At 45.9% G+C, this 72,089-nt stretch overlaps 1 protein-coding gene across 1 annotated transcript; it reads left to right on the forward strand.

The window, feature by feature from the left end:
* Positions 1–20,923: 20,923 nt before the first annotated feature.
* nrsn2 (neurensin 2) lies at positions 20,924–45,011 on the forward strand. The gene is made up of 3 exons (XM_033041776.1): positions 20,924–21,314; positions 30,139–30,335; positions 43,370–45,011. The coding sequence occupies exons 2-3, from the start codon at positions 30,147–30,149 to the stop codon at positions 43,754–43,756; spliced, it is 576 nt and encodes a 191-aa protein (XP_032897667.1). The 5' UTR covers positions 20,924–21,314; positions 30,139–30,146; the 3' UTR covers positions 43,757–45,011.
* The last annotated feature ends 27,078 nt before the right edge of the window (positions 45,012–72,089 follow it).

Below are 72,089 nucleotides of genomic sequence, written 5' to 3' on the forward strand. Positions count from 1 at the left end.
CCTTTCTCTCTTTCCCTAGCTCCCGCCCCTCTCTCTCTCCTCACATTCTCCTCTCTCTCTCTCTGTCTCTCTCTATCTCTGTCTCTGTCTCCGTCTGTCTCTCTCTCTGTCTCTCTCTCTGTCTCTCTCTCTGTCTCTTTCTCTGTCTGTCTCTCTCTCTCTCTCTCTTACACTCTCCCCCTCTCCTCTCCCCTCCTGCCCCCTCCCCCTCTCTCCCTGTCAGCCCCTTGAGAAAGCTAACGTTTCTGCTGTTGATTTATACTGTTTCCTTTCAAAGCATTATCCTGTCTGACATACGTACAGGAACTCTTTCCTAAATATAACCTGTACCATTCTGAAATATCTCCTGCTCCAATCAGTGTGGACAGCCCTGCTGTCAAACGCTTCCGCTATAGCTCAGGCCTGTCCGCACATGATCACAGCCTTGAAATCCCCATTTAAAAGGAAAATCAAAATCGTGGCACGAACAGTGGGAACTTCTATGGTGTTTATGCAAAATTGGATAATGTGCAGACAGAGGAGGCAGATGAGGCAAAGATAGACACAAAGTGCTGGAGTAATTCAGCGGGTCAGGCAGCATCTCTGGAGAAAAAGCATAGGTGACGTTTCAGGTTGGGATCCTTCTTCAGACTTTTGTCCAGTATTAAGAAGAATCCCAACCTGAAACGCCCTGTCTGTGAAAGGGTCCCGATCTGAAACATCACCCATCCTTTTTCTCCAGAGATGCTGCCTGAACCACTGAGTTACTCCTGCATTTTGTCTCTATCGTCGGTATAAACCAACCTCTGCAGTTCCCTCGCACACATGCTGCCTGACCCACCGAGTTACTCCCTGTCTTTTACTTTGTGCCTTTTTTTGGAAACTGTCTGAAGAAGGATCCTGACCTGAAATGCCACCTATTAATATCCTCCAGAAATACTGCCTGACCCGCTGAGTTAATCCAGCACTTTGAGTGTTTTTGTTGTTGTTGTAAACCAGCATCTGCAGTTCCTTGTACCTATGATCAAGAGCGTGGTCGTCAGGTACGTTTGTAACACCAGACCACTAGGTTCAAACTTCCTCTGTGTCATTGGCACCAAAGGCTCACAGTGTATTTCAACTGATCTGGTCAATAAATGCCAATTAAGTGACGTTAATTAAAGCGGCTCCAACAGTGTGTGTTTGAAGAGTTCACTGAGTGAGTTCAAAGTCCATGAAAAATGTCCTTTAATGATAGTGTGCGCGGCAATCTCAGTGTGCGCGGCAATTTTCAACAATGATTTCACAGGCTAAAACTGAGATTACCGCAGTTAATTAGGTAGTGAACTGATCTGACCTTTGAGCACCATCAGATGGGTTAACCCTTCCTGATGTGGACTCCTCTACATCGGCAAGACCAAGTGTAGACTCGGCGATCGTTTTGCCAACACTTGCGCTCGGTCCAACAAGGCCTACGGGATCCCCAGGTTGCCAGCCATATTAAGTCCCCCTCCCACTCCCATACTGATCCTTCTTGTCCTGGGCCTCCCCCATTGTCAGAGCAAGGCCACACGCACATTGGAGGATCAGCGCCTCATATTCCGCTTGGGAAGCTTACACCCCAACATTGAATTCTCTAATTTTAGGTAACTTATACAAACATTCCCCTCTCCCCTCCATCCATTAGAAGCAGATTCACCAGTTCCACAGTTCACAATGATGTATCACTCCTAAGATCAAACCGACCCCAGCCAACAATTGGCCTAACTTCCACCCCTTGACTCTCTTGAATTTCAGGCACGTTGCTGGCGTCTTCCGCTGTGAAGACTGATGCAAAAATGTTATTCACCTCTCTGCCATTTCTTTATTCCCATTATCATTTTTCCTGCATCATTCTCCTGTGGTCCAACTTCCACTCCTGCCTCTTTCTTACTCTTTATATAACTGAAGAAACTCTTGCTATCCTCTTTTATATTATTGGCGACGTATTTCATCTTTTCTCCCCGTATTGCCTTTTTAGTTACCTTCTGTTGTTCTTTAAAAGCTTCCCAATCCTCTGGCTTCCCACTAATCTTTGCTGTGTTATACAGCTTCTCTTTTAGCTTCATACTGTCCTTGACTTCCTTTGTCAGCCACGGTCGCCTGTTTCTCCCCCTAGAATATTTCTTCCTCTTTGGAATGAAAATATCCTGCATTTTGCAGATTATTCCCTGCCATTGATGTTCCACTGTCACCCCTGCTAGGGGTCCCTTTCCAGTCAACTTTGGTCTGCTCCTCCCTCATGCCTCCAAAGTCCTCTTTGCTCAGCTGCGATACCGACACATCCAATTTCTCCCTCTCAAATTGCAGATTAAAACTTATGATATTGTGGTCACTGCCGACTAATGGTTCTTTCATCATGAGTTCCCTTATCAAATCTGGTTCATTACATAACACTAAATCCAGAATTGTCTTTTCCCTGATACGCTCCACTACAAGTTGCTCTAAGAATCCATCTCAGGGACACTCTACAAATTCCCTTTCTTGGGGTCAGGTACCAACCTGATTTTCCAAGTCTACCTGCATATTCAAATCTCCCATGACCACCGTTTATATGCCTTTTTTACATGCCAATTTTATCTGCTGATGTAACTTGTACCCTATATCCTGGCTACTGTTTGGGGGCCTGTAGATAACTCCCATTAGAGTCTTTTTATCCTTATAATTTCTCAGCTCCATACACAATGTCTCTGCATTTTATGATCCTATGACACCCCTTGCTAAGAACTGTATTTCATTCCTAACAAACAGAGCTACCCCACCCCCTCTGCCCACCTTTCTGCCTTTCTGATAGGGCGTATGACCCTGAATATTCAGCTCTTAGCTCCGATCCTCTTGCAGCCACGTCTCCGTAATGCCTACAACATCATACCTGCCAATTTCCAAATGGGCACAGGGAGAACGTACAAAGTCCGTACAGACAGCACCCATGGTCAGGTTCAATGCCGGGTCTCTGGCACTGTAAGGCAGCAACTCTACCCCTGTGCCACCGTGCCGCTCCTGGTAACCCTACATCATTGGCAATCTGATTTGGAACCAATCACACAGCCATAATATTTCCTGCAGAGTGTCCACAGAGTGATCAAAAAGGAAGAAAGGAACAATTAATTTAATCGGGGGCAAAGAGAACAGCCTGCTGCATACTTTAACACATGGAGTACTGATGTTTGGAGACTCCATCATGAAACTCTTCCATGTGTTATTGTACAAGGCTTCTTTATGTCTGATAACTCAATAGTTCAAAGGAACTATATAGGAAGGAACTGCAGATGCTGGTTTATACAAAAGGATGACACTAAGTGTTGGAGTAACTCAGCTGATCAGGCAGCATCTCTGGGGAAAAAGGATGGGTGATGTTTCGGGTCGGGACCCTTCTTCAGATTGAAAGTAGAGAGGGGGTGAACTGGGTTTTCCAGATCCACCCCCTTCCCTCTGCTTTCAGTCTGAAGGGTCTTGACCCGAAATATAACCCATCCTTTTTCCCCAGAGATGCTGCCTGACCTACCGAGTTACTCCAGCACTTTGTGTCTATTTACAGTTCAAAGCAAGCCGTTCCCCTGAACACAGTGCAGTGTTAGTGTTTGGTGTACTGTGAAGGCATGCTTACAGTGACCTCTACTGTTTTGTTGGTGATACTGTTGCTGCACTGCTGGGGAGGAAGGGAATTCAAAGAGTTCTGATTTAAAGGTTCAATGATAATTTATTGGCATTTGTGCAAACGCAGAGTCAGATTCTTTCCTGACGTGCCGTTACATGCCGAGAATGAAGACCCGGTTTGCTGCTGTGAAGAAGGGCCCAGCGGGCCGCTGCCTCCGGGGGGGAAGCTCAGAAGCTCCGAATCGAGGAGGGAGCCGCTGGTGACGATGGGCATGAGGAATGGGCTGGTAGGAGAGAGACCAGAGAATTGCCTACAGTGCCTGCAAGGTCAGCTGCCCGGACACGGAGGCGGTCGAGTAGGCGAGGAGGGGGACGTTGGATCGTGGGCCGAGCCGGTCAAGAGCAACAGAGGAGACCCTGCAGCAGCCTGAGGCTTACCTGGATCGGGAGCGCTCCAGTACTTCCAGCATATGGACCCGACTTTGGCATTTGGACTTTGGCCTTTTCCTCTGTGCATATGTGACAATAAAGAACCATTCAACTGCAGTACTCTAAAACAAAATTAAATAGAATTTTTCCCACATATCTCTCCTATCTGTGATAAATGTAAATACTCAGAGGCTAATTTAACTCATACTTTTGTAAATTGTATAAAAATCGAACATTTCTGGACGGATATTTTTAGAATAATTTCTGAAGTTGTTAACACCCAATTGGATCCCGACTCAAAACTAATAATATTAGGAATATCAGAACAAAGCCTAAAACTTACAACAAACGAAAGAAACGGCCTTGATTATAGTATAATAACTGGGAAAAAATTAATATTAAATATTAATATTTATTAAAAAAGGTACAAAGTGCTGGAGTAACTCAGCTGGTCAGGCAGCATCTCTGGCGAACATGGTTTTGATTGGGAGTTGGTTGGACAAAGACCGGTGATGAAAAGACAAGAATGCCCCACATTTCAAAGTCGTGCAGGTTTGTAGGTTATTTGGCTTCTGTAAATTGTCCCTAGTGTGTAGGATATAGCTAGCCTACGGGTGATCACTGATCGGCGCAGACTTGGTGGGTTCCTTGGTGTACATATTTCTCCGTATACTTACCTACTTGAATATTCAGGCCATCAGAATCCCAGAGGTTTCAACAGGATATAACAATGGATTTCAGAACTGTGCAAGGGGAGAATTGGGTGTGTGCAGTAACTAGCAGCAAATGTAAGGAATTTGAAAAATGATATAAAGTTTTAGTCATTTGCTTTAAGATGCATCCTGCGATACATCTCTGGGACCCCCACACAGACTATGCCGCTGTGTGGCTGTTGAGGTTTCTCTTTCCTTCATGTCACAGTGAAAGGCTTTCCAGATGGGCCGTATTATCCAAGGTATTAATAACGGGTCACACAGCGGATGTTTAGACGGTAGTCATTTGCAATTTTACTTCGGAGTCACGTGAGTGACTACGTGAAGAAGCCCGCCACGACGCATGCGTGTCATATCGCTTTCACGCTTGCGAAACGACAGGCGGGGTGGAGCGTTCCCCCGCAGCGGTAAGTTTGAAACCACGACCTGCAGGTAAGTGATTTACTCTGCGGTAGTTTTTGTCCCCGCGCTGTTTTTACACGGGGGGGGGGGAGCTGGACAAAATAGTGTCCACAACTGCTGCGAGTGAAGCTGGCTGGGGAGGACCGCGAAGTTGCGGGAGCCAGTAGCAGCTGAAGGCACAAGCCCCGTAAGGGATCAGCTGTGCCGACTTTTGGTCCCGCGCCGGCCAGAACACCACGGCCGGGCGGGAGACTATTCAAATGGGGCCGTCGACTTTTTGACAAGTCGAAAACGGCAGGAGACGGGGTGGAACGACGTTCCCCCATAGCGACAATTTAAACCTGGACCTGCAGGTAAGAGCTGCGTTTTTTTTTGTGTTTTCCCGTGATGATTACAGGTGGAGAAACCAACGGGCTGCGACAAAGCTGGTGGGCTAGCAGCGGCCAGTGGCACTTGAATCACCTATAATGGGATCAGCTGTGCCCGATGTCGCCTCCGCACCGGCCAGATCCACTCCGCGGCAGGGCAGTAAGGACAAAGCTGGTGAGGGAGGACCGCGGAGCAGCGGGCAGCCAGCAGCAGCCAGCGGCACTCGGATCACCGATAGTGGGATCAGCTGTGCCCGATGTCGCCTCCGCACCGGCCAGATCCACGCGGCCGGGCGGAAAGGCTAGACACAAAATCAAACAAGGTCATGGACTCAGAGGAGTCCGACTTTGAACAACCGCGGGCGGCCAGCGACCGAGAGCGCTGGAGCCGGATGGAGCGGTGTGTGGAGCATTTGCTCCAACGTGACAGACTCCGGGAGATGGAGTCGGGTCACTGTGGGCCCTATGATAAACCCACAGCAGTACCTCTTGAAGGGCTGCACAGTGCTTCTACCTCATCAGAGGGGAGCACTGCGGGTCAGTTCTGGGCTGACCTGGAAGAGGGGTCCGCAGAAGGAAAGACAAGTGTGCAAGCGGTGCAGGAACGAGAGAACCTACTGGACTAATAAAAGGGACTCCAACAAAAACCCACTACAGCCAAAGACAGCACCCCTACGCACCCACCAGCAGAACTGGTGAAAGCTCGAAGGCCCGGTACTCAAAACATGAGTCTTTTTTAGGCCATGGCCCAGGCCGGCCTTCTTGGAAGATGCGGGGACCTCCAACGCCAACCAAACCGAAAATCCAGACACCAGCGCAACAACAGCAGCGAAGAACCTACAAAAAGAAGTAAACCTGCCACTGGTAACTATGGAGGTAGGTGGGTCTGGTTCCCTACAAAATACAGGGAGCATGGAGGTTGGGGGGAGATTACACTCTTTTCTGAATGCATGGAGTATGTTAACAATCGATACTTACATCTTAAGCAGTATCCAGGGATATACAATAGAGTTTATACACAAGTACAGCCCTCCAGTTCAACATATACCGAACCAAATTTTCGTGCTTTCTGATAAAGAAAAATCAAAAGCGCAAGCTGAACTGGAGCGGCTTTACGTAAAAGGTGTAATTGAGAAAACTCAACACGAACCATTAGAATTCGTGTCCAATATATTTACCAAAAACAAAAAAGATGGTGGTTGTCGCATCATCATAGATCTGACAAAATGGAAACCTTTGTTACTGCTAAACAATTAATTTCCAAAGGTTACTTCATGGCCAGCATCGATTTAAAAGATGCTTACTATTCAGTGCCTATACGCGGTGACCACAGATGTTACTTAAAATTCAACTGGATGGGACAACTCTGGCAGTATAAAGCACTGCCAAATGAGTTATCATCAGCCCCAGGCTGTTCACAAAATTTTGAAACCAGCCCTAGCGTTTCTACGGAAATGTAAACACATGGTCATGGCATATTTAGATGACATACTCATTGTGGGCAAAACTTTGGAATTGGCCAAACAAACTGTAACAGCCACAAAACAGTTATTTGAAAAACTGGGATTTATTATCCATCCAGTTAAATCTAAACTAACGCCTTCCACTGCTATGGACTATTTGGGGTTCACCATTGACTCAGTTCACATGTCGGTGACTCTGCCTAAGGGAAAGGCTAGAGATTTAATAGAGGCTTGCAATAACCTCATTGACATCAGCAAACCATCCATCAGATTGGTAGCAAAAGTAATTGGCAAAATGGTGGCTGCCTTTCCAGCCACACAATTTGGACCTCTACATTACCAAAACTTACAGAGAGCAAAAATACAAGCACTCTAAATTAATGCAGGTCACTTTGACAGACCTATGAAACTACCAATCAAGCTAAAATGGAACTAAAATGGTGGATAGATAACATCTGGCTTTGTTCCAATCCAATCATTGTCAGTAATCCTTCCATGGTACTACAAACTGATGCCAGTGCACTTGGGTGGCGAGCCACCATACCATCATCAGCTGTGGAGGTAGATGGACTGCTCAGGAGGCATCATTATTACTCACACTGGGCATAAACTACCTGGAAATGTTGGGTGCATTCCATGGCCTAAAGTCATATTGTACTGGGTCATATCACCAGCAAGTTAGACTACAGATAGACAATACCACCGTGGTAGCATACATTAACCACATGGGTGGAAACAAATCGACATCATGTGACAATCTGGCTAATACAATTTGGCAATGGTGTATCCAGAGAGATATTTGGATATCAGCCACTTACCTACCAGGAAGACTAAATTTAGTGGCAGACACCAGGTCACGCAAATTTAATGAAAACACCGAATGGATGTTGAATAAAAAAGTATTTGCTGATATTACAGCAAAATATGGAACACCAGATATCGATCTATTCGCATCCAGACTTAACCACCAGTTATCAAATTATGTTTCATGGGAACCAGACCCTGGGGCAGCGGCGACAGATGCATTTTCGCTGCATTGGGGGGAAATTGTTTATTTACGCATTCCCTCCTTTCTGCCTCATCAGTCGGGTATTAAGGAAAATACAACAAGACTCTGGGGTCAAGGAAAGAGCGTTCACGTCGTGGCCCTGTTTCAACCAATCTTTCCACCACCACGCACAAGACGCACAAGAAGTGCAAGACAGACACCATTGTGCAGATGCCGAGAAGTGTGTTCAGCTCTGGCTGAACAACTTCTAATCTTGTGTGTGGACTCGATAAGAAGAAGAAGAACAAGACTCTGCGTCTGGTATTTTGGTAGTACCCGATTGGCCTACTCAACCATGGTTCCCAGTGGTATTAAACATAGTATTAGAACCATGTATCACCATCCCACATAGACCAGATTTATTGCTACATCCCGTAACAAGGGATAGTCACCCATGCCATAAACATTTGAACTTATTAATTTGTAGAGTTTTAAAAACACCTCTACTACAACTGGGACTGACGGACCGAACAGTGAACATGATCTCAGCGGCCCAAAGACAGTCAACCAAAAAACAGTATCTGGTCTATATCAGGAAGTGGGCGATGCACTGCCATAAAAACAACATCACCTACAGAGACATGAACATCCCGTCTGTTCTGGAATATCTGGCAGGCCTCCACTATGATGAGGGGCTCAGTTACAGTGCCATCAACTGCGCCAGAAGTGCCCTATCGACTTACCTATGGCAGGGGACAGAGCGTTACTCTGTTGGGACACCCACTGGTAACAAAACTTATGAGGGGAATTTTTAATACTAATCCCCCAAGAACCAGGTACTCCCAAATATGGGATGTAAGTATTGTCCTGAAGATGCTCAGGAATTGGTCTCCAGCAACAGCTCTGTCCCTACACAGACTGACATTCTTCCAGCTTTCTCCACAACAACCCACCCCCCCACCACACCACAATCAGCTTGAAGAAGAGTCCCAACCTGAAATCTGTTCTCCAGTGATGCTGCCTGACCTGCTGAGTTACTCCAGCACTTTGCATCTTTAGCTACCTCATTAGCCACTTCATTTAAGACTTGGGTTGAAGTCCATCAGGAACCTGAGCCTTAGCTCAGGGAATGTGCTCAGACACATAGTGTAGGAGAAAATGGAAAGACCACTTGGAGCTAGTGTTCAAAGTAATGGGCGATTTATTAACGCTGGTGGGCACCAGGAGACCAGTCAAAGCTGATTAGGTCTTGATTACAGAATGGAGGATACAGGAAGACTTAATTAGGTACCAAACTAGGTCTTAATTACAGAATAAAATGATTATCCACAAGTCTAACATAGTTTGTTGGATGGAAATGCAGATGCTGGTTAATACCAAGTGCTGGAGTAGCTCAGCGGGCCAGGCAGCATCTCTGGAGAAAAAGGATGGGTGATGTTTTGGGTCGGAACCCTTCTTCGGAAACCGGAGCAAGGTCAGCAAGGAGCAAACCCAACCTATCTGTTGCCTCTTGCTGTGCACTCCCTGGCTGCTATCCATGTTGCTACAGTGGGCAGAATATCCTCCTTTATCAGCATAGCCATGGCAGTGACCCAGCACACAATAAAACCGCCTCAGAAATGGTTCTGAGTCCTTGATCTCTTCTACCCACAGCTCATCGATTTACCATGTCTGAGTCACCGTACCACAAAGCTTATTTATCGTTCTGAATGGACGGGGAACTGTCATGAAAATAAATGATGTTCCTATTTGTGTTTATTCAGTTTAGGGAAAGCTACTCTATTCGCTGTCACTCTATTTTAAAACTTTTAAATTGCTTTTCTTAAAATTAACATTTAAATTAATGGATGAGTGTTGTGCTAAAATAGCTCACATACTTTCGGCGAATGTTTTGATGGCAGCTAAAAATAGCCGCGTGGGAGTTAAGCACATTGTTGATCTGAGATGTTATAGCACGCTGTATCACACAAGGGTTATTTCTCATTCATAGAAAATAAAACGCAGAACAGTACAACACAGGAACAGACCCTTCAACCTGTGATGTCTGTGCCGAATATGATACCAAGTTAAACTAATCTCCCGATCCATAATAATAATAATAATGGATGGGATTTATATAGCGCCTTTCTAATACTCAAGGCGCTTTACATCGCATTATTCATTCACTCCTCAGTCACACTCGGTGGTGGTAAGCTACTTCTGTAGCCACAGCTGCCCTGGGGCAGACTGACGGAAGCGTGGCTGCCAATCTGCGCCTACGGCCCCTCCGACCACCACCAATCACTCACACACATTCACACACATTCACACACAGGCAAAGGTGGGTGAAGTGTCTTGCCCAAGGACACAACGACAGTATGCACTCCAAGCGGGATTCGAACCGGCTACCTTCCGGTTGCCAGCCGAACACTTAGCCCATTGTGCCATCTGTCATCCATATCCCTCCATTCCCCTCAACATTCACGTGCCTATCTAAAAGCCTCCTGAAAGCCACTGAGGTATTTAGTAATTTCTTTAATTTTCCAAAAACAGCAAAATTCTAATCATACAGTGGAAGACAGAACAGAATAGCACAGGAACAGGCCCTTCGGCCCACAATGTCTGTGCTGAGCATGATGCCAAGACCAACTCTTACCTGCCTGCACATAATCCATATCCCTTCATTCCCTATACATCCATGTGCCTTTCTAATAGTCTCTTAAATGCCGTGCTCGTATCTGCCTCCACCACCCCTTGCCGGCAGGGCGTTCCAGGCACCCACCACCCTCTGTGTAAAAAAACTTGCCCTGCACATCGCCTTTAAACTTCGTCCCACTTACAGCTATGCCCGCTAGTATTTGATTAATTTAATCTCACAAAAAAAGGGTTCCGACAGTCTACCCTATCTATGCCTCTCATAACTTTATATACTTCCATCACGGCTACCCACAACGTCTGGCGTTCCAGGTTACAGGTCCAACCTGTAAAGTGTCTTCAGTCTGTAGAAGGGTCGTGACGCAAAATGTCTCCCATCCTTTTTCTCCAGAGATGTTGCCTGACCCGCTTAGTTACTCCAGAACTTGGTGTCTTTCTTAGGTCTGACAGCATCTCTAGAGGATATGGATAGGTGGTGTTTTAAGTCGGGACACTTCTTCGAATGTTTCGAGTTCAGATCCATCTTCAAACTGAAAACCCAACTTGAAGCATCACCTATCCATGATCTCCAGAGATGTTGCCTGACCCACTGAGTTACTCCAGCACTCTGTGCCTATCTTTGGTATAAACCAGCACCTGTAGTTCTTTGTTTCTTTATCATTCTGGTAGATCTCCTCTGTACCCTTTCCAATGCCTCCACATCCTTCCTTCAAATGCAGCCTAACTAAAGTCCTATAAAGTAGTAAAAATGACTTTTGGAAATCCCGGAGGGAGTTACCAGAAAGACACAGCACTATACTGGGTTAGGACTGATGGGACCCGCACTTATTTCTCTTCCCCCCTGCCCTTCTACCTACATTCCTTCCTCTGACTTCACAATCCGCATTTCGGCAATCCTTATCTTTACATCTTTGGCCTTTGTCCAACTATCTGCCCATCAAATTCCTCCCCCTCACCTGTATCCACCTATCACTTACAAGGCTTTGTCCTGCCCCACCTTTTAGTTTAGTGTAATTTAGAGATACAGCGCGGAAACAGGTCCATCGGTTCACCGAACCCGTGCCGATCAACACTATCCGACACGCTAGGGACAATTTTATCTACTTAACCTACAAACCTGCACGTCTTCAGAGTGTGGGAAGAACCCTGAGCTCCTGGAGAAAACCCACGCAGGTCACTAGGAGAATGTACAAACAACACCCATAGTCAGGATCGAACCCAGGTCTCTGGTGCTGTAAAAGGCAGCAACTCTACCACTGCGCCACCATGCCGCCACCTCTCTTCCAGCTTTCTCCTCCCCTACCACAAACAGTCCAAAGAAGGATCCCGACCCGAATTGTTGCCTGGATTTGTCAGAGATGCTGCCTGACCTGCTGAGTTGTTGCAACACTTTGTTTCTTTTTAAGCATTCTAGTTTCTTGGTTTCACTTCCTTAATAATGGTGAGTCAATGCTGATCACACATGGTTTTGCATTATCTGTTGATCCTGACTCAGGCAGAGCTTACAGTCAGCTTGCATCCCTCCGACATCAGTGACACGGTCGGATGCAATCGTTCTTCTGATCCAAAACATTGGCATTTCAACCATTGATTATACCTTACTCCTGGTAGCTGTCCATTAAGGGCCTGTCCCACTTACACGATTTTTTCGGCGACTGCCAGCACCCGTCATAGTCGCAGCAGGTCGCCGAAAATGTTCAACACGTTGAAAATCCAGCGGCGACCAGAAAAAGGTACGACTACTCACGGCCATACAGGCAACATGTCGCGGGGTGACGCCTGTATGGTCGTGAGTAGTCGCCCAAAGAGTCATACCTTTTTCTGACGGCAGTCGCCGAAAAAACCCACCATAAAGGTGTAAGTAAGTACATTCATTTCTGACTGCATTCACACAGAATCTTAAGTGGATTGAGTCACAATGACATTTTTCTAATGACGCTAAGAATTAAACTGGGGCTAATTAATTCCACTGCATATTACCACACACTCATGAAGGGATGATTTTTTTCCCAGGGTGGAAATGTCTAACACTAGAGGGCATAGCTATAAGGTGAGAGGGGGAAGGTTTAATGGCGATCACAGAGTCTTACAGCATGGAAACAGGTCAACTTGCCTACGGTGACCAACATGTCCCATCTACACTGATCCCACTTGCCTACGCTTGGCCCATATCCTTCTAAACCTGTCCCATCCATGTACCTGTCCAAATGTCTTTTAACCGTTGTGGTAGTACCTGCTTCAACTACCTCCTCTGGCTGCTTGTTCTATATGCCTACACCCTCTGAGAGAAAATGTTGTCCCTTGAGTTCCTGTTAAAGTTCTCCCCCTCTCACCTAAAACGCAAGTCCTCTGGTTCTTGATTCCCCTACTCTGGGTAAAAGACTCTGTGTATTTTTCCCGATCTATTCCTCTCATGAGCTTATACACATGATCTTTACATTCCACTTCCCGATAAACCATTCCTGGCTCATCTTAAACCTATGTGCTCCGGTTGTATTCCGGATAAAAGTTCCGGCTCTGTTGCATTTACCCGACCTATTCCTCACAAGGCTAACCAACTTTGAAAAACTTTTTTAAAAACCTCTTGAGTCAACCGAGAATATTTTCTGTGCCTGCCCTCCATATATCAACATCCTGGAATAATTAAGGGTTATGGCAGCTTCTTATTTCTAAAAGGTTGGCAAATGATATTTAGCTGTAATCATTCTCTCAAAAGATTCCTGAAGACACAGAGTGCAGAATATATTTCTCAGTGGCAGATGAGGTCAATATACAAGTTTAGTTTAGTTTAGTTTAGTTTAATTTAGTTTAGTTTAGTTTAGTTTAGAGATACAGCTTGGTAACAGGCCCTTCAGCCTGCCGAATCCACGCCGACCAACGATCACCCTATACACTAGTTCTATGTCCTACACACCAGGGGCAATTGACCTACAAACCTGAACGTCTTTGGGGTCTGGGAGGAAACCGGAGCAGCCAGAAGAAACCCACACGGTCACAGGGAGAACATGCAATCTCCACACGGACCAAAGTCAAGATCGAACCCGGGTCTAACGCTGTGAGGAAGCAGCTCTACCAGCTGCGCCACTGATCATCCAACTCAGTATCCCGTACCTGCCTTCTCTCCATACCCTCTGATCCCCTTAGCCACAAGGGCCACATCTAACTCCCTCTTAAATATAGCCAATGAACTGGCCTCGACTACCCTCTGTGGCAGGGAGTTCCAGAGATTCACCACTCTCTGTGTGAAAAAAGTTCTTCTCATCTCGGTTTTAAAGGATTTCCCCCTTATCCTTAAGCTGTGACCCCTTGTCCTGGACTTCCCCAACATCGGGAGCAATCTTCCTGCATCTAGCCTGTCCAACCCCTTAAGAATTTTGTAAGTTTCTATAAGATCCCCTCTCAATCTCCTAAATTCTAGAGAGTATAAACCAAGTCTATCCAGTCTTTCTTCATAAGACAGTCCTGACATCCCAGGAATCAGTCTGGTGAACCTTCTCTGCACTCCCTCTATGGCAATAATGTCCTTCCTCAGATTTGGAGACCAAAACTGTACGCAATACTCCAGGTGTGGTCTCACCAAGACCCTGTACAACTGCAGTAGAACCTCCCTGCTCCTATACTCAAATCCTTTTGCTATGAAAGCTAACATACCATTCGCTTTCTTCACTGCCTGCTGCACCTGCATGCCCACTTTCAATGACTGGTGTACCATGACACCCAGGTCTCGCTGCATCTCCCCTTTTCCTAGTCGGCCACCATTTAGATAATAGTCTGCTTTCATGTTTTTGCCACCAAAATGGATAACCTCACATTTATCCACATTATACTGCATCTGCCAAACATTTGCCCACTCACCCAGCCTATCCAAGTCACCTTGCAGTCTCCTAGCATCCTCCTCACAGCTAACACTGCCCCCCAGCTTAGTGTCATCCGCAAACTTGGAGATATTGCCTTCAATTCCCTCATCCAGATCATTAATATATATTGTAAATAGCTGGGGTCCCAGCACTGAGCCTTGCGGTACCCCACTAGTCACTGCCTGCCATTGTGAAAAGGACCCGTTTACTCCTACTCTTTGCTTCCTGTTTGCCAGCCAGTTCTCTATCCACATCAATACTGAACCCCCAATGCCGTGTGCTTTAAGTTTGTAAACTAATCTCTTATGTGGGACCTTGTCGAAAGCCTTCTGGAAGTCCAGATACACCACATCCACTGGTTCTCCCCTATCCACGCTACTAGTTACATCCTCGAAAAATTCTATAAGATTCGTCAGACATGATTTACCTTTTGTAAATCCATGCTGACTTTGTCCAATGATTTCACCACTTTCCAAATGTGCTGCTATCCCATCTTTAATAACTGACTCTAGCAGTTTCCCCACTACCGATGTTAGACTAACTGGTCTGTAATTCCCCGTTTTCTCTCTCCCTCCCTTCTTAAAAAGTGGGGTTACGTTTGCTACCCGCCAATCCTCAGGAACTACTCCAGAATCTAAAGAGTTTTGAAAGATTATTACTAATGCATCCACTATTTCTGGAGCTACTTCCTTAAGTACTCTGGGATGCAGCCTATCTGGCCCTGGGGATTTATCGGCCTTTAATCCATTTAATTTACCCAACACCACTTCCCGGCTAACCTGGATTTCACTCAATTCCTCCAACTCCTTTGACCCGCGGTCCCCTGCTATTTCCGGCAGATTATTTATGTCTTCCTTAGTGAAGACGGAACCAAAATAGTTATTCAATTGGTCCGCCATATCCTTGTTCCCCATGATCAACTCACCCGTTTCTGACTGCAAGGGACCTACATTTGTTTTAACTAATCTCTTTCTTTTCACATATCTATAAAAACTTTTGCAGTCAGTTTTTATGTTCCCTGCCAGTTTTCTTTCATAATCTATTTTTCCTTTCCTAATTAAGCCCTTTGTCCTCCTCTGCTGGTCTCTGAATTTCTCCCAGTCCTCCGGTATGCTGCTTTTTCTGGCTAATTTGTACGCATCATCCTTCGCTTTGATACTATCCCTGATTTCCCTTGTTATCCACGGATGCACTACCTTCCCTGATTTATTCTTTTGCCAAACTGGGATGAACAATTTTTGTAGTTCATCCATGCAGTCTTTAAATGTCTTCCATTGCATATCCACCGTCAACCCTTTTAGAATTAATTGCCAGTCAATCTTGGCCAATTCACGTCTCATACCCTCAAAGTTACCTTTCTTTAAGTTCAGAACCATTGTTTCTGAATTAACAATGTCACTCTCCATCCTAATGAAGAACTCAACCATATTATGGTCACTCTTGCCCAAGGGGGCACGTACAACAAGACTGCTAACTAACCCTTCCTCATTACTCAATACCCAGTCTAAAATAGCCTGCTCTCTCGTTGGTTCCTCTACATGTTGATTTAGATAACTATCCCGCATACATTCCAAGAAATCCTCTTCCTCAGCACCCCTGCCAATTTGATTCACCCAATCTATATGTAGATTGAAGTCACCCATTATAACTGTTTTGCCTTTGTCGCACGCATTTCTAATTTCCTGTTTGATACCATCTCCCACTTCACTACTACTGTTAGGTGGCCTGTACACAACACCTCATAGCACCAGAGCATAGCATAGCACCTCATAGCACCAGAGACCCAGATTCAATCCTTACGACGGGTGCTGTGGGTATACGGAGGTTATACGTTCTCCCAGTGACAGTGTGGGTTTTCTCTGGATGCCGGTTTTCCTGCACACTCCAAAGACTAACAGATTAACAGGTTCATTTGAAATAGAAACAAAATGCTGGACTAACTCAGCTGGACGGGCAGCATTTCTGAAGAGAAGGAATGGGTGATGTTTCGGGTCGAGACCCTTCGCCAGTCTGAAGAAGGGTCTCGACCCGAAACGTCACCCATTTCTTCTCTCCAGAGATGCTGCCTGTCCCGCTGAGTTACTCCAGCATTTTGTGTCTATCTTCGATTTAAACCAGCATCTACAGTTCTTTCCTACACAACAGGTTAATTGGCTTTGGTAAGTTGTAAAGTTGTCCCTAGGGTGTAGAATAGTTTTAGCGTATGGGGTGATAACTGGTTGACATGGACTCAGAGGGTCAAAGGGCCCGTTTTTGTGCTGCATGTCTAAAGTCCAATGACTGGACTGCTGGATTAACAACGCATTCAACACTGATGTTTGAGAATGTGGATCAGTGTGACTCACCCCTGAATCAGTCCCCATCACCACATCACCTAGCAACGTTTCTGTTCTAAGCTAAAAATAGCTCTGGCATGCAAGCTTCACCCTTTCTCTTTTATTCCCCAACTCATTTTGACTACTGTGGGGCTACTCCTTTAACCCAAAAAATAAACGAAGAACGAGACGGTGGCGTTGCTGCCTTACAGCGCGAAAGACCCGGGTTTGATCCTGACTACAGGTGCTGTCTGTATGGAGTTTGTACGTTCTCCCCGTGACCTGCAAGGGTTTTCTCCAGGTGATCCGGTTTTCCCCCACATCACAAAGACGTACAGGTTTGCAGGTCAATTGGCTTTAATAAAATTGTAAATTGTCCCTAGTGTGTAGGATAGTGCTAGTGTACGGGCATCGCTGGTCGGCACAAACTGTTTCCTGTTTCCATGCTGTATCTCTAAACTAAACTAAACTAAACTAAATGCAAAATGAACAGATGATAGGATCAGAGATTAAGTGCTTAATCAAGTACTTTGATTAGTAAGGGTGCAAAGGTTACGGAGAGAAGGCAGGAGAATGGGGTTGAGAGGGAAAGATAGATCAGCCATGATTGAATGGCGGAGTAGACTTAATGGGCCGAATGGGCTAATTCTTTTCCTATAACTTATGAACATGAATTTATGAAGTAAGAGCAACCAATACTCTAAAATCCAATGAACAATTATGTTTACATTGGACTTCAGAGATACAGCATGGAAACAGGCCCTTCAGTCCACCGAGTCTGCGCTGACCAGCGAACACCCCCTACACTGGCACTATCCTGCACACTAGGGACAGTTTTTACAATTTACTGAACCAATTAACCTACAAATCTGCATTTCGTTGGAGTGTGGGAGGAAACCGGAGCATGCAGAGAAAACCCACGCAGTTACAGGGAGAGCATACAAACTCCGCACAGACAGCACCCGTAGTCAGGTTCGAACTCGGTTCTCTGGCGCTGTAAGGCAGCGGCTTTACCACTGCGCAAATGTGCTGCCCTGTTATAGACCCATAGAGTTAAACAGCGTGTAAACAGGTCCTGCGGCCCAACTTAACCAAGCTGCCTACATGAGCTAGTCCCATTACTAAATCTTTCCACATAGCTGTCCAAATGTTTTATCACATTATAATTGTACCCATCTCTATGGATTCCTCCGTCAGCTCATACAACATACTGTATCTACCATCCTCTGTTACAAAGCAGCCCCTCAGGTCTCCTTTAAATCCTTCCACTCTCAACTTAAACCTATTAGAGACTCCCCAAACCTGGTGACCATTCTTGACAGGCTTGTCAGATCATAGTCATACAGCACTGAAAAAGGCCTTTCAGCCCAACGTCCATGCTAACCAAGATACCCCAACTAAGATAGTCCCATTTGCCTGCATATCCCTCTAAACCCTTCCCATCCATGTAGCCATCCAAGTGTCTTTTATGTTTAAGAAGGAACTGCAGATGCTGGAAAATCGAAGGTACACAAAAATGCTGGAGAAACTCAGCGGGTGCAGCAGCATCTATGGAGCGAAGGAAATAGGCAACGTTTCGGGCCGAAACCTGTCTGAAGAAGGGTTTCAGTCTGAAGAAGGGGTTCGGCCCAAAACGTTGCCTATTTCCTTCGCTCCATAGATGTTGCTGCACCCGCTGAGTTTCTCCAGCATTTTTGTGTACCTTCAAGTGTCTTTTATATTGTGTTAAAGTACCTGCCTCAACTACCTCCTCTGGTAGCTTGTTCCATATACACACCACCTCTGTGTGAAACATTTTCCCCTCAGGTCCCTATTAAATCTTTCCCCTTTCACCAACTCATGTCCTCTAGTACTTGATTCCCCTACTCTGAGTGCAGCAGTAGAGTTGCTGCCTCACAGCGCCAGAGACCCAGGTTTGGTCCTGACTACGGGTGCTGTCTGTACAGAGTTTGTACATTCTCCCTGTGACCGCGTGGATTTTCTCCGGTTTCCTCCTACATTCTAAAGACGTGCAGGTTTGTAGGTTAATTGGCTTTCGGTAAAATTGTAAATTGTCTGTGGTGTGTAGGATAGTGCTAGTGTACAGGGTGATCGCCGGGTGGAACAGACTCGGTGGGCTGAAGAACCTGTTTCCACGCTATATCTCTAATATCTTAAGTAAATTGCTGTTAATTCATTTATATTCACTTCTTTAAACCACCTGATGCTCTGAAAGTGATGCTGTCAGGTGGTTGTGGGTTTTGAATGACAGTGCGAAGGACACCGACTGAGTGAAATGTATTTTATTAATAAATGAATATCTCAGAATATCAAACTGCAGAATCAGAATTTATATGCCTGTATAATCTCTTAAGCACCATGTTGATTAGGTACAGACTGTAAGTGTGATCTTGTAGCCTTTATATAGTGCAAGAGTGTCAAGTTCAAATGCATAAACATGTATGCTGGAAACTAACAGAAAGAATTAGTGCTTTTATTTAAACCAAGCTGGTTTTAGACTTTAGACATACAGCATGGAAATAGGCCCTTCGGTCTACCGAGTCTGCGCAGACCACTGATCACCCCGTACACTAGCTCTATACTATAGCCGAGGGACAATTTACAATTTTTGCAGAAGCCAAACCTTTGGAGTGTGGGAGAAAAATGGAGCACCCCTGGAGAAAACCCACATGGTCTCAGGGAGAACGAACAAACTCCGTAAAGGCAGCACCCGCAGTCAGGATCGAATCCGGGTCTCTGGCGCTGTAAGGCAGCAACTCTACCGCTGCGCCTGAAGCAGGTATACACACACGAACAGCTGGAAATATGAAATAAAACCCGAAAATATTGGAAATATACGCGGCAGATCAAGCAGCATCTGTAGAGAGAGAAACAGAGTTAAAGGTTCAGGGTGAAGATTCTTTCTGAAGGCTGGTTACAGTCCAGCAACTGGAATAAGACCTTGGGTTGGAATACTGGATCAGGCACAAGAACGGTTTCACTGGAACGATTGCAGAAATCCAAGGTCATACCGAATGGGAAAGAATGAACAGGCAAAGTCTTTTTTCCATAGAAAGAAGAAGGCTAATATTTAGTTTGGAGATGCAACATGGAAACAGGCCCTTCGGCCCACTGAGTCCATATCAGCCATTGATCACCTGTACACACTAGTTCTATGTCATGCCAGTTTTGCATACACTCCCTACACACAATTTACAGAGAGCAAACTAACCTACAAACCCACATAATTTTGGAATGTGGGAAGAAACCGGAGCACCCGTAGGAAACCCACATGGTCACAAGGAAAACATGCAAGCTCCACACAGACAGCACTCGAGGTCAGGATCGAACCTGGGTCTCCGGTGCTGTGAAGCAGCGGCTCTACCCGCTGCGCCAACGTGCCACTCTGTGATGCCAGGATCTTCATAATTACAAACGTGGATTTGCCACTTAAGGCCACTCCAAAACTTAATCTGTTTAAAGTTAGATTTTTAATAATGTACTAAGAACAAATTGATAAGCAACAACTCTTCCCCAGAACAAAGCCTGGTACAACTCACACAGAGGGCGGTGGGTATCAAGGGTAACAAGCTGCCAGAATATGTAGTTGAGATAGGTACTGTAGCAGCATTTAAAAGACAAGTACCTGGATAGGAAAGGTTCAGGGGTATATGGGCTAAGTGGGACTAGCTTAGATGGGTCACCTTGGTCAAGAGTGTCGTATGTACTGAAATGGAACAATGAAATTCTAACTTGCTACAACATTACAGTTCTGTAAACACAGTATCCCACAGATAACATAATAAAACAACAAAAATGAGAAGCTCAATACATTTTTAAAAACTGTTGGCATGGATGAGTTGGGCCGAAGGGCCTGTTCCTGTGCTCTATGGCTCCTTGACTACTCCACACTAACTAAATTAAGAATTATGCACTGTTTTTGTTTGCACTAAGGACTTTAGAGATGTTCCCACTTGTATTGGGATGATTAGTGCGTATTTTCGATAACTATATGTTATTGTGCATATTGTGTTCACAGACATGCTATGCTGCTGTTAGTAAGAATTTCATTCTTAGAAGGGTTTGAAGAAGTCTGAAGAAGGGCCTCGACCCAAATCTTCACCTATTCCTTTTCTCCGGAGATGCTGCCTCACCCGCTGAGTTTCTCCAGCATTTTTGTCCACCTTTTAATAAAAACGTGCTCAGCACTGAGTGTCAGGGAAAGCAGCTGAGGGAAGATCAACGCACAGGAACTGCATAATCTAATTATTTCTGGTGCTTCCTGTTCCCAAGGTTGAAGCGGAGCTGAGCTGAGTTTCTCACTGTGTGTGTGTGTGTGTGTGCGTGTGCGTGTGCGTGTGTGTGTGTGTGTGTGTATATACGATAGGGAGAATGGATAGATCGATGTGGATGTGGATGTGAGCTGTCAGAGTGAAGCTGTCTGACTGCAAGAGGCACACGGACCCGGCACAATTCAGCGGCATCCAGACCTGAAGCCAGGGAATAACAATCTCGTCTGACACAGACAGCTGGTGAATGGAATTACTGCCTTAGACGTCGGTGTTGCAACAGGTAAGACAAACGTTCATGAGAGTGGTCCTTTCCCCTCCCGCGGATTTGCTCTTTGTTGGACTATCATCCTCTCTGTCTTGATAGTTAACCCCTCCATAGAATCATAGAATCATAGAAAGTAGGTGCGAGAGTAGACCATCAGGTCCGTCGAGCCCGCACCGCCATTCACTCATGGCTGAACACTAAACAGACACACTTACCCACAAACAGTAGACACAAGACACAGAACACAAGACACTACCCTCCCCTCTATACCGCTATCACCCCTCTCCACCCCAAGAACCGCGTGATCTCCTGGGGGAGGCAAAAAACCGGATAAAAACCCAGGTCCAATTCGGGAAAAAAATCCGGGAAATTCCTCTCCGACCCCAATCCAGGCGATCGACACTTGTCCAGGAGATCACTCAGGTCTACTATACTAACCATACCTAGGTCCATATCCCTGCCCTCTCCCCGTAGCCCCTTATCCCCTTGGCAGCTAAAAAAACATCTATTTTTTACTTAAATAAATTTAACGTTTCTGCTTCCACTGCTCCCTGGGGCAGTGAATTCCACAAACTAACCACCCTCTGGGTGAAGAAGTTCTTCCTCATCTCAGTTTTAAAAGAGCCCCCCCTCACTCTGTAACTATGACCCCTAGTTCTAGCCTCCCCGATCATTGGGAACATCCTCGGTGCATCCACCCGATCAAGGCCCCCACGATCTTATACGTTTCAATGAGATCGCCTCTCATTCTTCTAAACTCCAAAGAGTAGTCTGTCACCTCGCCCCACAGAAACGTGGCGGATTAGTGGAGTATGTTTCTATGTTATGTGATCATGCAACAGTGCATTTCAGGCCATGTCTCGCTCAACCAAAGTCTGTATTTTGTGGCAGTCATTCTGCTTTCCAAAGAGTTTAAAAATATATCCTTTATTATCAAAGTCAGAGATTGCTCATTTAACTCCTGCAGTTCTCTCATTCCCTTCCTCTATTTTATCACACAAGCTCTTTCTGATGAAATCCATTGAATTCTGTCCGTCCACTTAAATATAGGGAGCAATATTCTTCAGTGGTTTCTCCTTCTTTATCTTTGAGTGATTTTTGTTCATATTTTCTTTTAGAGGCAACTGCTCTTTCTCGCTTTGTGATGTTTCATTCTTCTCACTTTCATTCCTCTTTCTCCCTCTCTCCCTTTCTCTCCCTCCCACTCTCTTTCTCTCTTCTTCTCTTTCTCCCCCTTCCCCCTCTCTCTCTTTCTCTTTCACTCTCTCTGTCTCACCCTCGCTCGTTTCCCTCTCCCTTTATCTCCATCACTCTCCCCTCTCTCTCTTTCTCGCTCTCTCTCTCTTTCACTCACTCTCTCCACCTCTTTCTCTCCCTCATTCCCTCTCCTTTTCACCCTCTCCCCTTCTCTCTCTCTTGCTTTCTTTATCTCTCTCTCCCTCTCTCCCCATCTCCACCTCGTTCTCTCCCTCTCTCTTCTCTCCCCCTCTCTCTTTCTCACTCTTTCTTTCTCTCACTTTCTCTCGCTCCCTCTACCTCTCTCTCATTCTCTCTCTCTTTCTCACTCGCTCTCCACCCTCTTTCTTTCTTACTCTCTTTCTCTCTTTTTATTGCTCCCTCTATCTCTCAGTCTCTCTTCCTTTCTCATATCCTCTCCTCTTCCAACATTCTTTGACACCCTGTTTATACCAGATACAAACCCATCTGACCCCCTCATTCCCCACCTCTCCCCCTTCACTCCCCGTCTCTCCCCATGACCCCCACCACCCCCTTCACTCATCATCTCGCTCGTTCACTCTCTCTCTTCCCACCTCTGTTTTTCATGGGTGCAGTTGTCGGAGTTGTTGACTTTGAGCTTCGGAGACCCGGGTTCGATCCTGACTTTAGGTGCTGTCTATGAGGAGTTTGCATGTTCTGTCTGTGACCGCGTGGGTTTCTCCTGTCTCCTTCCATATCCCAAAGACGTGCGAGTTGTTCCCTGTGATATACAGCATTGGGTGAATGGTAGAATCTGGGTGGGGGGAGTTAATATGAATGTGAAGCGGCTATAATGGGATTAGTGTAAAATAGGTGTTGAAGGTCAGTGCAGACCTGATGGGCTGAAGAACCCTGTTTCTCAACAGTACGACTCTATGATCGTCCCCAACTCGTCCTCTCCTTCAAAAACTCTTCACATGAATAGACTCTGAAGAAGGGTCCCGATGCGAAACGTCACCTGTCCAATTTTTCCAGAGGTGCTACCTGACCCATTGAGTTACCCCAGCACTTTGTGTCTATCTTCTCCAAGCTCATGTTTAGTTTAAAGAGATACAGCATGGAAACAGTCCCTTTGGCCCATCGAGTCCTTGCCAACCAATGATCACCCATTCATACACTAGTTCTACGTTATCCCACTTTCTCATCCACTCCTTACACACGAGGAGCAATCTACAGATGGCCAATTGACTTACGAATCCGCACGTCTTTGGGGATGCGGGAGGGAACCGGAGCACCCAGAGGAAACCCACACAGTCGCAGGGAGAACGTGCAAACTCCACACAGGCAGCACCCGAGGTCAGGATCGCCACTGTGCTGTCCATGGAATCACTTTTCCATGCAGAGTCGGGACATGGAGTAGGATTTAATGGAAAATGCCAAAGTTAAGTTAAATGGACTGTTGGACAAAGGTATCAATGGATTTTGGAGCAGGGCAGGTGGAATGGAAGTTAACATGGAGAATACTAATGGAGACACAAGAATCTACAGGGACTGGAATCTTAAACCAAACACAAAGTGCTGGAGGAACTCAGCGGGTCAGGAAGAGGGAATGAACAGACGATGTTTCAAGTCGGGACACTTCTTCAGAACTGTCTTCATTGGAGGTGGCATAGTGGTAGAGTTGCTGCCTTGCAATGCCAGAGACCCCAGTTCAGTCCTGACTATGGGTGTTGTCTTTACCTAGTTTGTATGTTCTCTCTGTGACCATGTGGGTTTTCTCTGGGTGCTCCGGTTTCCTCCCACACTCCAAAGACATACAGGTTTGTAGATTCATTTGCTTCAGTAAAAATTGTAAATTGTCCCTACTGTGTAGATTAGTCTACAGGGTGATCACGGATTGGCACGAACTCAGTGGGCCGAAGGGCCTGTTTGTCTAAACTAAAAAAATAAACTAAAAAAAGAGGATGTTTCTCATTCATTTCCTTTCGTCTTGGTGTATCTTGCACCTCATTTCTGTTCCACCCATTCATGGGAGGTTTAATGGCTGAATGATTTAGATAGGGTTAATTAACAAATGCTGCTTTGCCAGTCAGTGTATCCTGGCAGCATGTTAATTCCTCCTTTAGCATATCAACTCTAATTCAGTTCTTGTCCTCCGCTCTCTCCAGATTATCCTTCTTTCCTTTTATTCTCTTCTTCATATTTTCTCTAAGATTCCTTTCCTTCTTCTGTAGCCACTCCGTTAAAATCACTGATCATATTTAATCAATCCCATTCCTTCTTTATTCAAGGCAATTGACCCGAACAATTGTTATTTTCCTGTCGCGCCTCCTCTTTCTTCATTCTCCTCCAGCTCTTTCTAATTTTAAATAGTCTAAAATAGTGGAGCATTGCGTAACTCTACAACAGATCGCTGTGCGGTTGATATGATAGATACTGAACGCTCCTGTGATAGTTAAAATGAATCAGATTCCTTCAACTCATTTTTCAGAATTTATTTAAATGGAGTCCCATATGCACATGGAGACGTGAGTGGTTTGTATAAGGAATATATAGCGGCACAGTGGCTCAACGGGTAGAGCTGCTGCCTCACAGCGACTGAGACCCAGGTTTGATCCTGATCTTGGGTGCAGTCTGTGTAGAATTTTCACGTTCTCCCTGTGACTGCGTGGGTTTTCTCTGGGTGCTCCGGTTTCCTCCCACACTCCAAGGACATGTGGGTTTATAAGTTAATTGGCCCTTTCTGGATTGTAGGGAGTGGGTGCGAAAGTGGGATAACAGAGAACTAATGTGATTGGGTGATCAATGGTCAGTGTGGACTCATTGGGCCGAAGGGTCTGTTCAATCAACCAATCTGTGTGTGTGTGTGTGTGTGTGTGTGTGTGTGTGTGTGTGTGTGTGTGTGTGTGTGTGTGTGTGTGTGTGTGTGTGTGTGTGTGTGTTTGTGTGATTGTGCGTGTATGTTTGTTTGTGTGTGTGTGTGTGTGTGTGTGTTTGTGTGTGTGTGTTTGTGTTTGTGTGTTTGTGTGTTTGTGTCTGTGTGTGTGTGTGTGATTGTGCGTGTATGTTTGTTTGTGTGTGTGTGTTTGTGTGATTGAGCGTGTATCTGTGTGTGTGTGTGTGTATATATATGTGTGTGTTTGTGTGTGTGTGTGTGTGTGTTTGTGTTTGTGTGTTTGTGCGTGTATCTGTGTGTATGTGTGTGTATGTGTTTGTGTGTGCACGCCGATGTGTTTAGGAAAGAACTGCAGATGCTGGTTTAAATCAAAGGTAGAAACAAAATGCTGGAGAAACTCAGCGGGACAGGCAGCATCTATGGAGAGAAGGAATGGGTGACTTTTCGGGTCGAGACCCTTTTTCAGACGATGTCAGGAGAGTGGGCGGGGACAGATAGAATGTAGTCGGAGACAGTGAGACTGGTGGGAGAACTGGGAAGGGAGAGGGGATGGAGAGAGAGGGAATGCAAGGGCTATTTGAAGATAGAGAAGTCAACGTTCATACCGCTGGGGTGTAAGCAAAATATGAGGCGCTGTTCCTCCAATTTGCTCTGGGCAATGGAGGAGGCCCAGGACAGAAAGGTCAGATTGGGAATGGGAGGGAGAGTTAAAGTGCTGAACAACGGGGAGATCAGGTAGGTTAAGGTGGACTGAGCCGAGGTGTTCAGCAAAACGATCGCTGAGCCTGTGCTTAGTCTCGCCGATATACAGTTGAGACCTGGGACAGCTGATACAGTAGATGAGGTTGGATGAGGTGCAAATGAACCTCTGCCTCACCTGAAAAGACTGTTGGGGTCTTTGGATGGAGTCGAGGCGGGAGGTAAAGGGACAGGTGTCATATCTCCTGCAGGGGAAAGCACCTGGGGAGGGGATGGTTTGGGTGGGAAGGGTTGAGTTGACCAGGGAGTTACAGAGGGAACAGTCTCTGCGGAAAGCAGAAAGGGGTGGAGATGGGAAGATGTGGCCAGTAGTGGGATCCCATTGGCGAAAGGATTATATGCTACATACGACGGCTGATGGGGTGGAGGGGGAGCAAGGGGGAGGGGGAGCAAGAGCAGAGCTGCGGGATATTGAGGAGACCCTAGTGAGAGCCTCATCTATAATGGAAGAGGGAAACCCCTGTTTCCTAAAGAATGAGAGCATCTCCGATGCCCTGGTATGGAAAACCTCATCCTGGGCGCAGATGTGGCGTAGACGGAGGAATTGGCAGTAGGGGATAGAGTCTTTTCAGGAAGCAGGGTGGAAAAAAGTGTAGTCTAGATAGCTATGGGAGTCAGTAGGTTTCTAGTAGATGTCGGTCAGTAGGCTGTCTCCTGTGATGGAATCAGTGAGATCTAGAAACGATAGGGAGGTGTCGGAGATGGTCCAAGTGAATTTGAGTGCAGGATGGAAATTGGTCGTGAAGTTGATGAAGTCAGTGAGTTCTGCATGGGTGCAGGAGGCAGCACCAATGCAGTCGTCAATGTAGCGGAGGTAGAGTTCAGGCAAAGGGCCAGTGTATGCCTGGAACAGTGATTGTTCGACATACCCTACAAACAGGCAGGCATAGCTAGGGCCCTTGCGAGTGCCCATAACGATGTCTTGGATTTGGAGGAAGTGTGTATGTATATGTGTGTATGCATATGCGTATATGTGTGTGTTTGTGTGGGTATGTATATGTGTGTGTGTATGCGTGTGCATGTATGTATATGTGTGCCTATGTATATGTGTGTGTATGTATGTATATGTGTGTGTGTGTGTGTATATATGCATGTGTGTATGTGTCGGTGTGTATATATATGTGTATATGTGTGAGTGTGATATGTATCTATTAAAATGGGCATCTTGTGAGAAAGATTTAAATGCTGTAAATATGATTCTCTGCTTGTTTTATTTTATTGTGTTGATGTAAATATCTGTCCGTGTGTCTATCTCTCTCTCTGCCTGGCGGCTGACTCACTTGCAATATGTCCTTGACATTTTGCTCTGGCAACGTATCCCAGGTGATGAATGAGAATCTTCCTGTCTAATCATTTCAGAGAGAAAATAAAACGAATGGGGATAAAAGTGAAATACATGGAAGGATACCGTCTCCTCCTTGCATTGACCTCTCATGAAATTGAACGGCAGTGAGAATATCCCCCTACTGCCATTCTATACCAGCGATGTGCTTAAAGTGGCTAACTAGTAAAGTAAACTAGTGATTTTTATACAACCAGGTGGTGAAGTATTATACAAACGAGGAGAGTAAGTAAATGAAATATTTCTCCCCAGATGAGACAGAGGAATTACTAACGGGAAAGAGAGAAATGGCAGAGGGTATAAATAATTATTTATGATTGATCTTCAAGGTGGAATACATCAAAATATTCAAACAAAAAAAAATCAGCTATTGTTGGTAGAGTTACTGCGTTATAATGTCAGGGAGCCGAGTACGATCCTGACTACGGGTGCTGTCTGTACAGAGTTTGTACATTCTCCCTGTGACCATGTGGGTTTTTTCCGGGTTCTCCGGTTTCCTCTCGCACTCCGAAGATGTACAGTGTTTATTGTAGGTTTTTGCATGCGGTAAAATTGTAAAATTGTCCCTAGAGTGTACGACAGTGTTAGTACGACAGGGTGATCATTGGTAGGTGCGGACTTGGTGGACCAAAGGACCTGTTTCCACGTTGTATCTCTGAGGTCTGAAGGCTAAATGCTCCAGGTGGGGGAAGGTCTACACACTGATTCACCTATTGGAACAGATTGTCCCGAGGGTGTAGGGTAGTGTTAGTGCACGGGGTGATTGCTGCTCACTGGTCCCCCATCGGAGGTGTGGGAGGTTTCAAGAGCAGGCTAAAGGAGCAGAGGGGAGGGTGCAGAGAGGGATTACTGAGACCACCGAATGCAAGATGACTAACGATGGAGCGGAAATCATTCAAGGTGACTTACCCCATGATTCATTCACTGCAGGCACAAGCATTGAGTACCACAGCTGCAGAAAGCAGCACGGGGCCCTGAGCTGCTAATGAATACATAACGCATACATGAATTAATGACACGCTCTCACAGAGCTTGCACATTTATACTCATCTGTCTGACTGCCTGCCATGGTCTCCTCCTTCCACTCCCCGGACTCCACCGCAGACTTAAGGCGAGAAGGACGAAATTTAAACGAGATCTAGGAGATCTTTCAACGTGAGAGGGGAAAGATTTAATAGGAACCCGAGGGGCAACGTTTTCACACTGAATGTGGTTTTTAATTTTTTAAGTTTAGCCATTTAGAGATACAGCGTGGAAACAGGCCCTTCGGCCCATGGAGACACGGGCTAAAGAGGGGGCCTAACCCAGGCTCGCCTCATGGGCGTGGCGCGGCTCGCGGGCACAGACCAACGACGGAGCACCCGCTCGCCACAAACCGATGACTCACTTGCCACGATCAGAGGATCGGGGATCGCCCCTCCCCTGTGGACCGATGATGGAAGACCCGCCCAGTAGACCCGGCTCACCCATCGCGGACTCCAAATCGCACCCAAACCACTGGCATCGATGGGAACCGCGAGGGGGGACCGAGAGCGAGGTGGGAGTCGAGAGAAATGTGTGGTCCGGGGAGGAGTGGAAACGCTGAGAAGGAATTGAGATTGCAATGGTTTGTGGGTGCATGGGGAATTGCTGGGAAAGTGGGAGCGTAAAGTAGCATAGTCTGAGGAAGGGTCCTGACCCGAGAACGAAGGGGGGCGCAGCGGTGGGGGGGGAGGGGGGGCTGCCATGTGCGGCAGCACGCAGTAGACATTTGTTACTGTGTCGGCGACTCTTGTGTACTGCCTGGGTGAGGTCTGCTGGATGATTTTACCGGGTTGCAAGCGAAACAAAGCATTTCACTGTACCCAGGTACATGTGACATAAAGCATCATTCATTCATTCACCAGGAGCCAGGCCGGTACGAGGGATTCAATAGGTGGAAGATCAAGCCCAGGCCCAGCTCAACAGAGTAACAGCTTCAGACCATGAAAAGGTGGATGTGGTTGGGAGAATACAAATGTTCCCTGCAGCTGAGCTGCCAGTGGCCGGGATATCAATTGAATGTGGGAAATAAATGAGGCAGGGTCTAACCTTCTCACACACATTGCTGGAAACTGGGGGGCCACAAGGTCAAAGGTGAGAGAGGGGCAGGAACTGGGTGAAGGGTTCACCGTGAGATTTCTGTTTGTGTGTGTGTGTATACGTATGTGTATATATATGTGTGTGTGTATATATGCAGTCACAGGGAGAATGTACAAACTCTATAAAACAGCACCCGTAGTTAGGATCGAACCGCTGTCTCTGGTGCTGTGAGACAGCAACTCTACTGCTGTACCCAGCGTACCCAGAATCAAGTACCAGAGGACATAGGTTTAAGGTGAGAGGGGAAGATTTAATAGGAACCTGAGGGGCAATGCTTTCACACAGAGGGAGGTGTGTGTATGGAATGAGCTGCCAGAGGAGGTGGTTGTGGCAGGAGCTTTAACATAATTTAAATGTTTTTTTGAAGATGTGGCCAAAAACGTTGATAAGGGCAGAGCAGTAGATGTCGTATACATGGGCCTCAGCTGTAAGGCAGCAGCTCTACCAGCTGCGCCCTAGATTTCAGTCTCCTTCCAGGGCTGCTGTGGAGCAAAGGGATTGTGGGGTGTTTGTTGGTTTTGCAGGGATCTCCATGGCGGGCTGTGTGGACCTCTGCACACCCCGTACACGGCCTGTCCCGGCAGAGGACCATCGCTACGGCGTCCGCTCCTACCTCCACCTCTTCTACGAGGACTGCACCGGCTCCACGCTTGAGGACGAGGACGCCGACGGGCTGAGGGTGCAGCGATCACGCAGTAACTGGCGGCCGGCCCTGTGGAAGGTAAGCTGCACTCTGGTTTACAGTGGAGAAAAGGAATAGGCGAATAGGCGAGTCAAGACCCTTCTTCAGACTGAGAGTCAGGGGAGAGGGAAACTAGAGGTATGATAAGGTACGGACAAACCAGAGCCAGTACCATTTCCTGAGTCATCGGTGCCGGCTCTGACTTGTTCTGTGCCTTTTCATAGGTGATGCAGCGGAAGAGTTGGCCCCTACAGTGCCAGAGACCCAGGTTCGATCCTGGCAATAGGTGCTGGCTGTACATTCTACCCGTGACTGTGTAGGTTTTCTCCGGGTGCTCCGGTTTCCTCCCACACTCCAAAGATGCACAGGTTTGTAGGTTAATTTGGTTTCTGTAAACTCTCCGTAGTCTGTAGGATAGTGCTGGTGTATGGGGATCGCTGGTCGATGCAGACTCATTGGCCAGTTTCTGCATTGTATCTATAAACTAGTTTCCCTCTTCCCTGACTCTTGGTCTGAAGAAGGATCTCGACCCAAAATGTCACCTATTCCTTTTCTCCAGAGATTCTGCCTGACCTGCTGAGTTACTCCAGCATTTTGTGTCTGTTTTCGGTGTAAGCCAGCATCTGCAGTTCCTTCTTTCACTTTAGTTTAGTTTAGTTTTGAGATACAGAGCAGATAGAGGCCCTTCGGCCCACCAAGTCCATGCCGACCAGCGGTTCCCGTATACTAGCACTATTACACACTAGGAACAGTTTACAATATTTACCTAAGCCAATTAATCTACAAATCTGTACGTCTTTGGAATGTGGGAGAAAACTGAAGGACCCAGGAAAACCCATGTGTTCACAAGGAGAACGTGCAAACTCCATACAGACAGCATTCATAGTCAGGATCGAACCCTGGTCTCCGGCGCTGTAAGGAAGCAATTCTACTGCTGCACCACTGTGCCACCCTGTCACAGAACTTTTCCCATATATAACAATTTGCATTTAAATAGCTGAGTGAATCAAGAAACTATAGGACACAAAGTGCTGGAGTAACTCAGCCGGTCAGGCAGCATCTCTGGAGAACATGGATGAAGAAAGGTCCCGACCCGAAATGTCTGCTATCCATTTTCTCCAGAGATGTTGCCTGACCCGCTGAGTTACTCCAGCACTTTGTTTTTTTTTTGTAAACCGGCTTCTGCAATTCCGTGTGTCTACGTTAACTATTTGTTCTTTTAAAAGATGAAATTCCCATTAAATGTGGTCACGGGGAGAATGTACAAACTCTGTACCGGCAGCTCCCGTACTCTACTGCTGTGCCAGCAGGCCACCCCATTCACATCTGTTAGTCTCTGTTAGTAGAATGAAGAGTTGTGTATGGGGAGTTGGGGGGTGGGGTGAGGGGGGGGGAGTTGAGCTATGGCTGGGAAGAGGAATAATAGGACTCCATTTGTCCGAGACAATGTGAAGCAAGCAGCAACCCGTTCAAGGACAAACACAGCAGATCTATAACGCGCCTGTCTTTACCAGGGGAAAAATCCATTTACAAACAGCCCCAGTTGCAGACGCACAATGCCTTATGGTGACTCACATCACTGGCTGGATTCTACTCTTGTTGAATTAAAAATCAGCATGGCTCCCGTTAAAAAACAGGCTTGCTTGAGTCATCCACAGATACAAAACCAACTATAGCATCTTTATGCGTCTGAAGAAGGGTCTCGACCCGAAACGTCACCCATTCCTTCTCTCCAGAGATGCTGCCTGTCCCGCTGAGTTACTGCAACATTTTGTGTCTACCTTCGATTTAAACCAGCATCTGCAGTTCTTTCCTTCACATACTGCATCTTTATAGCGTTGTCTCTAGAGCAGTGGTTCCCAACGTGGCGCGTACGCCCCACAGGGGGGCAATTTGATTTTTAAGGGGGGCATCAGGTAAACATATGTAGTTTATGTTTCAGATGTTATTTTGAGTAAATTCCATTTTCTGAGAATTATTTCTTTGTCTGCTCGTGCTAAAATATGGGGGGGGGGGCATCAGGATTTTAGAGGTGATTAGGTGGGGCATGGCCAAAAAAAGGTTGGGAACCACTGCTCTAGAGTGTACGACAGTGTTAGTACGACAGGGTGATCACTGGTCGGGGTGGACTTGGTGGCAGCACCTGTAGTCAGGATTGAATCCAGGTCCCTGGCGCTGTAAGGCAGCAACTCTACCGATGCGCCACCATACCACCCTGTGTAAAATACGGTGACATTCTTTTTCGAGTTGCCAGATTTGGGGGCTGTAATGAGCTGTCGAATACATATCAAGATACAACACATGTTTATTAAATCTACAAAATAGTGATCAGTTTCTATAGTCACAGACTTCCCAAAGATAAAGTCCTTGAATTTTGTGCAGGCGAAAACCACTGCGAGCAATTCTTTTTCAATCTGGGCGTAACGTTGTTCAGTGTCAGTTAGTGTGTGAGAGGCGTAAGAAATGGGCTTGCAGTCGCCATCTGTAGTGATCCGCAGGCAAGCTGCGGCAATCTGCACTGGGACGCATCGCAGGTGAACGTTACTGGTAACTCCAAAGCAAAGTAGGTGAGAGTAGATGCGCTAGCCAGCTGAAATTTGGGAGTGTCAAAAGCTCTTTGGTGCTGCGGATACCAGGACCATGCAGGAACCATTCCAAGGAACCTTCGTAGGCTCTCAATGTCAGCAGGAACCGGCATTTCGTTGATAGCTGCAGTTTTTGATGGGTCTGGTCTGAGACCATCACTTGTGAAGACATGTCCAACGTAAGTAACTTCTGGAACTCGAAACTTGCACTTCAGGGGATTGAATTTGAGCTAGATGTCTTTGGCAGGGTCTAGTACTTTCTTCAGATTGGCGTCATGTTCAGCCAAATCACGTCCGTTGACGAGAATGTCATCAACATTGATGGAGCATGGGTACTCAGCAAACAATTGTTCCATCGTGCGCTGGAAACCTTCGCTGGCGGAGTTGATGCCAAAGGGCATTCTGAGAAATTTGTATCGGCCAAAAGGGGTGCCGAACGTAGTGAGATTGGACGAGTCTGGGTCCAGTGGATTCTGCCAAAACGAGCTCTTGGCATCCAGAATGGAGAATACTGATGCATTGCCTATCTGAGAAGCAACTTCCTGTAATGTTCGCATAGGGTAGTGCGGGCGTTTGATGGCAGTGTTAAGATCTCTGGGGTTAATGCAGATACGGATCTGCTCCTTGTTTTTCTTTGTCACGACCACCATGGTGGAAACCCAGTCAGATAGGTCAGTAACTTCAGCAATAACACCCATGGAGACCATCCGCTTGAGTTCATTGTCACGCATGGCATGTGGAACACAGGAGTGACATTGGGATCGACAACAATGTGGTATTTGATAGGCAACTTGCCAAGCTTGTCGTTAAACAGATCTTTGTATTGAGAGAGTACCTGTTGAGTAAGTCCGTCAGTGAGAAAGAGTTGATGGACGGTGCGGCCAAAGTATACCAGGCCTAGATCGTGGCATGCATTGATACCGAGCAAAGTCTCTGAATCCCCCTTAATAATATAAAACTTTAAGGTACGAGTCTGCTCATCTATGGTGCACTTTAAATCAGTTTGTCCAAGAGGGTGTAGAACATCTCCTCTATAAGCCTGAAGCGTGGCCGAGGCCTTTTCAATACGTTCAGCATTATGAATTTTTTTAAACTCTGATAACGAGATGACGTTGCATTTCGCGCCAGTATCAACCTTTGCGATCAAAGGCCTGTTATTCACAAACATGGTTACCTCAGTCAAGTTGCTCTTTAAGGCGAAGGGAGGAGAGAGTGGATGGCAGAACTGGTATCTGTACTTTCTGAGAGTGGAGCGGGGGATGGTAAGTCAGGCTCTTGGAAGTCATTATCAGCAGGCTCATGTTGTAGCAGGTGCAGGCTTGTCCTTGAAGCTGCTTGAGTCACACGGGAATGGCAGCAACGAGCAAAGTGGTTTAACTTCTTGCAGAAATTACAAGCTTTACCATAAGCAACGCAGAACTGCCGACTCGTAGCATGAAAATAGTTGCAATTTTGACATCGAACAGACCTTGTACAGGTGTTACGCGAGGAAGAGTCTGTAAGATTAACACTATGCTGCGAACGGTGACTGGAGGCCACAGACTCAGTGTGGGAAGATGTTATCTCAGCAAACCGACAGACATGCTCTGCTTGATTAAGGGTTAGGTCAGTATTACGAAGAAGTTCACCCTGTAACTTGCTCTCAAGCATTCCTCCAACAAGTTTGTCACGGTGACTTCATCGCACAGATCTCGAAATTAGCAGCGTGCAGCCATGTGTTTTAAGTCACTAATAAAACGTTCAATTGGTTCATCAACGTGTTGCATACGAGCATAAAATATGGTCCGTTCAATAATGTAGTTCGAGGACAGGTCACACAACCGTCTGAACTTTGCAAGAAAGACAGCAGGGTCATCAATCGTCTCAGCAGGCACCAGGACCTGACCATTAGCATCCATAACAGCAGGCTCAAATGTGAAATTGTCAGCACGATTCATTGCCTCAGGTCCCGCTAAGTTGAGCAATACAGAAGCATGGGGGGGGGGGGGGGGGGGGTTCGTTGCGATGAACAATGCAAGCATAATGGGTGTAGTCGCACTCGAAAAGACGCCAGCGTTCAGCAATGTCAAAGATCAGAGGACTAGGACGGCGACACAAATTTGCCATGATGGATATAGTAGGCACTTAAACTAATTAAAAAAACAATACCCGATAAATATGAATGCGGTGGGCAAGATTCACTCTCTGACACCATGTAATGAGCTGAGTCGAACACATAACAAGTTACAACACATGTTTATTACATCTACTTACAGCATAGATCTGCAGGACATTACATTTCCTAGCAGCTACTCGTACTAAATAGCGTAGGCAAGCTCTTGATAATATAAAGTGCATAATAGGCGGAGTCACTACTAACAAGCACTATAATTGCTAGTAGAAAATAGCCAATCTACAGGGGCCATTTGCAGAGTTCCAAAGTCCAGTCCGAGTGTTGGGTCTTATGGAGCGGTAGCCGATCCAGGTGAGTCCCAGGCTGCTGCAGGGCCTCCAGTCTTCGCCTCCACCTGGATCGTTCAATGACCTGAGGTCCCTCACCTCACCGGTCACCTTTGTGCCCCGGGAGTGTCTTCCACAGCCGACCTTGATGGCGAGGGAGGGTGGGCTGGAAGGGGGTGGAAAGAATAAACAGGGTTTTTTTCTGATGTTGTGCCTCCAGTGTTAATCTTTGTCCTGGAGAGCGTTACTAATGTATCCTCTCCACAATCATCAACATCCACAGCATGGTGCTGCAGTGGTCAGAGACCCTGGTTTGATCCTGACTACGGGTGCTGTCTGTACAGAGTTTGCATGTTCTTCCTGAGAGAGTGTGGGTTTTCTCCAGGTGCTCTGGTTTCCTCCCACTCTCCGAAGATGTGCGGGTTTGTTGGTCTGTAAAATGTAAATTGTCCCCAGTGCTAGTGTACAGGGTGATTACTGGTCGGCACAGACTTGGTGGACAGAAGAGCCTATTTCACGTTGTATCTCTAAACTAAACTAAACTAAACTAAACTAAACTGTCATTAATAATGAGTGACAACTTGCCTTCCCATTATCAAACTCAACGGACCTTTGCAAATCCACCCAACTTGCTCCACCCCCCCCCCCCCCCCGGTCTCTGACACCTACCTGTAGCTGCACATCCCTTCTCCTGCGGGCTACAACTTGCCCCTATCCCCTGGTGGAAACTGTAATCGGGTGGTGGATCAATAATGGCACAAAGTGTTGGAGTAACTCAGCGGCTCAGGCAGCACCTCGGAGAAAAAGGATAGGTGATGTTTTAGATAACATTTCGGCTCAGGATTCTTCTTTAGACTGGATAGGTGATGTTTTAGGTTGGGATTCTCCTTCAGACTGTAGAATACAGTCCCTTTTCACTTTTCCCTCCTCCACTCTTCTCTCTGTCTCTCTCTCTCTCTCTAGTAAAACTCTATTTTGCAAATATCTGCACTCAATTTGACACCTTGTCAGCTGGAGAACATAGATGCAGCCAGAACTTGAGAAAGGTGAGAGACGGAAAGATTAAAAGATTGATTTAAGTATGGTTAAAATAAGCTGGAGATAAAACATCAAAAAGTGTGAGATACGGAGAGAAGAGCCACGAAATGTGAAGCCAGAGAAGGAATAATAGGTGGAAGTGGATGGGGGAAGGGAGAAAGGAGAAATGGGTGCGCATCCAGGTGGGGCACAAGGAAGAAAGGGGGGAGAAGAAGGGGCTGGGGAGTTATGCACAGAAGGATATTGAGGCCAAGTCAATGGATATTTTTAACAGGTGTCAGAGGTTATGGGGAGAAGCCAGGAGAATTGTATTGTATTGTATTGTATTTTTTAATGACCACACAGCCAGGCTGGTGGAATTTGTTCTCAGTACAGCTCGATACAGGTTCCAACATTTCATCAAACATTCAACTCGTAACGTAGATATACATACAAACAGACACATTTCATAATACATAAGGGCCATGCTTATTCGTATTTCCTCACCGTACGGAGTTTAAAAAGTTAATTGCGGTAGGAATGAAACTGTTTTTGAAACGGGTTGTTTTGGAGGCAATTGACCTGTAACGCCTCCCAGAGGGCAGTAGCTGAAAGGCATAGTGTGCAGGGTGAGTGGGGTCAGTGATGATCTTGCGGGCTTTGTGAAGTGTCCGTTTATGGTAGAGTGATTCAAGTGATGGAAGGGGTAAGCCAATAATTTTGGAAGCTCTGTTTATAATGCGTTGTAGTTTCTTCCGGGAGAGTGAGTCGAGGCTGCCGAACCAAACTGTGATAGATGAAGTGAGGATGCTTTCAATAATGGCTGTATAGAAGCAGAGCATCAGATGAGGCCTTACTCTGAACTTCCTAAGCTGCCGAAGATGGAAAAGTCTTTGCTGGGCTTTTCCATAAATGTGGTCTGCGTTTGTCCTCCATTTGAGATTGTTGCTGATGTGGGTGCCCAGGAGTTTGAAAGTGTCAGTGATGATGATGGATTCACCGTTGATGAGCACAGGAGTTTTGGGGGGTGGCTGGCGTCTGAGGTCGATGATGAGTTCTTTTGTTTTTGATGAATTGAGTGAGAGGTCATGGTCTGTGCACCAGGTCACTGCTTGGTTGATCTGTGCACGGTATTCAGTTTCTTGGTTATTGGTGATGAAACCTATGATTGTTGAGTCGTCCGCGTATTTGTACAAGTTGACAGAGCTGTGGTGGGATGTGAGCTGGTTTGTGTAAAGAGAGAAAAGCCAGGGTGAAAGAACACAGCCTTGGGGTGTGCCTGTACTGAGGAACAGAGGGGAGGATGTATTATTGTTGATCCTCACCCTCTGTTTCCTGTTCCAGAGAAAGCTGTGAATCCAGTAACAAATGCATGGATCAATCAGCCACGATTGAATGGCGGAGTAGACTTAATGGGCCGAATGGCCTAGTTCTGCTGTTATGGTTAGGGGCTGGGTCGGTTGGTTTGCTCCTGGGCCTGGCCAGAATGGTCTAGGCAGCGAGCAATCGAGGGTCCGGGTCAAGTCGACTCCCTGCCCCTTTTACGCCTGTGCCCACGTGTCACTGAAGAGGGAGCACACATTGTCCACACGGATTCTGGAGGCTGGTCACCATCAAAGATCCTATAGCGGAGCAAGATAGACCATTCCTGCTAAATGCAATGGGCTGACATGTTGTACGCAACGGAGCGGAACGTGGGCCTTTTTTTCATCCATTTCAGTAACCCGACCCGACCCGACCCGACCCGACCCGACTTGCAGTCGTAATCAACGTTGCGGGGGAACAGTTTGTGTTAATAAATTATAATTATAACATATAACATATAACATATAACAATTACAGCACGGAAACAGGCCATCTCGACCCTTCTAGTCCGTGCCGAACACGTATTCTCCCCTAGTCCCATATACCTGCGCTCAGACCATAACCCTCCATTCCTTTCCCGTCCATATAACTATCCAATTTATTTTTAAATGATAAAAATGAACCTGCCTCCACCACCTTCCCTGGAAGCTCATTCCACCCAGCCACCACTCTCTGAGTAAAGAAGTTCCCCCTCATGTTACCCCTAAACTTCTGTCCCTTAATTCTCAAGTCATGTCCCCTTGTTTGATTTTTCCCTACTCTCAGTGGGAAAAGCTTATCCACGTCAACTCTGTCTATCCCTCTCATCATTTTAAAGACCTCTATCAAGTCCCCCCTTAACCTTCTGCGCTCCAAAGAATAAAGCCCTAACTTGTTCAACCTTTCTCTGTAACTTAGTTGCTGAAACCCAGGCAACATTCTAGTAAATCTCCTCTGTACTCTCTCTATTTTGTTGACATCCTTCCTATAATTAGGCAACCAAAATTGTACCCCATACTCCAGAATTGGCCTCACCAATGCCTTGTACAATTGTAACATTACATCCCAACTTCTATACTCAATGCTCTGATTTATAAAGGCCAGCACACCAAAAGCTTTCTTTACCACCCTATCTATATGAGATTCCACTTTCAGGGAACTGTGCACAGTTATTCCCAGATCCCTCTGTTCACCTGCATTCTTCAATTCCCTACCATTTACCATGTACGTCCTATTTTGATTTGTCCTGCCAAGATGTAGCACCTCACACTTATCAGCATTAAACTCCATCTGCCATCTTTCAGTCCACTCTTCCAACTGGCATAAATCTCTCTGTAGACTTTGAAAATCTACTTCATTATCCACAACCCCACCTATCTTAGTATCATCTGCATACTTACTAATCCAATTTACCACACCATCATCCAGATCATTGATGTACATGACAAACAACAGTGGACCCAACACAGATCCCTGTGGCACCCCACTAGTCACTGGCGTCCAACCTGACAAACAACCATCCACCATTACTCTCTGGCATCTCCCATTCAGCCACTGTTGAATCCATCTTGCTACTCCACCATTAATACCCAACCATTGAACCTTCTTAACCAACCTTCCATGAGGAACCTTGTCAAAGGCCTTACTGAAGTCCATATATACAACATCCACTGCTTTACCCTCATCAATTTCCCGAGTAACCTCTTCAAAAAATTCAAGAAGATTAGTCAAACATGACCTTCCAGGCACAAATCCATGTTGACTGTTCCTAATCAGACCCTGTTTATCCAGATGTTTATATATATTATCTCTAAGTATCCTTTCCATTAATTTGCCCACCACTGACGTCAAACTAACAGGTCTATAATTGCTAGGTTTACTCTTAGACCCCTTTTTAAACAATGGAACAACATGCGCAGTACGCCAATCCTCCGGTATATTCCCGTTTCTAATGACATTTGAAATATTTCTGTCATAGCCCCTGCTATTTCTACACTAACTTCCTCAATGTCCTAGGGAATATCCTGTCCGGACCTGGAGACTTATCCACTTTTATATTTCTCAAAAGTGTCAGTAGTTCCTCTTCTTTGAATCTCATAGTTTCCATAGCTACTCTATTTGTTTCCCTTACCTCACATAATTCAATATCCTTCTCCTTGGTGAATACCGAAGAAAAGAAATTGTTCAATATCTCCCCCATCTCTTTTGGCTCTGCAGATATCTGTCCACTTTGACTCTCTAATGGACCAATTTTATCCCTCGTTATCCTTTTGCTATTAATATAGCTGTAGAAACCCTTTGGATTTACTTTCACCTTACTTGCCAAAGCAACCTCATATCTTCTTTTAGCTTTTCTAATTTCTTTCTTAAGATTCTTTTTACATTCTTTATACTCCTCAAGCACTCCATGCTGCCTATAATTATTGTAGATCTCCCTCTTTTTCCGAACCAAGTGTCCAATTTCCCTTGAAAACCATGGCTCTTTCCAATTTTTACTATTTCCTTTCAACCGAACAGGGACATAAAGATTCTGTACTCTTAAAATTTCCCCTTTAAATGTACTCCATTTCTCTTCCACATCTTTCCCATAAAACAAAATGTCCCAATTTACTCCTTTTAAATCCTTTCGCATCTCCTCAAAGTTAGCCTTTCTCCAATCAAAAATCACAACCCTAGGTCCAGTTCTGACCCTCTCCATAATTATATTGAAACTAATGGTATTGTGATCACTGGTCCCGAACTGTTCCCCAACGCATACCTCTGCCACCTGACCCGTCTCATTTCCTAACAGGAGGTCCAGCACCGCCCCTTCTCTAGTAGGTACTTCTATGTATTGCTGCAAAAAACTATCCTGCACACATTTTACAAACTCCAACCCATCCAGCCCATTTACAGAATGTGTTTCCCAGTCTATGTGTGGACAATTGAAATCTCCCACAATCACTACCTTGTGCTTACTACTAATATCTGTAATCTCCTTACATATTTGCTCTTCCAATTCTCACTCCCCATTTGGCGGTCTATAATACACCCCTATAAGTGTTGCTACCCCTTTCCCATTTCTCAGTTCCACCCAAATAGCCTCCCTAGACGAGCCCTCTAATCTATCCTGCCAAAGCACTGCTGTAATATCTTCCCTGATAAGCAATGCAACACCTCCACCTCTTGCCCCTCCAATTCTATCACACCTGAAGCAACGAAATCCTGGAATATTTAGTTTCCAATCACAGCCCTCCTGCAACCATGTTTCACTGATCGCCACAACATCATACTTCCAGGTGTCAATCCAGGCTCTGAGTTCATCCACCTTTCTTACAATGCTTCTAGCATTAAAATATACACATTTAAGAAACCCACCCTCTCTTATTCTCTGTTTATTGTCTTTTTCTTCTCTCTCCCCTACATTTTGGGTCAGAGTGCTACCATTCTCTGCCTCCTGCCTCACACACTGACTGCTAGCTTTCCCAATTTGATTCCCTCCCCCCAACCATACTAGTTTAAAGTCTCCCCAGTAGCCTTTGCAAATCTCCCCGCCAGGATATTGGTCCCCCTCGAGTTCAAGTGCAACCCGTCCTTTCTGTACAGGTCACACCTTCCCCAAAAGAGGTCCCAATGATCCAGAAACTTGAATCCATACCCACTGCACCAGTCCCTCATCCACTCATTTATCCTCCACCTCGCTCCATTCCTACTCTCACTGTCGCGTGGCACAGGCAGTAATCCTGAGATTGTTACCTTTGCAGTCCTTCTCCTTAACTCTCTACCTAACTCCCTAAATTCTTCTTTCAGGACCTCTTCTCTTTTTTTACCTATGTCGTTGGTACCTATATGTACCACAACCTCAGGCTCCTCTCCCTCCCATTTCAGGATTTCTTGGACACGTTCAGATACATCCCTGACCCTGGCACCAGGGAGGCAAACTACCATCCGGGTCTCCTGTCTGCGTCCACCGAATCGCCTATCCGACCCCCTGACTATAGAGTCCCCTATTACAATTGCCCTCCTCTTCTTTTCCTTACCCTTCTGAGCAACAAGACCGGTCTTTATGCCAGAGGCCCGGCCGCTATCGCTGCCCCCAGGTAGGCTGTCTCCCCCACCTATACTCAAACATGAGTACTTATTTTCAAGGTGTACAGCCACCGGGGTACTCACCAGTCCCTGCCTCTGCCCGTTGCCCTTCCTAACTGTGACCCAGTTTTCTGTCTCCCGTGGTCTTGGAGTGACCACCTCCCTGTAACTCCTATCTATGACCTCCTCGCTCTCCCTGAGCAGACAGAGGTCATCAAGTTGCTGTTCCAGGTTCCTAACACGGTCCCTTAGGAGCCCCATCTTGACGCACCTGGCGCAGATGTGGACGTCTGGAGGGCACTCAGACTCCATGACCTCCCACATCTGACATCCAGAACAGTAAACTGCCCTGGCCCTCATTCTCCCCCTTATCCGAATACAATAAAGCCTTACCCGGCAATACAAGCCAATCAGCTGCTTCCTCTAGTCCGTTCGACCAATCAGAGGCTTCCACCAGACTCCTTCTCTGGAAGTGAGATCTGCGAATGGAACGTTGCAGATTTTGGTTCCTCCTCCCTCTGTCACGGCTCCCGGACCTCTGTTGAGACAAGCCCCGCGATGGGTTTTTTAACTCACCACACGAAGGTCGCTCCTCCCTCTGTCATGGCTCCCGGGCCTCTGTTGAGACAAGCCCCGCGATGGGTTTTTTAACTAACCACACGAAGGTCGCTCCTCCCTCTGTCACAGCTCCCGGGCCTCTGTTGAGACAAGCCCCGCGATGGTTTTTTTAACTCACCACACGGAGGTCGCTCCTCCCTCTGTCACGGCTCCCGGGCCTCTCCTCATTCTGAAAATGAGGAGAAGATTTTTATCAAAGAACTTTTATTTTTACGAGGATGTTTCCGTAACCGGCTTCCGTCTCCGTACTAGTATCTTTGCTCCGCTATGGGATCTTTCATGCGGAGACGGAAGCCGGTTACGAAAATGGGGCCGAAAATTACCCATGAATCTGCCCATGACCGTACTACGTCTTTTTCGTTGAGTGGGCTATCTTGCTCGCTACAGGATCTGTGGTCACCATGGGGGTGATTAGAGTGTATTCAGGATAAGAATAATAATGTTGTAATCTGATGCCTGATTAGCTGATGTTTACAAACTGTGCGGCAGTTTGGGTCTTTTTAATACTCTGTAACTGTAATTAACTGAATAAAATCTCCTTGATAAGGAAAAAAACGGTATATATATGACATTGATCGATACCTTATTACCATTTGTACTTGGTACAGTGAAATTCTTTGTTTTGCAAACAATACACAAGTATGCAAAGAGTCGCCACATCAAGGATGCCGACAATGTTACAAAAGTATTCAATATAGTCCTGATGAACCCTCCTCCTTCTTGACTCCCCCTCCCCCAGTCCCTCTTCGCTGTCAGTGGCCCGACCCAACTTGGGTCCCGCGTTGTTCTTGCCCGCCCCCCCCCACACACACAGGGTCCCTTGTTGTTCTTGGTGGTTCCCCCTCGCCGGGTCCCTCTCTGTTGTTGGCGGCCCCACCCATGCCGAGTCCATCTCCCCTCTCCCCCCCCCCCCCAATCCCTCATTGTTCTTGGCGCCCACCCCACACCGGGTCCCTCTTTGTTGCATGTTGGACTGATAATGTTCCTCTTCTTGTATTCCAGGTGGGCCTGTCAGCAGGGACCATCCTCTTCCTTGTCGGCATGGCAACAGTCACCGCCGGATACCTGGTGCCCCCAAAGATCGAGGGCATTGGAGAGGACGACTTCCTGGTTGTGGACAGGCAGGCGGTGGAGTACAACGAGGCCCTGGAGATCAGCAAGCTCGTCGGAGCCATCCTCTTCAGTGTGGGCGGCACGGCGATCGCGGCCTGCATCCTGGTCCTCACCGTCTCCAGGCACATCCCCCGGGACGAGGAGAAACAGTTCTCCCCCATCCTGAAGGAAGGGCCGGAGCAAAGGCAACCCAAAGCGGTTCTAAAGACTGGGAACACCCAAATCCCTGTTGGCTTTACGCGGGTGCAAAATGTCCAACCTAAAACAGGAACATGAGGAGACCCTCCAAACCCTTCTGGAACAGGTCATCCCCATAATAGGTGACGTCCTCCTCAAATGGCCACATTCTCATACAATGCCTTTCATAAATTCTAAGAGCAGAATTAGGTCACCCAGCCCATCATGTCTACTCTGCCATTCAATCATGGCTGATCTATCTTTCCCTCTCAACCCCATTCTCCTGCCTTCTCCCCATAACTTCTGACACCCGTACCAACCAAGAATCTATCAATCTCTGCCTTAAAAATATCCATTGACTTGGCCTCTACAGCCTTATATGGCAATGAATTCCACAGATTCACCACCCTCTGATTAAAACAAATCCTCCTCATCTCCTTCCTAAAGGAATGTCTTTTTATTCTAAGGCCATGACCTCTGGTGTTAGGCCCTCCCACTAGTGGAAACATCCCCTCCACGTCCACGCTCAGGCCTTTCACTATTCCGTAAGGTTCAATGAGGTCGCCCCTCATTCTTCTAAACAGCAGCGAGTATCGGCCCATTGCCGTCAAACGCTCATCATATGTTAACCCACTCATTCCTGGGATAACTCCCGTAAAACCTCTCTGGACACTCACCAATGCCAGCACATCCTTCCTCATATATGGGGCCCAAAATTGCTAAGAAATACACAAAATAAGGTCTGACCAGCACTTTGTGAAGCCTCAGCATTACATCCCTGTTTTTGTATTCTAGTCCTCGATATAAATGCTACTATTGCAAATTAACTTTTTGAGAATCCTGCACCAGCGCTCCCAAATCCTCGGGAGGGGCATCTTCATTAATGTTGGACATTAAACCTGTCACCAACCTCTCCCCTCCACCCTACCTCGGATAGAAACAGGGAAGCTCTAATCCAGTGGAACTTAGTACCTCCAAATCTCCTATGATAATGTCCCTTTTTCTTCTAGCTTGTAGCTTGTGGTGCTCTCCAACCTCTATCACTGACCATTAGTTGCTCTGCCTTCAGTCTGAAGAAGGGTCCCGACCCGAAACATCACCCATCCTTTTTCACCAGAGATGCTGGCTGACCCGCAGAGTTACTCCAGCACTTTGTGTCTATCTTTGCAGGACTACAATGAGCTCTATGACCTGTTCCACAAGGACTATGGATATATCCTCCAAAGATGCAGTGTTCTAAAGCTACCCAATCTTGGTGGACTCCATCTTCATCCCAAATAGATTTTGTCACAATGTCACGAGATATAAAAAATGGAAATACATGAATAAAAACGACACATCACTACCCACTGCAGGCCCAGTGTTTGTGAACATTTACTGAAACTCTCGCTACTTACTGTTCCCAATTCACTTCCTCTTTTATCCTTTATTTCATGAAAAACACTCATCTTCGCTGCGTTCCTTCCGCCACTCTTTTAAACAGAAAATAGAATAGATATAAAATAGAAAGCATTTTATCGGGATGCATCACAGCTTGGTTTGTCAGCTCCATCCAAGACCGCAAGAAATTGCAGCGAATTGTGGACGCAGCTCAGACCATCACACAAGCCAACCTCCTTTCAATTGACTCAATTTATACCTCACGCTGCCTCAGCAAGGCCAGCAGCATAATTGAGGACGAGTCGCACCCTGGCCGCTCCCTCTTCTCCCCTCTCCCGTCAGGCAACAGGTAGAGAAGTGTGAAAACACACACCTCCAGATTCAGGGACAGATTTTTTCCCAGCTGTTATCAGGCAACTGATCAATGGGAATCATCCTACCACAACCAGAGACTAGCTACCTCTTTGGTGACCCTCGGACTATCCTCGATCGGACTTTGCCGGCTTTACCTTGCGCTAAACGTTATTCCCTTATCATATATCTATACACTGTAAATGGCTCGATTGTGATCATGTATTGTGATCGTGATCAGCAGAAATACTGACCGGTTAGCATGCCACAAAAGCTTTTCACTGTACCTCGGTACACATGATAAATTAAACTAAACACTTTTCTGTGGACAAAGTGTCATTGGAAGGCTGTGGAAGACAAGCCATTGAATATGTTTAAAGCGGAGATTGACAGGTTCTTGGTTTGTAAGGGTGTCAAAGCTTAAGGGGAGAAGAGAGGAGAATGGGGTTGAGAGGGAAAGATAAATCAGCCATGGATGAAGTAGACTTGATGGGCCAAAGGGCCTAATTCTCCTATTGCTCCTGTAACTTATGAGCCTATGAAGGGTAACACAGCCCTTCCTTGACCCCATTATTTTGGCATAATAGTTGGGATGTGTAGGAAGGAACTGCTGGCAGATGCTGGTTTATACCGAAGGTAGACACAAAATGCTGGAGTAACTCAGTGGGTCAGGCAGCATCTCTGGAGAAAAGGGATATGTGACATTTTGGGTAGGAACCCATCTTCAGACTGTCTGTCGCTTGATTTTAGGATGTTGTGTTACAATTATGCAAGATGTTGGTGAGGCTGCACACGGAGAACTGTGTTTCCATTTTGGGTTTAAGCCTTAGGTTTATTATTGTCAAGTGTATCAAGGTTTGTTTTGCTTGCTCTCCAATCAGATCAGACAATACCACATATAAATATAATTGAGCCAAACTCAAGTACAATAGATAGAGCAAAGTACAAGATACAGTGAATAGGTGTAGGAAAGAACTGCAGATGCTGGTTTAAATGGAAGGTAGACACATTTTATGTCTAGAGTGAATATAAAATTGGCTTCAATTCCGACCTCAGACGCTGTATGTGGAGGCAGATACAATAGTGGCATTTAAGAGGTTTATTAGTTGATGGATATGCAGGGAATGGATGGATACGGGTCTGATGAAAGTGCTGCACTTATCCTTAAAGTTTTCTGACTTTAGTCTGACTCTCATCTGAGAAACATCAGTTGCAGTAATCATGCATTACCAGTGGGTGGCGATGCGTTCCCACTGATGTCCCTGTCCCTGTCCTTAAGAGTGAAGAGTGTTTCAGCAGCTCTGGAGAACATGGCTTTGTGACGATTCAGTGTCTGAAGGAGGGTCCCAACCCGAAACATCACCTATCCAAGTTCTCCATAGATGCTGCCTGACCTGGCGAGTTACTCCAGCACTTTGTGTCTTTTTTTGTAAACCAACATCTGCGGTTCCTTCTATCAACAGTGTTTAATTGTCATATGAACCGATAATGAAATTCTTGCAGCAGCATAACAGTCATGTAAACACAACGTAATATTATTATTGTCTACAATAAACAAAAGCTAAATCAATTAATACTCTCAACACTGGTGTAAAGTCCTTAGAACAACTAAAGTCAGTCCATAGTTCAGAGTTGAGGTTAGTGTTGTAGTCAAGAGCCGAATGGTTGTTGGGAAGAAGCTGTTCCTGAGCCTAGAGGTCACGACTGTCAGACTCCTGTACCTTCTTCCCGATGGTAGGGGTGAAATGAAAGTGTGGCCAGGGTAGTGTGGGGTCATTGATGATATTGGCTGCTTTTTTGAGACAGTGCCTCCAGTAGATCCCTTCGAGATACAGATCCTAACCGGTCAATATGCTCCCGACTGTTGTTGTCTTTCACAGTCCCAGAACAGACTATATAAAGGAGAAAATGCACAATAGTGTGGCTTATGTTAGCATTACCAGTAATAAAGAAACTCCAGTGGGAGGTTAATTGGTCTCTTAGTTGAGTTTAGTTTAGAGAAATAGGGGGCGCTGTCCTGTGTACGGCTGCCCTGCCAGCAGTTGTCTGTCTTTTCACCGTTTAATTTTTATTTTTAGTTAGTTAAAGTGTTTTGTTTGGAGGTCTAGACTTTTTTGTGTGGGGGGGGGGGGGGGGGGGGAAGGGGGAAACTGCCTTTCAGGGCCCCTACCTGGTCGGAGAGGCAGCTTTTCTCCGGGCTGCAGCTTCGACCCGTCCTCGCGGCCTACCAGCGGGCCTGGAGCGGCGTTTCCTGTCGCGGACCGCCCAGAACCTCGGCTTCGGCGGCGGCACAGCGCTGGAGCGCAATCGTGGAGCGGGCGATGCCTTGCCTGGGTCGCCGCGCTGGAGCTCCGGTGAGCTGAGACCGCCGGGAACAACATCGCGGGGCTGCGGGACTGTGGAGCGGCCAGCTGCGGGCGGCGGCGCCGAACTTTACACCGGGAGCCTGGGATCTCGTGACGAGATCGCCAGTTGTGGAGCTCCATCCGGCGCGGCCTTGTCGGCTTCGGAAGCCGCGGCCTCCAGTACGGAGGCGGCCGTTCCAGGGTTCCCAAGCCGCTGTGAGGACTCTCCCGACGCCGGAGCACCACCACCCGGCGAGAACGGCCAGGAACATCGGGCCTCCGTAGAGGCAACTGTGGAGGCCTCAATAGGCCCGACTATGTGTGAACTGGGGTTGGGGACTGGACTTTGTGCCTTCCCTCATGGTGGGAGCCATTGTGGGGGGATGTTCTTTGTGTTTAAGACTCTCATTGGTGTTATGTCTGTATTCTTTTTTTTTGTGTGCTGCAAAATGGCAAAAAGCATTTCACTTCATTACACCTCGGTGTATGTGAATGTGACCAATAAAAACCTTTGAATACTTTGAGATACCTTGCGGAAACAGGCCCTTCAGCCCACCGAGTCTGCGCCAGCCAGCAATCACCCCGTACACTAGTTCTATCCCACACACAGGGATCAATTTACAATTTGTACTGAAGCCAATTAACCTACAAACCTGTTGAGCTTTGGAATGTGGGAGGAAACTGGAGCACCCGGAGAAGACCACGTGGTCACGGGGAGAACGTACAAACTCCGATCAGACAGCGCCATCGTCAGGATTGAACCCAGATCTCTGTGGCTGTAAGGCTGCAACTCTGCCACTGCACCACCGTTTCACCCCTCTGTAGGCCAAAGGGCCTGTTTCCTCTCTATCTCTAAACGAAAGTAAACTAAATGTAGAGTTGTAGAAACAAAGAACTGCAGATACTGGTTAATACATAAACGGACACAAAGTGCTGGAGTTACTCAGCGGATCAGGCAGCATCTCCGGAGAACATGGATGGGTGACGTTTTGGGTCGGGACCCTTCTTCATTTCTTCTGCACTCAATCTGATGGTGAACCTTTAGTTTCACCTCAATCTGCTAAGTTACCAAAGAGGTTTTTCTAATTGTCATTACATGTGCATGTTTGTGTGCACACTTAGAGTCATATATAGTAATTGTCATACAGCATGGAAATAAGCCTTTCAGCCAAACTTGCCCACGCCGACCAACATGCCCCATCTACAATAGTCCCACCTGCTTGCGCTAGGGCCATATTCCTCTAAATCTATCCTATCCATGTACCTGCTCAAATGCCTTTTACATGCTGCGATAGTACCTGTCTCAACTACCTCCTCCGGCAGCTCGCTCCATACACTTACCACCCTTTGTGTAAAAAGGTTGCCCCTCAGGTTCCTATTAAATCTTTCTCCCCTCACCTTAAACCTTTGTCTTCCACTTCTCAATTCCACTACTCTTGGCAAGAAACTCTACGTGAGTTTACCCAAATGATTTCCCTCATAATCTTGTACACCTCGATAAGATCACCCCTCATCCTCCTGCGCTCCAAGGAATAAGGTCCTTGCCTGCTCAACCTCTCCCTGTAGATCAGGCCCTCAAGTCCTGGCAACATCCTCATAAATCTTCTCTGCACCCTTTTCAGCTCAACATAATCTATCCTAAGATAGACACAAAATGCTGGAGTAACTCGGCGGGTCAGGCAACATCTCTGGAGAAAAGGCATAGGTGATGTTTTGGGTCGAGACCCTTCTTCAGACTGAAAGAACTGTGTGAAGAAGGGCCACGACCTGAAACATCACCAATCCATTTTTTCCAGTGATGCTGCCTGACCAGCCGAGTTACTCCAGCATTTCCTGTCTAACATCTTTTCTTTAACAGGGTGACGAAGATTGAACACAACACTCTAAAAGTGGCCTTACCAATTTCTTGTGCAACTGTAACGTGACCTCCCAACTTCTATACTCAATACTCTGACTCAATGCTTCTATGCCCTATTCATATGTTGCTATTGAGATAGTCTGTGGGAAATGGCTCTGCATTTCTTAGCTGGAGCGGAAGAGGGAGCACGAGGACATTTTCTCACTGAGGTCAGTAACTTCAAGCATACGTCAGCACCCCCAGTGGAATATTGTGCAACACAGGATTCTGACTAAAGCCCTGGTATGAATTCCTGTAAATAAGTAATTATAAAGATTGCAAGTGCACACTGGAATTAGCAATAACTGGCAAAGAAACGGAAAAAATAATTCCCCTGAATTCACTCTCTATAATCCAATGCTTTAAAGACCCCTAAAAAGCCGAGTCCACGCCGACCATCGATCACCCATTCACACTAGTTCTATGTTATCCCACATTCTCATTCACCCCCTACACACTAGGAGCAATTCACAGAGACCAATTATCCTATAATACCATGCATCTTTAGCCCATATGCATTACATGGATAGGACAGGTTTCGAGGGATATGGGCCAATCTCAGGCACGCGGGACTAGTGTTGATGGGACATGTTGGTCGTTGTGGGCATGTTGGGCCGAAAAGCTTGCATCCATGCTGTATGACTCTATGACATGGGAGGAAACCGGAGCAAACCCACACTATCACAGGGAGAATATACAAAGTCCACACAAGTCCCGAGGGCAGGATCAAACCCGGGTCTCTGACGCTGTGAGGCAGTAGATCTACTGCTGCACCACAGTGTCGCCTACAGAGGTAGGCTATCGAAAAATATACAGCGGGATATAGATCAATGACAAAATTAGTCAGCAAAAACAACTTTCTACTGCACCTCGGTACACGTGACAATAAGAAATGAAATTAAACTAAACAAAACTAAACTATACTAAACTAAATAGTCTTGGAAAACATTATAATTGCAACAGCAGTTTATTAAACTGTACCTTTCCAGTGGCACAGTGCTCTGTTGAAATGCGTTCAAACTAGAAATGAAACAGAGACACAGAAGGGCATCTGGACAGAGAAACTAAAGTTTGACTTTGGTCAAAGATGTCAAAACCACATCAAACATAAAGGAACCGAGTCTTCCTCGAGCTCACAGATTCTGCTTTAGTTTCAATCAGAATTGAAACATTCTCAGTAACCAACCATTAAAACCATAGAACGTACGGTCCTGAGTTTTCTCCAGAGATGCTGCCCGACCTGCTGAGTTACTTCAGCACTTGATGTCTATCTTTTTTATAGAGCTGTACGGCACTGGAACAGGCCCTTTGGCCCTCAATATCTGTGCTGAACACGACGCCAAGATCTGCTTGAAGGTAATCCACATAATCGTGAGTTAAGGAGTCCGAGTTATGGAAATTCACCCGGAAAAAGCTAAGATATGGAATGAAAATCTCGACATGTGAAGTTAAATTAAAAAAAAAATAAATAAACACAGAATTAGTTTTTTATTTCAACCCACATTTCTTGGTGCATCCACAGGTGACGTGGGTTCACGTAAGTGATTGATGGTTTTCTTGGTACACAAGCTCTATCACACCCACAGTAATGCAGGAGCTGCAGGTATTTTATGCATTTGAGCATGTCATGGAATATGAAACAATGCAACGCAGGAACAGGCCCTTCGGACCACAATTTCCGTGCCGAACATGATGCCAAGGTAAACTAATCATATTTACTTGCCCATGATCCATATCCCTCCAATCCATCCAAATCTATATAAAAGCTTGTTAAATCCCACTATCATATATCTGCATCCACTACCATCCCTTGGCAGTGCTTTCCAGGCACTCACCACCCTCTGTGTAAAAACCTTGCCCCGCAAATCTCCTTTAAACTTTACCCCTAATCTCCTCTGCCTGCACATGATCCAGATCCCTGCACTCACTGCATATCCATATGCCTGTCTAAAAGCCTCTTACACACCATACTTGTATCTGCCTCCAACGCCCCCGGCAGTGCGTTCCAGGCTCAAAGACTAGAGGGCACGGCTTTAAGGCAAGAGGGGCAACGTTTGAAGGAGATGCGTCTAAACATTGTTACTTCCCTGCCTCAACTACCTCCTTATGACAGCTCATTCCATACACCCACCACCCTTTGTGCGAAAAGGTTACCCCTCACAGATTCCTATAAAATCTTTCCCCCCTCACCTTAAACCTATGCCTTCTGGTTCTCGATTCCCCCATAATAATGCCGCATTGGTTCTTTTGGTCAGAGTAAAGAAGCATAAACTATTCCCAGGGAGCAGGGGTGGGGTTTGATGCCCAGAGATTGTGTGAGCAGCAGGAAAAAACAACTGAGGGGAAGTCAGCTGACCTGGTCTATGCAGTGGGTTGTTCTGCTCTGCAATGGCCTTCCTCAATGGGAAGTTTAGTTTAGTTTAGTTTAGTTTAGTTTAGTTTAGTTTAGTTTAGTTTAGTTTAGTTTAGTTTAGTTTAGTTTAGTTTAGTTTAGTTTAGTTTAGTTTAGTTTAGTTTAGTTTAGTTTAGTTTAGTTTAGTTTAGTTTAGTTGAGTTGAGTTGAGTTGAGTTGATTTGAGTTGAGTTGAGTTGAGTTGAGTTGAGTTGAGTTGAGTTGAGTTGAGTTGAGTTGTGCTTAGTTTGGAGATACAGCGTGGAAACAGGCCCTTCGGTCCACCGAGGGCACACCGACCAGCGGTCACCCCATACACCCTGCTCCATGCTACACCCCAGGGATAAGTTACAAAAGCCAATGAACTTACAAACCTGCCCGTCTTTGGGATGTGGAAGGAGCCGGAGCACCCGGAGTAACCCTACTCGGTCACGGGGAGAACGTACAAACTCCATATAGACAGCGCCCGTAGTCAGGATTGAACCCGGGTCTCTGGCGCTGTAAGGCAGTAACTCTACCGCTGCCCCCACCACGCCACCCCAGATAATGTCCTTTTACGATATTTAATAGCTGATTATCGGATAATGTCGACAAACCCCATGAAAGGCAGGAAGGAATTTGAATGAAGAAACGTCCTCCAAGATGTCCTTCTGTGCTTTTTCACCCTACCCATGGACAAAGGATGTACAGGGTTCAGAGGAAGTCTGTATTACGACAAACTAGCCCTGATGTGTCATTGATGAGGGAACTGAAGAAGCAGAATGGAATGGCTTTGTTGCGTTCATAATGTAGGAATGACAGGAAAACTGACTTCATTGTTTAATTCCTGGTATTCTGATGCCTTCAATAATTGTGAGCAATCAAAGCCTTTCCTTATTTTGATTATGCAATCAAACCTGGCTACACAACACTGGAGGGAAATGTTACACAATTTAGTGCACTTTAAAAAATAATCAGTTGCATTGTTTGAAGTCAAGTCATTGGATAATAAGTAAACTCATGCCTCAGAATTTAGAAATTGGAGAATTTGCTAGTTAGTCTCATGCCCATTGAGAGCAGACATCGACAGGCAAAATGTATCCCAATTTCAATGAATTACGTTGTTCTGTTTCCAGTGCATATGACAATTAAAAAGTCTGATAGACACAAAGTGCAGGAGTAATTCAACGCAGGGATGTGCGGTCAGGGGAGGCAAAGCCAATAGCTATTCCAGAAAGTAAAGAAAAATAACAATAAAATAAAATAAATATAAAGATTTTGTCACCGATCTGTGTTATAAATGTCATTTCCGTATGATTCCAATCATTTTTTATTGTCAAAATCGCCAAATTTGCGGAGCTCCGCTGCGAATACAGGCAGAGACGAGAGGTGAAGCAGCGACGAGCTGAGCCTCCCCTCTGATTGCGCAACCCCTCAGTTTTCCTGTCATTCTCAGAAACTGGATGGAGCGCGGGCAATAAGCGTGTGCCTGTTACTATCTCTCTGTATGTCACCAATGTAATGTTTGTAGATCCCTTCATTACATGTCCTCGCCTTCCATAGTCCAGGTAACTTATTTCATGTATAAAGATATTTAGGCTTGCTGGTCTCGTCATAAAACTGCAATGAAAAAGCACCAGGGGAGGCAGCTATCACATCTGCCTCACTGAGGGCGGCGTGTCTTGAGCCCAGTGGAGGGAGAGCAAGTGTCAATTACGTAGGTTCAGCGCACATAATTGGAGTTTGCTCTCTCTCCATGTTAGTTAGCTCTAGCAAAAAATTTCCAGCGGCTGCAAAAATGGAAAACATTATATCTAACCTTAAAAACTTCTCCAAATTGGACTTTCAATCAAAACAGGGAGTGATAAACACTGGAAGTCCAATGCCCGAGCTTAAGGACCTACTTCAAACGAAGGGACAGAAAATAACACGGTCGTTTCAAGTGGTATTTATTTTCATTTGTGTTGAATGAGTATGAATAGTGTAACTGCATTTGCCTATAAAACGTGAATCGAATATGTAACTTACCTGTATGCGTGTGTTGTAAAGAATGCTGATATGAAATATGAAACATACGGTCGCCTAACCAATAGTCATTGTGCAACCTGACAATTGAATGGGGAATTTAAGCTACCTCTATCGGGTTCATATGTGTGTAAATCTGGCTCTGATCCTAGCCAGTACCTCCCCAGCTATTGACCTCACCGCACGTCACTGATTCAGCGGGTCAGGCAGCATATCTGGAGAACATAGATAGGTGGCATTTTGGCATTGGGACCCAACTTCAGACTGATTGTGTGTGTGGAGGAGGGGGGGGGGAGTGGGAAACTGGAAGCAAAAGAAGTCCAGCACAAATCAGGGCTGACAACAGAACACCGCGGTCAGCGAGGTTACCTGATCGGCTGATATTTGGCTAATGACAGTGTGATCCCAAGAGTGATACATCATTGCACACTGTGGATCTGGTTAACTGTATTTTAGTGGAGGAAGGGGGGAAGCAAGGAGGGGAGGAAAGGGAGGACTACTGGCCATTTGTGGTGGATGCCTGGAACACGTTGCTAAGGGGTGGTGGTGGAGGCAGATGCAACAGTGACATATAAGAGACGTTGATTAGGACCAGCAGGCAATAGAGGGAAATGGAGCATGTGGAGCCAGAAAAGATTAGATTATTGAGAGTCATAGTCATTTCTTTACACAAATGTAAAGTGGGTCCCTGGAATGCGCTACGAGGGGAGGTTGTCGAGGAAGATATGATAGTGGCATTTAAGACGCCTTTATTTGGATTTGTAAGGAATGCAGGGATATGGATCAAGTGCAGGCAGATATGATTAATTTATCTTGGCATCATGTTCAACACAGATATTGTAGGCCGAATGACCTGTTCCTGGGCTGTACTGTTCTATGTTCTATGTTTACTTTATACTTTAGACTTTAGAGATACAGCGCGGAAACAGGCCCTTCAGCCCACCGAGTCCATGCTGACCAGTGATCGCCATACACTAGCACTATCCTACACACTAGTGACAATTTACAACTTTACCAAAGCCAATTTTATATCGAAGTCTTGTAATGAGACTACGTGAAGAACTCGCCAGCCCGCATGCGCTTCAATACGTCGACGCATGGCGCGGGATTCGGAAGCATTCGAAAATGCTCCGGCGGGTAAGCTGTTTTTCCTTTCAGGAATGGCCCGCTGGCTCCGAAAATAGACGCAGCGGGGTCGGAGAGGCTGTACAGCTACCGCCGTTGAGGCTCCGAAAGGGAGCAGGCGGCCGGCCTCGGAGTAAACTGGCAGGCATGACCTGCACAGTAAGCTCCACCAAGGCTCCGAAGGAGCAGCCTCTCACACCAGGCTCGGAATAACTGGCAGGTGCGACCTGCACAGCAATGTCCGTTTAAAGCTCCGATAGGGAGCAGTTTGGCAAGCTTGGGGCCGAAGATGTGGACAGGCACGGCCTGCAAAAGGAACTACGCTGAAGCTCCGATAAGGAGGTCGACCCGGGCTCGGAGACGCTGGCAGGTAAGGTCTGCTTACTAACCTCCGTAAAAGCTCTGAAATGGAGCAGCCTGGCGACCCCGGGCTCGGAAACACTGACAGCATAGTACCTTCCACTGGCTCTGAAAAAGAGCAGGTTGGCGACCCGGGCTCAGAGTCGCTGGCAGGGTGGCCTGCACAGCAACCTCTGTGAAAGCTTCCAGAAGGAGCAGCTTGTCTACCCTGGTTCAGGGCAGGCCAACTTGAAACTGGCTGTCCAAACGGATCATATTGGCTAGGGAAGCACTGCCTCAACATCTATGATTGAGGTTATCAGGCTGCCCAAGTTAAACTCAGATATTTAAGGATATCTCCTGCTCAGAGGCAGGAAGTTTGAGGATTCCCTCAGCACATGCTAAATTCTTTCAGCTCGGCTAAAAAGAATTGCAGCACGCTGGAACATCATTTGCCATCCTCTCGGGGATAGGTAAACCAGTAAAGGCCGAACTGGCATGTAGCATTTTTACCTGACTTGCAGGTTCGTGTTGAAAAAGCAAATAAATAAAAAAACACACAAATAAATAAATAGAAATATATAATAAAAAAAGCAAAAGCTCCGTAAGGGAGCAGTTTGGTGACCCAAGTTCAGGGTAGGCCAAGGCCAAGGCCAAGGCCAAAACGGCAAAATGTCCAAAAGGACAATATTGGGCAGGAAGGTACTGCTTCAACATCCGTTGAGGATATCATCTGTAGGCTCCCAATACTGGAAATCCTGATTGAGAGGCTAGTCGAAGGGAATATGTTGCGCACACTGGCGACTGAGAAAGGTAGTTCCAGTCACAGGTCTGTGGCAGCAATACCTGGTTCAGGGTTGCAATATGATATCTCCCACTCTGAAGAGGGGATTATTCATGGAGACTCTGACTGTGAGGTAGTTGACAGTGAACTCAAATTCCCGCATCATGTGGATGATATGCTTCCACTCAAGCCTTTTAAGGATCTGCTGGCACTTGTGACTAAATTTGCCATCCCTTCGGGGATAGGAGAACCGTTAGAGGAAGAACTGGCAAGTAGCATTGGTTATTTGACTTCTCATCAGTTGATTGAGAAAATCATGCAGGACACTGCTGGATAGGATGCTAGTCCTGATTTCTGCCAGACACTGGAGGTCTGTAGGAGGGGCTATCTGAAGGGTAAAACAAAGTCAAAAGGCTTGAAACTCCAGCGAGTACAGAGAATTCTCAAAGAAGGATTACGGCATTTGCAAGGTCAGTGGAGGGAACTCAGCTGTCTGAATTGCAGTAGATGCCTTAGCATTTTTGTGTAATGCACAGTTTAAACTCAATTATGGTAGGATGGTATAGGCCTGAGATCAACCCAATATATGCTAATTTTGTGCAAGGCTAGAATGTGCAGTCTACAAGTATCTCTTTGGAGAAGACTTGGGCTAGCAAGTAAAAGGAATTCAAAGCTGCGGTGGTTGTGGTAAAGACACCCTTTGTGGGTAAGATTCCCGTTTACCTGCATACATATCATCCCTACCAAACGAGTGGCAGATACCGCTACACTGAGGCTGGTTGGAGCACCAGGTCTACACAATTAAAACCAAGCCAAAGGGCTCTTTATTCGCAGGTTTTAGCGCTCACCATGGAGGCAGCACACGCACTCCACATACTCAGCATCGTTCCCCAGCTGGCCACGATGCCTGAGCTAAGGGGACAGAGCAAAATCTAGGGTCAGTTGACTATTGATCATCCGCCCAGGCCATTTTTGGTGGTGCCAGTCTCAGGGGTTGCTGGATCTTGGTGGCGGGGGGGTGATAATCAGCTTTTGTCTATTATTTTATTGGCAGCCTTGGTGGTTTTTATAGCAAGTGCTTTCTTAGAAACTGCCTTGATCACATCTACAGCCACCGTCTGTCTCGTCATGGACAGCAAAGCTACAATGAGGTGGAGGCCGTTGAGGTATGCGAATATAATTCCATCAGCCTCATGAGATGTGCTGACGAGGTTCAAGTCGGAGATAGGTTGAGACGGTTCAACAACAGGTGGGGACAGATAACCTCCGATCTTTTCATTTTACAAATCATAAACGGCTATAAGATTCCGTTTCTGGCTGATTAATTTCCTCCGCGGCAAGAGAAGCCAAGATTTCCGTACATACGGTCTAAAGAGGAAACTATGGCTATCCAAGTCGAAACAGAGACATTTCACAAATCGATGAGCAGTCTGCCCACGAAAAAGAGGGGTATATTTATAATATCTTCTCAAGGTTGAAGAAAAGTGGAGGATGCTTTGGCTAAACTGAACATGTGCTTGGTATAACCATTTTAAGATGGATAATTTTCATTCAGCAAAATAGCTGATTACTGAGGATTGCTTTAGGGCCTCAATCGATCTCGAAGATCCATACTTTTCCATATCAATACACGAGAGTCACAGGATATATCTGAGGTTTATCTGGCAAGGCCAGTTGTGGAAATTCTAGGCTCTACCTAAGGGGTTGACTTCAGCCCTAGGCTATTTACAAAGATTCTAAAGTCAATAATGCCCTATTCAGATCTAAAGGGCATTTTGTCATGGAGTTTATAGAGGACATACTTATTGGAGGGAAGAGATCAGGTGTCACAGAGTTAGCTGCTTCAGCAACCAAAGCACTCCTAGAATATCTAGGGTTTGTTATTCATCCAGGAAAGTCCATACTGGAGCCGGCATTATCTATTACATATTTAGGTTTTGTCATAATCTCTGCAGATATGTCTTGGACCCTACCCACAGATAAGACTCAGGGTATTTATCAGTAGATGCCTCCTAAGATAATTCAAGACGTGGCCACATGAATTATAGTAGTGCCAAATTGGCCTACTCAACCATGGTTTCCATTGTAAATAAGTCCGCTGAAAGAAGCTCCTATATTTGCTCGCAGACATGAGCGGTGGCTAGTTCAACCTATTTCTTGTGCATCTATCACTGCATGGTGTATGAAAAGTTTTTGTGAAGAGACACATGTGAGCTACCTTTAAGCAGAAGTAGCAGAGGTTTGTGTTGTTCTTTCTGTTTAGGTTTAAGAGAAGCGACTGTTATAGCGCAATTAACACTGCTCGTATTGCTTTGTCGTTGTATCTAGTACTATAAGTGGGACAATAAATGATTGGTTCTCACCCACTGTTGTCTAAGGTTACGGAAGGTGTCTTTTATATGAACAATCTAGAGCCTAGATACAAAGTAGTGTGGAATGTGTAATTAGTATAAATTTTGATGCAGATTACCACCAGCTGTATCCCTAACATTGGAGCAGTTACTCTTAAGGTAGTCATGCTGATGACACTGATTTCAGCACGAAGAGCACAGTCTTTACACAATCTCTGTCTGGATCACTCGGTCATATTTCACAAGAGGATAGCATTTTCTGTGAATGAACTCATAAAACAAAACAGGCACGGTTGGGTACGTTGGAGTTGACAGCATACCCACCAGATCGGAGATTGGGGGTGTTTATTAAGTATAAAGGTACACTGAGATTACTAAGAACCTATGAGATGAAAGAAAAGTTTCTTCATAGTTATATAATAGTTTCACAAGAGATTGTCGGTGCAGACTATTTCAAGATGGATAGAGTGTAAACAGCTGAAAGCAGGAGCGAATACAAATCATTTCAAGTCTCACTCTACCAGGGCGGCTGGCTCGTCAGCAGCCAATAAAATGGATATTCCCCTTTGATCACTTTCTTGCAACAGCAGGAGGCTCAGATAAGCACACTTTCAGAAGGAGCTATTGTCTAACCCAGAGGCAATTGGGACTGTGGTCCATTTAACGGCGATGTACATGTATGTAAATTAGCATTATGTTGTTAATGGCCATGTCTTTTCTACCATTTATGGTTTATCTGTTTTGTGTTTACACATACAGATTGGTTTACTGCATGAAACCACAGAGCTTCGAAGGCTTCACATAGTCTCATCACAAGACTTCGATATAAAATAGAAAGATTAAACGAGAACTTACCATTTGAAGTTTGATCTTTATTTTATGAGAAGTTGGAGTGAGAGACTACGTGCCCTCCACTCCCAACCCTGAATCTCATAAAGATCATTCGGTAAGTCAAGCGTTATTTATCTTTCTATAGTTTAATTTGGTGCAAGTGGTCAGTGGTTTCATATAGTTGCTTTGAAGATTGACGCGCATGCAGGCTGGCGGGTTCTTCACGTAGTCTCTCACTCCAACTTCTCATAAAATAAAGATCAAACTTCAAACGGTAAGATCTCGTATAATCTTTCCATTAACGTACAATCTTGAACGTCTTTGATGTGTAGGAGGAATCCAGAAGATCCGGAGAAAATCTGCGTGGTCACAGGGAGAATGTACAAACTCCGTACCGACAGCACCCATAGTCAAGGACGTACAGGTTTGGAGGTTAATTGGCTTTGGTAAAATTGTAAATTGTCCCTAGTATGGAGGATAATGCAAGTGTACATGGTGTTCGCTGATCAGCACAGATTCGGTGGACCGATGGGCCTTCAAGTCGTTAAGTGAGTTTATTGTCATGCTGTACCACACTGTACCTTGTACCATGCTGTACCTTGTGCCACGCTGTACCTTGTGCCACGCTGTACCTTGTACCATGCTGTACCTTGTACCATGCTGTACCTTGTACCATGCTGTACCTTGTACCACGCTGTGCCTTGTACCATGCTGTACCTTGTACCACGCTGTGCCTTGTACCATGCTGTACCTTGTACCACGCTGTGCCTTGTACCATGCTGTACCTTGTACCATGCTGTACCTTGTACCATGCTGTACCTTGTACCATGCTGTACCTTGTACCACGCTGTGCCTTGTACCATGCTGTACCTTGTACCACGCTGTGCCTTGTACCATGCTGTACCTTGTACCACGCTGTACCTTGTACCACGCTGTACCTTGTACCATGCTGTACCTTGTACCATGCTGTACCTTGTACCACGCTGTACCTTGTACCACGCTGTACCTTGTACCACGCTGTGCGCCTGAAGTCTAAATTTAAAATAATTTGGACATAAGATTACAGCACAGGAACATGTACCGAACATGATGTCAAGTTAAACTGATTTCATCTGCCTATACATAATCCATTTCACGCTATTCTCTGCATTTCCATGTGCCAATCTAAAAGCCTCTTAAATGACACTACCGTATCTGCCTCCCCCTCCACCTCTGGCAATGTGTTTCAAGAGGAAGTTTCCACTAGTGGGAGAGAGTATAGGACCAGAGTACACAGCCTCAGAATAAAAGGGCGTACCTTTAGAAAGGAGATAGGGAGGAATTTCTTTAGGCAGACAGTAGTGAATCTGTGGAACTTCATTGCCAAAGATGGCTGTGGAGGCCAAGTCATTGGGTATTTTTAAAGTGGAAATTGACAGGTTCTTGATTAGTAAAGGTGTCAAAGGTTACAGGGAGAAGGCAGAAGAATTGATGTTGAGAGGGAAAGATAGATTAGCCATGATTGAATGGCAGAGTAAACCCGATGGACCGAATGGCCTAATTCTGCTCCTGTGACTTATGAACTTATGGGGTGGGACTAGTGTAGATGGAGCATCTTGGTCGGCTGGGGCAAGTTGGGCTGAAGGGCCTGTTTCCGCGCTGTATGACTCCATGACTCTAGAAACCGTGTGAAATTTGAAGTTGTGTACAGGCGATCAGTGTAGTAACTATTAGCGCAGGAACATAACTGTTAGTTATACAGTATTAGCCCAGTAACATAACTTAAGAGTTTAAGAAGGAATTGCAGATGCTGAAAAATCGAAGGTAGACAAAAGTGCTGGAGAAACTCAGCGGGTGCAGCAGCATCTATGGAGCGAAGGAAATAGGCAACGTTTCGGCCCGAAACGTTGCCTATTTCCTTCGCTCCATAGATGCTGCTGCACTCGCTGAGTTTCTCCAGCACTTTTTTCTACCTCCAGTAACATAACAGTTAGTTATATTAGCCCGGTACCATAGCTGTTAGTTACATTAGCACAGTGACATTACGCTGAGCCCATCACACAGCCCCATCGCAATGTTCACAGGGTAAATATTGGCCAGCACAATGCCATTATCTGCTCTCCAGTTATAGATACCTCACGCCCACCTAAGACAGAATATAGACCTCAATTTTAATGTCTCATCAGCAAGAAATCAGAAACTGGTGAAAATGTAAAAGTTGTTAAACAATCCGTGTCTGATTCATCTCATGTGTGGGTGTAAATGTAACTATCTCTATAGCTGCTTTCTACACCTACATGCTAGGAACATCAACCGGCTCAGCAATACCTAACCACTGCAATTTTGTTTGCTCTGCATTTTTCTCTGCTGCACTGGAGATTCTGAGTCACATTAGGCAGTGAAGACTAACAGGTGGGCTAGGAGTGTTGTATTACTGGGGCAATTCATTTGGCAACTTTAAGTTGGGAGGGGAAAGATTTTATACCTTGGAGTGCAGGATGCTGAGGGGCTATCTTATAGAGGTGCATAAGTTCGCACAGGTACTATCGCAATGGTACTTTACATGGATAGAATAGGTTTAGAAGGATATGGGCCAAATGCGGGCAGGTGGGACTAGTCTATATGGGGCTCTTGGTGGGTATGGACAAGTTGGGCTGAAGGGCCGGTTTCCACGCTGTTTGATTCTACGACCCTATAGCAGCCTTAAAGGCTTCACTGAGCTTCAATAACGTAAAAGAACAAGCATCGTGAGTGTGTGTCCGTGCTAGTATAGTTGTTAGTAAAGGTTCATTATTGTCACGTGTACCGAGATACAGTGAAAAGCTTTGTTTGCGTGCTATCCACTCAAATCATACTGTACATGAGGATCATTGCACACTTGCTGCCCGACCTGCTGAGTTCCTCCAGCACTTTGTGTTTTGATTACAAAGAAACATTTCAACCCAGATATCTGACCTTATTTGACTGTTTAACATTTCACAATGCAGAGAAACCTTACATGATTGCAAGACCAACACATTGTCAGTACATGATTACCATTAGCAGGTCTCAAGAAGATATTTAGAGCAGGATTAATTTCAGGGAATTATGACACAGTAATCAACCTCTTGAGTAATTACTTTCCTGTTGTAAAACAAATATTAATCCTTGAGCCTGTTTTTAGTTTAGATACAGTGTGGAAATAGGCCCTTTGGCCCAACAAGTCCGTGTCTTCCAACAACCACCCATACACTAGTTCTACACATCACATTAGGGACAATTCACAGAGGACAATTAACCTATAAACCTCCATGTTTTAGGAATATAGGAGGAAACCGAAGCACCCAAAGAAAACCCACGAGGTTGCAGGGAGAATGTACAAACTCCGTACAGACAGCTTCTGAGGTCAGGATGGAACCTGGGTCTCTAGAGCTATGAGGTGGCTACTCTACCGCTGTGCCGTCCCTCAAACACTGATATTTGGCAATTCCCACTGCAAGGCACAGTGGCGCAGCTGGTAGAGCGGCTGCCTCATAGCGCCAGCGGCACAAGTCGACTTGCCCACGACAACCAGGATGCCCTATCTACACTAATCCCACCTGCTCATGTTTGGCCCATATCCTGCCCATATGACCCACAACATTCTTAAGGGGTTGGACAGGCTAGATGCAGGAAGATTGTTCCCGATGTTGGGGAAGTCCAGAACAAGGGGTCACAGTTTAAGGATAAGGGGGAAGTCTTTTAGGACCGAGATGAGAAAAACATTTTTCACACAGAGAGTGGTGAATCTCTGGAATTCTCTGCCACAGAAGGTAGTTGAGGCCAGTTCATTGGCTATATTTAAGAGGGAGTTAGATGTGGCCCGTGTGGCTAAGGGGATCAGGGGGTATGGAGAGAAGGCAGGTACGGGATACCGAATTGGATGATCAGTCATGATCATATTGAATGGCGGTGCAGGCTCGAAGGGCCGAATGGCCTACTCCTGCACCTATTTTCTATGGTTCTATGGTTCTTATCCCTCAAAACCTTTCCTATCCATGTGCCTGTCCAAGTGTCTTTTAAATATTGTTATAGAACTGTACATTCCTTATCAACCTCCTCTGGCAGCTCGTTCCATATACTCTGTGTGAAAAGGGTGACCCTCAGATTCCTATTAAATCTTCCTCTTTCACCGTAAAGCTATGTTCTCTGTTTTTTTTATTGTCGATTGTCTCAGATCACATTTTTAAGTCCTGTGATCATGCAATATGTTACAACCCCCAATCCCCCCATGAGTTGCACTGTGATCATTAATATATAATTCTGGGGGCTTCCCACTCTCTGTAGAAACTAAGCAGAAGTTCTCAAATGAAGGCTAAATCAGATGAGGAACATAAAACATAGAACAGTACAGCATGAGAATGACCCCAAGAATGAGTGTGTTAACATTGAAGAGTGTTTGATGGCACTGGGTCTGTACTTGCTGCAGTTTAGAAGGATGAGTCATGAGGGGCGACCTCATTGAAACTTACCGAATAGTGAAAGGGCTGAATAGAGTGGATGTGGAGAGGATGTTTCCACTGGTGGGAGAGTCTAGGACCAGAGGGCACAGCCTCAGAATAAAAGGACGTCCCTTAGAAAGTAGATGAGGAGGAATTTCTTTAGCCAGAAGGTGGTGAATCTGTAAAATTCATTACCACCGATGGCGGTGGAGGCCAAGTCATTGGGTATTTCTAAGGCGGAGATTGACAAATTCTTGATTAGTACGGGTGTCAGGGATTATGGGGAGAAGGCAGGAGAATGGGGTTGAGAGGGAAATATAGATCAGCCATGCTTGAATGGTGGAGTAGAATTAATGGGCCAAATGGCCTAATTCTGCTCCTATAACTTATGAGGTTATGAGCACAGGAACAGGCTGTTCTGCCTACATCTTTGTGCCGAACATGATGCCATGATAAACTAACCTCATCTGCCCTGTACATATCACTCAATCCCCTGCATATGCATGTGCCCATCTAAAATCCTCTTAATTGCCACTATTATACTTTAAGCTGATGATCATACCAGCTCCATCTTGGAACCCTTTCTTTAAGAACTGACCACCTTTGACTTGCAACAGTAAATGACAAGACCCCAGCGATCCTGGGGTGCGAGTCCATAACTCCCTAAAAGTGGCAACACAAGGAGATAGAGTGGTAAAGTGGGAGTACGGTAGGCTTGTGTGCATCAGTCCGGGCACTGAAGATTGATACAAAATGCTGCAGGTCAGGCAGCATCTCTGGAGAAAAGGAATAGGTAACATTTTGGGTCGAGACCCTTCTCCAGTCAGGGCACTGTTGGGAAAAGTTGGGAAGTCATGTTGCAGCTGTATAAAACTTTGGTTAGGCCACATGTGCAGTAAGCATTGCGTGTAGTTCTGGTCACCACAATACAGGAAGAATGTGGCAAGGATGCAGAAGAGGTTTACCAGAATGCCACCTTGGACTGTATTCTCCGAAATGTCAGAGTTTGAGGGGAAACCTAACAGAAGTTTATAAAATTATATGATACGATGCAATACGATAGAACTATATCCCAGGAGAGAAATTGATCGACATATGAGAGGCATTGAGAGTCAAGTCGTCAGTCAGATCTTTTCTCCCAGGGTGGAAATGTCAAGGATGAGAGGGCTTAGCTTTAAGGTGAGAGGAGCGATGTTTAAAGGAGATATGCAAGTTTTTTACGCAGAGAATGGTGGGTGCCTAGAACACGTAGGGTGATGGTGGAGGCAGATGCAATTGTGTCATTTAAGAGGCGCATGGACATGTAGGCAATGGTGGGATATGGATCATGTGCAGTTAGAGGAGATTAGTTTAGACTTTAGACTTTAGAGATACAACGCAGGAACAGGAACTTCGGCCCACCGAGTGTATGCCGACCAGCAATCACCCCGTACACTAACACTATCCTACAAACTAGGAACAGTTTTACAATTTTTACCAAAGCCAATTATCCTACAAACCTGCACGCCTTTGGAATGTGGGAGGTAAACGGAGCACCCAGGGAAAACCCAAGTGGTCACACTGAGAACGTGCAAACTCTGTACAGACAGCACCTGTAGTCAGGATCGAACCCGGGTCGCTGGTGCTGTAAGGTAGCAACTCTACTGCTGTGCCACCGTACTGTCCAAAAATAAAAGCCTGGCATCATGTTCGGCATGGCCAGTATGGGCCAAAGGCCCTGTTGCTCTGCTGTACTGTTCAACATTCTATGTTCTAGAAGTTCCTCGGTTCTAGGAGCAGAATTAGGCCATTCGGCCAATCAAGTCTACTCCGCCATTCAATCATGGCTGATCTATCTTTCCCTCACAACCCCATTCTCCTGCCATCTCCCCATAACCCCTGACACCCTTCTTTAAAGCATCTGTCAATCACCGCCTTAAGAATATCCATTGGCGGCCTCCACAGCTGTCTGTGGCAAAGGATTCCATGGATTCACCACCCTTTTCTATATTCTATGTTCTATTTAGGGTCTTAAGGTCAATAAATTCCGTCACTTAGGGATTTTCTGTGTTCCGCCAAATCCTTCCTCCTCCCCACTACCTCCCTTCCCACTCCTCCACCCACTGTTACACTGGGAGAATTCAGCCCCAACTCCCTGACAAAAGGTTTTGATTTCCACAAAAGAGGAAGTAGAATATTTTCAGAAAGACCTTCCGTCACAAACCACCAGCTACGTTATAGAATCCCATTGTCTTTAATGTTCTTATTTCTGTAATTTTACACATACCATATAGCTAATATTTTTCTTGTTTCTTCCTAGCTGTTATCAGGCAACTGAACCGTCCTCTCACCGTCTAGAGAATGGTCCTGACCTCCCATCTAGTTTCCTGACTCCCCTGTTATCTTTATTCAAACTTTATTGACCTTTATCTTGCATTAAACCGTATACCCTGGTTTGGGTGGGAAAGGGCGAATTGACCAGGGAGTTAAGGATGGAACGGTCTCTGCGGAAAGCCGAAAGGGAAGGAGATGGGAAGGTGTGGCCAGTGGTGGGATCCTGGTGCAAATGTAGGAGGATTATCTGTTGTATGTGACGGCTAGTGGGGTGGAAGGTGAGGACAAGGGGGACACTGTCCTTGTTACGAGTGGGGGGGATGGGGAGTGAGAGCGGAGCTATGGGATATAGAGGAGACCCTGGTGAGAGCCTCATCCATAGTCGAAGAAGGGAATCTTAATCTAGAAACCCGCACTTCTATGGGGTTTGGGAAGAAACCAGAGCATCCGGAGAAAACCCACATGGTCAAGCAGAGAATGCACAAACTCTGTACAGTCAGGATCGAACCCGGGCCTCTGGAGCGGCCAGGAAGCAACTCTATCGCTGCGCCACAACCTCTGCGGTGTAAGCAAGGTTGCACTGCAGTCACTAATGCAGCAGATGGATGTCGCAGGAAATACCGGTGACTACATCAGTGCAAATCCTTCACCCCCTCAAGCCCTCGCCACCCTGATTCATGTCCATAGCCACGTTGGTCAGGCCCTGTCTGTACTCAGGCTTTTGGAAGGAAAATGTGGGCTGCGTCGCACTGACTCACCACTGACACATAGCTTATTTTTATCTCTTCTATCTTCAGGCGTTTATTTGCAAATTACATAAGAGCATCAAGGCAGTTGTACATCCTCTCAGTCCTGTACTACCCTTTAAAGTGAACTTGGAAGAAGGGTCCCGGCCTGAAACGTCATCTACTTATTCACTCCACAGATGCTGCCTGACCCGCTGAGTTCCTCCAGCACTTTCTGTTTGGGTGCTGTTTAAAGTGGTTCAATGTTTAGTTTAGTTTAGAGATGCGGCACGGAAACAGGCCCTACGGCCGACCAAATCCGCTGCGACCAGCGATCCCCGCGCACTAACACTATCCTGACACACACCAATGTACAATTTTACCGAAGCCAATTAGCCCTACTAACCTGCACGTCTTTGGAGTGTGGGAGGAAACTGGAGCACCCAGAGAAAACCCACACGATCACAGGTAGAGCGTACAAACTCCATGCAGATAGCACACGTAGTCAGGATCGATCCCGGTTCTCTGGCGCGGAAATGCCCCTGTCCCACTTAGGAAACCTGAACGGAAACCTCTGGACACTTTGCGCCCCACCCAAGGTTTCCGTGCGGTTCCCGGAGGTTTTTTGTCAGTCTCCCTACCTGCTTCCACTACCTGCAACCTCCGGCAATCACCTGCAACCTCCGGGAACCGCACGGAAACCTTGGGTGGGGCGCAAAGTCTCCAGAGGTTTCCGTTCAGGTTTCCTAAGTGGGACAGGGGCATTACTGCCTTACAGCGCCGGGTTCATTTCCGACTACGGGTGCTGTCTGTATGGAGTTTGTACATTCTCCCCGTGGGTTTTCTCCGGCTGCTCCGGTTTCCTCCCATACTCCAAAGACGCACAGGTTTGTAGGATAATTTGGCTTCGGTAAAAATTATAAATTGTCCCCAGTGTGTTGGATAGTGCTGGTGTACGGGGATCGCTGGTCATCGCGGACACGGTGGGCTGAAGGGTCTGTTAATCACGCTGTATCGTTAAAAACTAAAAAAACTAAATATCGTTCTCAGCTTTGTCGTGTGCCAGTTCCAGAGACAATGTCCAATGTCTGCAATGAGGTAAATCGGACAGTACCCCCAGCTTGTGGAAGGGCCATTCAGAAGCCTGATAACAGGGGAAGAAGTTGTTCCTGAGTCTGGTTGTGCGTGTTTTCAAGCCTCTATATCTTCCGCAAGGGGGTAGCAGGGAGAAGAAGGAATGACCAGGGTGAGACAAGCAAGACATGCCGAGAACTATATTCTGCACTCCATATCTTCCCCTTCGTTCTATTTATTGATCTTGAGTTTGGCTTGATTGTATTTATGTACAGCATTATCTGATTTGATTGTATGGCATTCACAACAAAGCTTTTCATTATAACTCGATACAGGTGAAAATAATAAATCTAAACCAAAATCTCCATGGAAAACCTCTCCTCTTATCAGAACTCATTTGGCTCGAGAGCAACAACCACCCTAGTCTGAAGAAGGGTCCTAACCCGAAACGTCGCCTATCCATGTCCTCCAGAGATGCTGCCTGACCCGCTGAGTTACTCCAGCATTTTGTGCCTTTTTTGGTAAACCAGCATTCAGTCTGAAGAATGGTTCCGACCAGAAATATCACGCATCCATGTCCTCCAGAGATGCTGCCTGACCTGCTGAGTTACTCCAGCACTTTGTCTCTATCTTCTGTATAAACCAGTATCTGTGGTTCTTAGCTGCACATTTCATCTGCAGTTCCTTGTTTTCCTTGTTTCTCATCATCCTAAACTACCTGCCCAAAGATCTCTGTCACAGAGAAGCTTACATGACAATCTCCTAAAATGACCTGCTGAAACTCCACACAAATACCAAACTCTAAAAGTTCATGTTCATAGGTTCAAGAAGCATAATTAGGCCATTCGGCCCATCAAGTCTACGCCGCCATTCAATCATGGCTGATCTATCAACCCCATTCTCCTGCCTTCTCCAGATAACCCCCAACACCTGTACCAATACTAAAGTGAAAGATCTTGAACACATCTTTCTCTCTCTCATCGCAGGTGGATCGATAACAACACCACATCAAAGCACGGCATTCATTTTACATGTGAGAGGCAGCTCAAGGCTTGAAGGTGCGGTGCGTGCCTCTGACTCTTCAGCTGCCGAGATGACCCCCAGCCTCTGAGTCATACCCAGTAGCGGCCGTTGATTGTCAATGCAAATAACAGGAAGTCTGACTTCATCTTTGCCTGCAACACTCTCATACCGAGAGGGTTTCGTCGCTTCTGTGGAAAGAGAAACAGAATTCAAGACCCTTTGTTAACTTTTTCCTTCAATGCTTATCTGAGTGTTTCCAGCACTTTCTGCTTTTATTTCCAATTTCCAGTATGTGCAGAGTTGGGGAGTCATACCTAACTTGTCTATTCAGACCCAGATACCCCCATCTAGTTGATGCTACTCCATCCCATCTACCTGCTTTTGGCCCATATCACTTTAAAACCTTCCCTATCCTTGTAGCTGTCCAAATGGTGTTATCGTACCTGCCTCAACTACCTCCTCTGTTGGCTCATTCCATATACCCAACACCCTCTATATGAAATGGTTGCCCCTCCGGTATCTATTAAACCTTGTGCCTCTCACCTTAAACCTATATCCTCTGGTTCTTGATGCTGCTACTCTTGGTGAGAAGTTCTGTGCATTCATCCAATGATTTTACACACTTCTGTAAGATCACCCCTCAGCCTCCTGCTCCAAGGATATTACTTTAGTTTAGTTTAGAGATACAGTGTTGAAACAGGCCCTTCGGCCCACCGAGTACACACCGACCAATGGTCCCTGCACACTAGTTCTATCCCACACAGTAGGGACAATTTGCAGAAGCCAATTAGCCTACAAATCTGCACATCTTTTGAATGTGGGAGGAAATCAGAGCACCCGGAGAAAACCTACATGGTCACAGGGAGAATGTACAAACTCTTTACAGACAGCACCCGAGGTCAGGTTTGAACCCGGGTCTCTGGCACTGTAAGGCAGCAACCCCACCGCTGTGCTGTCCGAAGTTGAATAAAGTCGTACCCTGCTCAATCTATCCCCATTTGCCTGCATTTGGCTCATACCCCTTTAAAATGATCTACGTATGACTCTATGACTATGCATTTACCCAATCTATTCCTCTCATGATTTTAATTTTTATTTATTTATTTATTTTTTCATTTTTTTTTATTAGAAGTACAGTAAATTACAGTAATACACATCACATATATCTTATTACATTTGTTGTACCACTTCGTTTTTCGAGCTTTAAAAAAGTTAGAAATAAAAGAAGTAAGGAAAGTGAGCAAGAGTCGTGAAGGTGCAGGAAAGTGTTGGGAAAAGAAAGCCCCTTAGAGATGAAGTTAGAGAAGGAAGCAAAGAAAGGAAATAGACCCTAGAAAGAAAAGAAAATAAAGGAGAAACAATCGCTCTATTATAACACAAAACTCCGCAAAAAAGGATATACCAACCGTGTTTTTTTGGGGTATTTTTGTGGGTTTTTTACCCCCCCCCCGTTACCAGATCCTGGTACCATTTATTTTTTAAATTACTATTGCACCTTATGCTTGTAATAGTTCCATAAATGCAGACCACGTCTTTTGGAAGTGGTCTGCTTTGCCTGCTAGGAGGAGTCTCATCTCTTCCAGGTGTAATGTTTCGAACATGTTTGAAATCCACATTTTTATTGTTGGTATTGGAGCGTTTTTCCAGAATTTGAGTATAAGCTTTTTTCCCATTATTAGCCCGTAATTAAGTAAGTTCTTTTGAAACACGTTTAGTTCGGGGTTACCTTCCGATATTCCAAAAATGATCCATTCTGCTTTTGGTACAAGTTTTATTTTAATTAATTTTGGGAAGATTTCAAATATTTTGTTCCAGAATTTTTGGATTTTTATACAAAAAACAAAAGAGTGCGCTATGGTAGCTTCTTGTGACTGACATTTATCACAAATGGGTGAGACATTGGGGAAAAGTTTATTTATTTTAGTTTTTGAATAATATAGTCTATGTAATGTTTTGAATTGAATTAGAGTATGTCGTACGTTGATCGAGCATTTATGCACATATAGTAAGTGTTTCTCTCATGATTTTGTACACTATCAGGTCACGTCCTCATCCTCCTGCGCTACATAGAATAAAGCCTTAGTCTGTTCACTCTCTCCCTATAGCTCAGGCCCTCGAGTCCTGGCAACATCCTTGTAAATTTTCTCTGCACCCTTTCCAACTTGACAACCTTTCCTATAACATGGTGACCAAAACTGAACGTAATACTCTAAATGTGGCTTCACCAATGTCGTGTACAACTGTCGTGGTTGGAGTTGGTGAGTTGACAGGAATTAATGCGTGTCATCAGCTGCAAAAAAAAGTTCTCAGATTCCCGTTCTCTGTTCCCTTCTCAGGTACTCACTGGTAATGAGGAAGTCTCACTCTCAGAGGTTCTGTTCAATGAACTGCCGCTAGATTTTCAGATTCCCCAAGTGAATTTTCTGACTCTTTTGGTTGATTTATTCATGTTTTACCAGCATCGGGCCGAGCTAAAGGTGGTAAAGGAGGAATTGGTTGGCCATCACCTGGGGTTGGTCATATGTGGGATTTTAGGTGGCCAACCATAGAAGCTTTGAATCTACACCAGTAATTCCCTTGGCTGAGGGGAATTCCAATTTTACAGTCATGTCAAACCACACATCTCCACATGGATTAGGAGGTTTGCCGGACAGAAGTTTAGTTTGGTTTGGTTTGGTTTACTTTAGTTTAGAGATACAGCGGGGAAACAGGCCCTTCAGCCCACCGAGAACGCGCCGACCAGCAACGCTCACATACAAGCACTATCCTACTACACACTAGAGACAATTTACAATCTTTTTACCAAAGCCATTTAACCTACAAACCTGCTTGGTCGTTGGAGTGTGGGAGGCAAATGGTGCACCTGGAGAGCACCCACGCGGTCACAGGGAGAACGTACAGACAGCACCCAGACACAGGATCAAACCTGGGTCTCTGGCGTTGTAAGGCAGTAACTCTACCACTGTGCCATCGTGCCACCAGTTACTCCAGTACTTTGTATCTTTTTTCTGTAAACCGACATCTGCGGTTCCTGTGTCGACCCATCCACCCTGCTTCTG

Source organism: Amblyraja radiata, chromosome 23, assembly GCF_010909765.2.
Source record: "Amblyraja radiata isolate CabotCenter1 chromosome 23, sAmbRad1.1.pri, whole genome shotgun sequence".
NCBI classification, from domain to species: Eukaryota; Metazoa; Chordata; class Chondrichthyes; order Rajiformes; family Rajidae; genus Amblyraja; species Amblyraja radiata.

Excerpts from the sequence above, each read along its gene's own strand:
- nrsn2 (XM_033041776.1), top strand. The coding sequence starts at position 30,147 with ATGGCGGGCTGTGTGGACCTCTGCACACCCCGTACACGGCCTGTCCCG. Across the intron at positions 30,336-43,369 it reads GGCGGCCGGCCCTGTGGAAG|GTGGGCCTGTCAGCAGGGAC; the intron begins GTAAGCTGCACT and ends CTTGTATTCCAG.